Source organism: Humulus lupulus, chromosome 3 (assembly GCF_963169125.1).
Source record: "Humulus lupulus chromosome 3, drHumLupu1.1, whole genome shotgun sequence".
In the NCBI taxonomy this organism is placed as follows: Eukaryota; Viridiplantae; Streptophyta; class Magnoliopsida; order Rosales; family Cannabaceae; genus Humulus; species Humulus lupulus.
The window spans coordinates 20,724,231-20,796,319 of record NC_084795.1 but is presented as its reverse complement, the minus strand read 5'-3'; the positions used below and the strand labels follow the sequence as shown (position 1 = coordinate 20,796,319).

Below are 72,089 nucleotides of genomic sequence, written 5' to 3'. Positions count from 1 at the left end.
TGTTGGTGATTGCTATGCCAAAAGGAAAAATCGTGTTCTTGGATCCATTGAAAGCACACAAACGTCCTGAAGAAATTGATTCAATGATATTGAGATAAGTTTTAAAATTTTAAAAATATTTCTTAAACCACAACATCTATTACATGTTACTACATTTTAATAACTTTTGTAATTTTTCTTTTTATATAGTGCATATTATAAGGCTTCTTCCAATGAATTACTCGGCAATCCTACAAATATATTCAATGTTGCATGTCCAAAACAACCACAAATTCATGAATGTGGTTTTTATGTGTTGAAGTACATTAGAGATCTTGTACAGGCATCAAATGCAATAGAAACCCTAAAAGAAAAAGTTTATATTTTACAACTTATTTTGGTATCGATAACCTATAAAATAATCAATGTTGTTATTAATTAATTTATATTTATTAATTTTACAGTTTGATGGGAAGAAGGAATATTGTGAGATTGTAGACCTTTGGCCAATCCAGCACGAATGGTTAGGTCGATTGTTGGCATACACTTATTAGTAAGCTTATTTTGTTTATGAGTTCGTTTAGTTCTAAAGTTAGTTTTATTTAAATATATTAATGTTAAGGCTAGCTATCTTACTTAAGTACTTGTGTTTTATTTTTATGCATGACATTTCTAATTAATGAAAGCTAGCATATTTTCATTCAAAAAAATCATAATTAATTCCAATTGTAAAAATATATATAACTATAAAATCATATAATTAGACTATTTAAAAAAAATCAGTGGAAAAAATATATATATAAATTAAGAATTGGGTCATTTTAAAATAATAAGAAATAATTATTCCAAAAACAAAAATGGGGGGACGGGGGGGGGGGGGGGGGGGGGGCTTTCTACTTTGGTTATTATGTAAAAACCAAAGTAGAAAGTGAGGATTCTACTTCGGTTTTTACATAATAACCGAAGTACAAAGTGCCTAGCAACGAAGTGTACACAACTTTCTATTTCGGCTATTATGTAAAAATCGAAGAAGAATCCCTACTTTCTACTTTGGTTTTTACATAATAACCGAAGTAGAAGTCTATTTTTCACTTCGGTTTTAATCTACTTTTTACTTCGCTCCGAACTACTGCATTTGCAAATTTAAGCGAAAACCGAAATAAATCCAGCATAAAAACCGAAGTAAAAACATTTTTTTTCTTGTAGTGGTACATTCTACATCATTTTGATTTAACAAGAACAAAAATGAAGAAAACTACAACAAAACCTCTTAAAGTCACTTATTAATTTTGTTATTTGAATGAATTATTATAAATATTGAATGAATTAATTTAAATATTTAAAAAGGTATTGTTTTTATGAACTAAAAAAAAATATTATTTATATTTTTTTTATTTTTTTAATTATATAAAACTATTAGGGGCGATTTTTGTCACCCCTAATAATAAAAAGTCATCCCTAATATCCAGGCAACATGATTATTAGAGGCGACTCTGAATTTATTAGGGGCAAAACTGTCGCTGCTAATGTTGATTATTAGGAGCGATATTTTTTGTCGCCGCTAACAATTAGCATTAGTGTCAAATTATTAGCGGCGACTGATTAAGGGCAACATGTCGCTTCTAATTGTCATCAGAGATAACTTTGGACATTATTAGGGGAGACATCCATCGCCCCTAAAGGCCATTTTTGTTGTTCTGGAAGAATGAATTTTAATTTTTAGGATTGATTCAGTAAGTATTTTAAGTTTATGATTTATATTAAGGTTTATATTGTGTTTATTGTTAATTTTAATTAAAAATTATTAATTAATTAAAATATGATTTTCTTAATTGCGTTTTGAATTTTTTTTCAAATTTTAATTTATTAAATTAATTAATTAATAAAATCAGGGTATTTTGTTCCATTTTGAAAAACACAAGATCCAAACTGTTATTTAACAAAAGAGAGGGTCTAATCGATAAATTTTGCACAGCATAGTGTCCAATATGTTATTTACCATTTTTATAATAGAATTTTATAGCATAATTTAGGTTATTTTTGTATACTTTTTATAACTTAAAGAGTAATTTGCGGCGAAAATACCTAAGTTTATCAAGTTGATGCACTTAAATACATAAGCTTTTTTTTTGTGGTTAAAATACCTTCCGTCACCAATTCCGTAGGTACCTTGGCGTTAATTGCCACATGTACTCACAAATGCACGATTTTTATTGGTTCGCGTCATTTTACCCATACCCAATCAGCAGTTGGTGCCAAATCATTAAAAAAATGCCATGTGAGCAACATAAATATACTTAATTAAAAACTAATTTAAACCTATTTCTTAATAATACTACTATTAAAACCTAAATTAAAAAAATAAAGTTATATAAGAAATAAAATCCTAAAAAAAATTTGAAGTAAAATTAAAAGAGGTGAAAAACCCTAAAGCTATCAATTGAGAGGAAAATCCCCAAATTATAGAGAGAGAAGCAGGAGGTGTCGAAATTTTTGGAGATGGACTAAGGTTCTGCACTATGGATTCTGGGTGAGATCTCTGAGTGAGTAAGGGAGGTATAGAAGGAAGACGAAGTATTTGGGTGGTAGTTTTGAACTGTTGTAGGACGGGGGAGGCGACTTTGACGTTGCTTTTTCCAATAAGGGATCGTAATGAATTTTTACAGGGAAGAAGGTGAGCCAGAGCCCGACTATGGTAAGTGGTTGCTGAACCCTTTTTTTTTAAATTTTTGTGTCTTTGCTAGCTGTTACGCAAGTTCTGAGTTGTAATGCATGAAAATTTGTATTGATCTTAAAAAAAAGGCTCTTTTTATGAAACTGAATACTTTACATGTTTTTGTTTCAAATTTAATGTTGTGAAAGTTATTGTTATTGGTAAGTTAGTCCACTTTGGTGGTGTCACACGGTTTTGGTCAAATTTTAGAACAATGATGTTTTTGTCTTCTTGTGGTGTAATTTATTACATTTCTGATGAGTGTCCTTCCCCAGTCTTGTGCTTTTTTCTGATTATGGTATTATTTTGCACAGGTATGGGTACTTTACCTTGAAAATGCATCATGAAGGAAAAAAATTCACACCGTTTGGGAACAAAAAATATGAGGGTGAGAGAGTAAACTATTTTGAGTGGATTGAGAAAAACAAATTTAGTAGAGTGATGATTGAGGAGTTTTCCATCAATTTGGGGTACAACCTTCCATTTGGAATTTTGTACAAGTCAAAAGATAAACTTCTTAGTCTTTGGAAGATGATTCTATGGGATGCAGAGATAATAGAGATTTTAGAAGAAATTGGAAGGAATAGTATTGATGAAGTGGTTGTTTACTTGGTCTTACAAGAAAAGACATTTGGGTTAGAATGGAGGGAGGACCCAAGTGTTATACTTCATGTATATGAGCCTAAGACTCTACCAAAACTTGAGCATTGTATAATTGAGGAACTTCCCCCAGATATTGATGTTGTCCCTGATGTGGTTGGTATTCATGAAGATATGACCAAGAAGAAAAGTGTAGACACTGAAGAACATGAGGTGATTCATATAGATGACAGTGAAGATGATGGCAATGCAGAGGATGATGTTTGTGATGAAGATGGATTTGAGGCAGATTCAGATGAGTATGAGGATGATGTTTGTGATGAAGATGGATTTGACACAGATCTGGTTGAATATGAGGGGTGATGAGTGGGAACAACCTATTGAGCTAGATGCAAGGGAGGATGCACCTGCTCCTGATATTGAGACACAAACTGAACTCGTTGAGCCTGAAATTGAGCCACAAACAGAACTTGTTGAGACTAAAATTGGGCCACAGTTAGAGCTAGAAGTTAAGCCTATGGTTGGTAATCAAGATGAAGAAACACCTGAGGAGTTTGAGCTTCATGAGGATGAATACGAGAAAGAAGTTGAGGCTAAGAGAGACATTGGCAAAGGGACTGATCTGAAGACCTAGTGGGGTAATGTAACTAATTTATGCAGCCAAGGGGGACCCAATGAGAATGTGGATGGTATAGATTCGAAGGAGGACTTACAATCTTTTCCTAGTGATGATGATGGGCGTGGTCCTACGAAAAAGACAAGTGAATATTGTTAGGAAACGATTATAATATTACGACTCTATGCAATAATATTACAAGTAAATATAGATTGATTAAACAAGGTTACAACTCTATAACTGAAAATACAAATAAACCAAAGAAAGGGAGAAGATGATGATGAAGAAGAGAATGGTGGAAATACAACTCAAAGCAAAATGTTACAAGTAAACTAAAATGTTTGAAATAAAGAAAAGAAGATTACAACCTTTGAACAAGAAATACAAGTAATAGGAACAAGAGAATAAGTAGAAAACAATGCAATAGAAAGAAGAACAGAAACAAAAGCAAACTCTCACTTACACAACCTAAGTGAAGAGGATTGGGGATCACCAACTTGAACAAGGTATAAAACCTTTGTCCAAAAGCTTATTTCCCCCTAACTCAAGCACTAAGGGATCTCTCTCATATATTGGAAAAACTTTCTGGAATTATCAAGCCTCAAGGTGTTTCTAGCCAAGTGCTCTAGTGGATAGAAATGTTGTGTCTTACAAGTGAGCTATAGGCTCCTATTTATAGAGTTTAGAGACACCCTTTGAATTTCAAATTCCACCAACCCCCATGGCTGTTACCAATGTTTAATTGGATTAATATGGAATTAAAAAGGAGATTTGGGAGTTATTTGGGTTTTTTGAGCCGTTCAACAAATATTGAAAAAACTGAAAATTTGGTCAGTTTTTGGCCTATGGCCGCAGCCACTGGTGTAGAGTCCAAGAACTTTACTTAGCTAAGATAGATAGTAGTATGATAGTATTTATAGCATTATCTTTGTAACTGTGGATTTTTGGTTCAGACGGGGAATTATTTGGACACTCATAGTAGTACTTATAGATTTTCTAAGTATAACCTATAGTTTAAGAATATTAAGTTTAACCTAAGATTGATTAATATGACTGATATTAAGGATTATATTTATTATATTATAAGGTTTAGATAGACCCAACAAGATAGTAACACTTATCATATGTATGATTATTAAGAAATTATTATTTTAATAAGAGAAATATAAGACTTAGTCTTCACCAAAATCTGATAGGAGCATGACATTTATCACAATTTTATTTATTTGTGGATTAGGTTGATATTTAGATAATTAAATAGATTTTTCGTAACTTTAGGGTACTGTAACTTCCGACCTGTTTTTGACCCAGTTATATTAGGAATTTAGAAAAATAGTATTTCTTAAAAGTTGTAGATAATTTAATGAACTTTCTAAAGGTATAAAGAGAGTCCAAATCGGAGTTCTACAACTCCAGATATGTTGATTTTACTGAAGGGGAGTTTAGAGTTACGAGATTTAGGGAGTTAGAAGTTAGGATTCTATTTGTTTTTATTATTTTAAAATCAAGCTTTGAATCCTTAAATCTCTCTGAAAATTTTGAAAAATTCCTAAGCCTTTGGCTGAAGGATATTCAAATATTTTCAATTAAATTTATTTTTTTTATTCAAAGCCAAAAAGAAGATTTTTATTCCTAGAACTCTATAAATAGGACCTAGCACCAAGCATTTTTCATTCATCAAGCTAAGTTCAGAGGCTGCAAGTTGCTAGGTTATTGTGAGAGTGTAAACACTTGGGTTGGGGATTATAAGCTTGATCATCATAAGCTTATCAAACACTTTGGGAAGTGAGGTTCGTTAGTATCTCGGTTGTGGTTAGATTGGTCTTTCAAGTCTTTGAGGTAACCAAAACTCTAGTTCATTTCTGTATTATGTTATTCTCTTTCTCATAGTCTTCTATTCAATCTCTAACCTTAATCTTCATTTTGGTTAGGAAATCTAAGCTCTTGAGCACATAAGTTTTGGTAAGTGTACTTTCAATGGTTTAGTCTTCCCATTTTCCTTTTCATCTCTTTTCTTCTTTAGACTCACTCTTTCTAATGGTTATTAGGAGTGTTCCAAAAAGTCCCAACTCAGTCCACATATCCCGGTAACTTTGGTAAGGAAAATAGGCTAGAATCAATATGTTTATGTTTATGTTATCTTATGTGTTATGTTATGATATGTTATGAATATGTTATGATTGTGTATGTTTGTAGGCTTGGGCTTATGCCCTATTTGACTAACAAGACCCCAAAAAGATTGTGGGCATAAGCCTATTTAGCTGGTAGGACCCCACTAATCTCATGGGCATAAGCTTGTTTAGTCTATGGGACCCCAAGTAATAATGGCCATTATAATAAGTGTATTATGTGTTATGATATGTCTTTATGTTTATTACGAAATTTATGTTTATGACTATGTGTTAGATTTTCCTTGCTGGGCATTAGGCTCATTCCTTTTTGTTTATGTGCAGGAAAATAAGCTTTAGAGGCGGTAAGATTCGTGACGCTTAGAGGATGTGTATCGATGGTGGATGGAGTCAAGGAGCCGAGCGTTATTCGATTCGAGGATGTAGTCTTGTTTATGTTTTTATGGTTTTAAATGTATTTTCCACATTTTCTATGTAACTCTTTTTACTTTAAGTTATTTTTGTTTTAAAGACAATGGGTACCCATATCCTATTTATTTTATGAAAGTAACCTTTGTTTCTACAAGTTTCTAATAAAGTATGGTATTTCCGCAAAAATGTAAGTTTTATGTATAGATTTGTTAATGGACCAAATAGTCTAGATTAGTGTGTCATTACAACTGGTCTCTGACCCACAGGCCGCGGCCACTGAATGTTGGTGGCCGCGGCCACTGATCAAATTCAGCACAAAATTGTGTTGTTTTTCCAAACGGTTCCAAACCCTCCCAAATGATTTTGTAACTCCCAAAACACCTTATTGGGGTTAAAATCATATCTCTAACAGCCATATCACATATGGTTTTTATTAAATTCATCTCAATATTGTGTAACAACAATTTACACAATAAAGGGTAATATTTGGAGGTTACAAATTTGTAACACCAAATATGTTACATTATTTGGATATATCTTATATATCTAAATATTATAACTCTCTATTATATGTTACAATATGTGACCCACTTTGTGACATTTATTTAATCTAAAACATTATATTATAATATAATATAATTTTACATTATATTATAAAATAATATAACAAATATAACCCAACTAATTTTAAAGACTTCAAGTTTGTATTGGGAATGGTGTTTGGCACCCTCCAACTATACAGAAAACCAATTATAGAGTATTTTATTAAAAATAATATGGATTTTAGATACATTAGTAATGACACTAGGAGGGTATGGGCCACGTGCAAAGGTAAAGAATGCAAGTGGCTGATATATGCAAGTAGGACCTGTCTTGATGAAAACACCTTTAGGGTTCAAACCCTAATATATAAGAATGATTGTGGCATAGTCCTAAATAACACCCACATTACATCTAACTGGCTCGACAATCACTTCATTGACCAATTCGTAATTAACCATAATATGCACTACAACGTCTTCAGAGAAATGACCCAAAATGGGAAGTTCTCCATGGTTAGCAATTGGACATTCTATAGAGCAAAGAGCAAGGCGAAAGAGATGTTGGAGGGTTCTGTTTCATAGGAGTATGCTATTCTGGATGATTACTGCAAGCAAGTTTTGGTTACCAATCCAAGCAGCATTGCAAAAATAAAATAATGATAGAGTTGGAGACAAGGGAGTATTTGAAAGGTTCTATATTTTCCTCTAGGCTTGCAAGGATGGTTTAGGAAATGGTTATAGAGACTTAATATGTCTAGATGGTTGTTTTTCAAAGGGTTACTGTAAATGGATGTTGTTGGCTGTAGTAGGGATAGATCCAACAAATGTAATGTTTCCCATAGCTTATGCAATTTGCGAAAAGGAAAATACTGAGTCATGGAAGTGGTTTTGTGATCTTCTGAAGATAGATCTAGACATTGAGAGGCCAGAATTGTATACTTTCATGAGCGATTGATAGTAAGGCTTGGAAAATGCAGTTGAGTTTATTTTCCTTGGGGCAGAGGTCATATTCTCTGTTAGGCACTTGAATTCGAATTTTAAGAAAGATCACCCAGGTCTAGTTATGAAGCAGATGCTTTGGTCAGCAGTAAGAGCAACCACAGAGCCTGAGTTTCAAAGGAGAATGAGAGAGCTAATGAGTGGACCAAGCCACATTTCTCAGAGGGATTGAAATGTGATGTGCTTCTAAACAATCTGTGTGAGTCCTTTAATGCTGCAATAATTAATGCAAGAGATTAGCCTATTATCACTCTATTGGAGAAAATAAGATACTGGCTCATGTGTCGCTTTTGTAAAAAAAGGGAAATTGCTTCTAAGTGGATCCATCCAGTTGGAAAAAAGATTAATGAGATAGTAGACAAGAACAAACAAGTTGCAAAGAACTGTTTGACTAGAAAAGTTGCGACAGACAAGTTTCAGGTTGACTGTCCTAGGAATTACAATTTCTCTGTTAATTTGGTTGATAGATCTTGCACATGCAGGGGGTAGGAATTGAATGGTATCCCCTTTGGTCATGCACTTGCATGTATATGGGAAGCATACCATGATGTCATGGATTATAACCATGAATGCTACAAAAAAGAGAAGTTTGAGAAAGCATATGAAGGGATCATTGAGCCTATGCCAAGCCCAGACTTCTGGCCTAATATTGGGTTAAATCTAATCCACCCACCAAATGAAACAAATCTCCTGGGAGACCAAAAAAGAGTAGAAGGAAAGAATCTGATGACATTCCAACAAGTTCAACAAAGAATTGAAGATTTGGTAAAGTTCACAAATGTAGCAATTGTGGACAAAAAGAGCATACTCCAAGAAAATGTGGTAATCCACCATTAGTTGAGGTATAATATATTATAATAAGTGTCAATGTTCAATGTATAATTTCTTAACAAATACTATATAAATTATAATGCAGGTCTCTGTTCAGAAGAAAAGAGTGAGACCACATTACTACAAAAACACCCTTTAGGACATTTTTTTAGAGCACTCACCTTGATACGAGCCCTAAAAATAGCTCCTGAACTTTTTAGGGCTTGTGTTGTGAGTTCTTAAAGAATTTCTTTTAGGGCTCGCGGAGTGAGTCCTAAAAACTATGTGTGTCCTAAAAGTTTGAATTTGTTTTTTTAACAAACACCTCCTAGTCTTTTTAGGACACTCATTGCGAGTCCTTAAATATTTTTTTAGGACACGCGGTGCAAGCCCTAAAAACTTATGTGTGTCCTAAAAGTGTGAATTTTAAAAAATCACAAATTCCCTCCAATCTCTTAGACTTTTTAGAACTCGCGTTGAGATTCCTTAAAGAATTTCTTTCATGACTAAAATTGATGCATGTCCTAAAAACAAATTAATGTAAATAACTAAATTAAAACAAAAAAACAAACCCACACTCAGCCCCTTCTTCTTTCTCTCTCCTCTCTCTCGCCTGAAAGTTTGCCGAGCCCGACTGCCGCCTTCCCCGGCGCCACCAGCAACACGCGTCGGCCAGGGAGCTTCAGAGGCCACCGAAGCTTCGACCCCCACGAGCATGAGCACTCATGCGCCACCTAAGACGGACAATACAACCATCAGTTTTGGGTTTTCCCAAAGTTTTCGACGAGATTCCGACCACCTTGGGTTGTTGTCTCTCTCTCCTCGGTTCTCTCTCTCTCTCTCTCTCTCTCCCGAAGCTCCCCCTCTCTCTCTCTCTACCTCGTCTCTGACAAGGACAAATGGCTGCCTTGCCATCACCGCCCAACACCACACGCTGCCCCAATCGATGCGCCGCCCACCGAAACTTCCAACACTCAGAGCTCAGCCCATCATGTGTGGCCTAAGGCACTCAAAGTGCTTGTTGAAGTTTCTGCGATTTTGGGTTTTCCCAAACTTTCTGGCCACCTCAAGCCACCACGAGATGAACCAACACCACCACCATATTCCTTACATCTTGGACTTCAAAACCCAATAAAGAATTAGGCCCAATAGCCACCGTGGAGTGGTGGTGCTACTACTTACTCCGTCCATTCTTTTAAGGTTCACGTCAATTCTCTTATGGCTCGCAATGCAAGCCCTAAAAACATTTTGCGAGTCCTAAGAAATCTCATTTTTTAAGGCTCTCAAATAGAGGACTCGCGCTGCGAGTCCTAAAAAGCTTTTTTTGTAGTGATGCCTCTATCCCGAAATCCCACTGAAGCTACAAAAAAGAGGAAGGAAAGGTTGAGGAAACAGATGAAAAGAAAAATGGGGAGGGGACTTCACAGGGAGTTACCACTAGGTCTTCATGGCAAAAATCCCACTGAAGCTACCCTAAACTTTTGAATATAGTTGTGGCAAACCTAGGAATTTGACCACTTTTGTATACTGTCTTTTGAGACTAAATGGCCTAATATGCTCTTGCATTTTGTTGGCTGACAGACTTGTGTTATGTACAAATTAGTTGGCAAACATATTTATGGCCTGATATGTTATTGCATTTTGAAATAGAAAGTCCAACATTCCAATGCTTTATTATCTTGTGCTGTGAGATGATTTATTTTTCTCATATGTGCTTCCCTTTCATTCAAATGCATCAAGAAACAAACAATTAAATACTTGCATTTTGACAAAAGCAAACAACAATTACAATATGTGCCCATTAAAAAAATTCTTTCAAAAAAATATTTTGAACAAAAAATATATCATTACAAATCCCAAAACCCACTTCCAACATTTATATTTTTTATGTACAACAGAAGTAGTTTCACTTTCCTCTTCAAACACTTTGCTCCTCTCATCTCCATGTACACTGAATGTACCATCTATTGTAGAACACCAATTACTTGTTGAATGCCCATTGTCGCCACCTTGGCTACAACATCCACTTAACCTTTGTTGCCCAGTCAAACCACCATGGATACAACAACATGAACTTAAGCCTTGGTGCCAATTCCAACCACTATGGGTGTTTGTCAAAGAAAGGTCATCCTCCAAAGTATGGTAGTCTACCCATTCAAAAAAATTACATCCTCCATTATTCTGTATTCACAAAATCAATAAAACCCAGAAAAGTTGAGAAAAACCATGGGAAGAAATCCAAAACTAAACAAAGAAAGAAAAATGAAAAAAAAAATTCAAACCTTATGCTTCGGGCAAGTCTTGAAGCTTCTTCCTCGATTTCTACTAGTCCAAGACGTTCTAATCACAACTTGTTTTGGGGGATTGAAATTGCAAGTCCATCGTCCCATGCTCCTACCCGTTGCTTGGTTTCTTCTTTTTCTGCTCCTTATTGTGCCCTAGCTCTTCTACATAGGTTTTTTTTTTGTTGAAGCTCTTCTAGTATATATGAAAATTAATTTATGTTTTTAGTAAGAAAAAGGTTTAAATTTTTAAATTTGGGTATGGGTTTAAATTAGTTTTTAATTAAGTATATTTATGTTGTTGACATGCCATTTTTTTAATTATTTGGCACTAGCTGTTGACTGGGTATGGGTAAAATGACGTGGACCAATAAAAATCGTGCATTTGTGAGTACATGTGGCATTTAACACCAAGGTACTTACGGCTGCCAATAATTGGTGATAGAAGGTGTTTTAGCCACAAGAAAAAGGCTAGGTATCTAAGTGCATCAACTTATAAGTTATTAGGTATTTTCGCCTAATTTAAAATACATTTATATTAAAAATTTTAAAATTGTTTAGGTGGTACAGGTGCAACGTTTTAGCAAATTTAAGTATTTTTCCACCAAAAATAAAATTTAAGTATTTAAATGTAACATTTTTGCAACTCTGGGTATTTTTTTTTTTTTTAAATGAGTATGTAAATGCTACATTCTATTAACATTGAGTATTTTTTATGCAAAAACCCCAAAAATTTATAAATCAATAAAAATTAATTATTTATTGTGAATTAATAAATTTATAATAGCCATTTCTAAAATATTTAAAGGAAAAAATATTTATTAATAAAATAAATGAATAACGTTTTTTTTTTAATAAAATAACATGATTTTATTTTATTTATCTTTTTTTAGAGGGATTTAGTCAATTTGAATTTTATGTTTTAAATTATTGTTGATCCGCTTTTTGGCCAACGACACTGAGTTAATACGAACGACAGTAAATAATTTTAAATAATATTAAAAGGCTTAAATAAAGTAAAACTACAAAGTAAATTTATAGTAATTGGGTCTCAAAAGTTAGTAATAACTTACATGAACTTGATTTTATAAATTTTATTTGTTTATTTTCATCATCATTATAATCATTCATCATCAAAGTGAAAAGATTGCATTAAGGAACTCCTTGTCGTTTTCAAGCTTGACCATATTTTCTTCCTTCAATGAAACATATGCTTCGATTCCATTCTCCGTTTTAGTGTCCATGAAAACCACCAGATTATCGAAAGTCAAGGAGGCTGAGCTGACCCATGTTGGCTTCCCCCAACCAAAGTCAGCATCATAGATAGGAAACCTACATAAACTTGTGAAACTAAACGAAATCAACTGACCACCTTTCATGAATAATTCTCCTGCATATTTCATAAAATGTTGTAAGCCTTCATCCTCTCCTTCTTGAACCTTTCTCAGATAATCCATGTCCATCTTTTTAAACCCTCCCCTTACTTGCTTCATCACCTCATAACCGTAGTCCTCTTCCTCAGAAGAACTTAAGATCGTTGAAGGGAATATAGCGATGCTGTTCCTATAAAGGTTTCCGAAAGAATGGTCCGGTAGCGGTATATCTAACTTCCGACGAAGATTTACAGGATGAACCACCGCGTAAACTTTCTCGGTTTTGACAGAATGTTCTTCGTCGTCGTCGCAACTGGTTGCCGCCACGAAACGACTCCATATGAAAGCAGATAATGCCTCTACCCGAGATGGCCGTGTCTCACCATCCATGCTTGTTTTTTGCTCGTACTTTGACCTAATCGTCTCTATAGTAGAGGCTTCAAATACAAACCTCTTTGATATGACCTCTGTCGTGATTCCAATCTTTGGATCGTGCTTGGGATCATCCAACGGCGGGAAAACCTGTGCCGAAACAAATTCGGGAGGTAATATTTGATTGGCTTCTCCTCTAGCTATGGCGACCCAAGTGTTAATAAACAATATACAGGATAACGCATCAGCAATCTGATGTGAAATACATAAGCCAAGAGCAACTCCACCACGATCGAATACATTGAGTTGGACTCCTAAGGTGAATTCATTGAGTTTATGGAGTTCGAAGGGGAGCAAGTGGCAGAGTTCACTCGGCAGGGGATTCTTCATGGCTTGGGAAAGATGGCATGGGGATTTGACTTGGGCGACCGTGTAAGAAACTCCCTCGTCGCTACAGTCAATGAAACGGTCGTTCCTGACTCGTCCTGCTAGAGGGTAGAAGAGAGTCAAGACCTCCGATAAAGAGTCCTTAATCTTGTTTGATATTTCGGTAATTATGGATTCATGATCTAGATGATCATCATCAAGCTCATAAAATAAGACGAATGGATTGTATGTATGGTGAGCTAGTTGGTCAAGGAAAGATAGTTGATAATGGCGAAGATGATCATGGGTTGGAGATGAGGGCTTAATAATCTCGTTAGAAATTACTTCAACGTCGTCGAACTTCATATTTCACAGCAGCAAACTATATTAATTTGAAAATCTCTTCATTGATATTTCTTGGTTGTTTATGTGTATATATATTAGCAAGCTGCAATTATAATAATTATAAATAGATGATCGATCAAGTCGAAGCGTTCTGTTTTCATTTATTATTATCGGTACAGGCACACTCTAGACAATGGCAAGAGCCAAGAGCCAAGAGCCTCATTTTTATCGGTATTTTATTATTATTATTATCCTTAAAGTTTAATCATCTACGATTTTTGTCTTGCGCATTTAGAAATTAATTGGGCATATGCTAAATTTTGGATAATTTAAACACAATATGTGTGTTGTAATGATATAAAATTTAATTGGTTAAAAACACTAAATACGTATATATAACAATAAACATATAGGAAAAAAGCAAAAGGAATAACAGTAATATATATTGTCTTATTTGTTAGTCAAACTATGTAATATAAGCTGTAGAACACTACAAGAATTTTGTGTAAATATTACGGTAAGATATTACATATTTTTTAAAGTGCTATTATTGACTTAGCTCTAAAACATACGGAGGCTCTAAAACATACGGAGGGAAGTTTTTGGCGCCATGTGAATTAGTAATGGCGCTTTACTTTTCATTTTTTTTCACTCAACACTCTAATCTGAGAAGCCCTAAGCCGCCACCCTCTCCTCCTCTCACTCCTATCCTTTATTCTTCTTTTTCTTCATTTCCTGATTCCCCTCAACCTCTTTTCTTTGGTTCTCTCTCTCTCTTTGCTACCTCAGGGCCTCTCATTTCTACTCACGCCCTCCTGCTTCGAAACCATCCCCACTTCACTCTCTCTTGGAAGAATAGGTGACGGCGCCTAGCGGAGGCGGAGGCAGAGGCGAGGTCACGGGTTCGACGCTGCGTGGGTCTTCTTCTCCTCAGCACACGACGAAGGCGAGATCTGGTATGTTTCCTCTCAACTTATTTTTGTTGCTGTTGGTTGGTTCATGGTAGTCGAAGGCTTAGTATGGGATATTTTAATTTCTTTATTCTCATTCTTTCTCTCTCTCTCGACTTTCTTCTCTCAGCGATGTACCTTTTCTCTTCTCAACCCTATCTCCCTCACATCTATCTAACCTCTCAACTCCATCATTTTTCACATTTCTCTCTTGTAGGTGGCTGGCGCGGGAGACTAGACGGAGGTGGTGACGAGGACTCGGAGGTGCAGGAGCTTGAAGATTTCTGTCTCTGATTTCATCATTACAAGTCCGGCAGTGTGCAGGGTCGAGCGTGGGACTGGGCTTGTTGGTGGAGAGCGAGACAGAGGAGGTAGACAATTGGAGTTCAGGTTTCGTCCCTGAAACACCATCAAACACATTTGATAGATTACTAAATGCATAATAATAGGGTACTCTTCCTTGTTGTTACATGTTTCTTAATTACAGTTAGTGAGGAAAACCATTGACATAATTTATGATGAACTATATGTTTAGGCGTTCTCAGTTTTTGTTATTGCCTTTAAGTAACTACTAGTACTAGTCATGGTGTCTTTCCTTTGAACTACACTGATGGTTGAGAAAGAACTTTTTCTTCACATAATAATTATAAAACCATTGTATTGCTAAAAATGAAAGCTTTGGGACTTTATTTATATTTGGGGGAGATTGAAAATTTGAAACTGTTTGCTCGGATAGTTATTTCAGAGTGTTTACTACATAATTTGATGTTGGGTATTGGGTTATTAGGATTGGTAACTCTGTTTCTTTCATTGTTAGTTTGGTTGTGATTTAGTTGAGAAGATTATATTTCAAACAATTTGGTCCCGAGTTCTGATGGTGGGAGTTTTGTCTTTTCTTGACTGAATTTGCTTCAGGCATATCTGATATTACTTTAGCCATATCTGTTTCAAGCATTCCTTTTCAAGGTTCTGTTAGGTCTCTCTCTCAGTCCCTTTTCAACGGTATTTCTTTTAGGAGAATAAAAGATTGATTGAATTTCTTAACTTGACATTGCTTTTGGTAGAATGTCATTATCTTCCTTGTGGCTGCTGTATTTGATAATACAGATTGTTGGCTGATGTGAATTTTACTGTATTTAGTAATGTATTCTAATTTATGAAAAAAGAGGGTTGGTTTCATTCACCTGGGTTTTCATGTCTGGTCTGGTTATATCATAAAGGCTATAAATTTGTATGTAATTGTGATATTAACTGTATATCTGGGTCACAGAAAAACGTAATTCATCAATTTTCTGAAAAAATTGATTCTTGTATTGATAATCGCCCTGTTTGTTCTTGTTATGGCTATAGGATGAAGATCTTATCTTTTTCACCCTCGGAACCTCATGAACAGCTGCAAGACAATAATCATGTTGTATATCCAGAGGAGAAGATGAGTTTCTAAATCTTTTGAGATCAAGCATATCTAGAGGAAGCAGCTTTTAGGTATCTTGTTGTATATCATGTACATGCATAGAAAGTTTGGTTTGACTTTAACATAAAAAAGGTTCCATATTGGAAAAGAAAAGGGTTTATTCTGTATAGCAATTAACTTAGAAAAACACACATCCCACGAGCTTGTTAGTGTTTGATTCATTGTTGTGTGCCATTACATATTTGATTGAATGAATTTATCATCATCAAATTGATTTCAATAACTTTGAAGCTAAAATATTTCACTGCTTTATCTTTAGCTTGTCTTTTTCTTAGTGTCTTATCCTTTTAAGAAATCATGTAACTACTTCCTTGTATTTTTTCTTTATATAAATAGTACAAGTGAATACAAGTAGTGTTGTTTCTTTTTAAATCCCTGTTGTTCGTAAATTTTAAGTGCAACTCTCTAATTTTTGGTTCTAGTTTCATGTGATTAGAAAGGCCCTCTTATTAGTTTATCTTGTTTTTTAATTTTTGGTTCTAATTCAGTGGTTGAATCGTTTCACACACTTTTATGTTTTCTTTTTCTTGTATAACAGAAATCATATTTGTCTTTTTTTCTTAGGCCCTTTTTCTTGTAGGACCTTTATCGAATTACTTAAGTTTCTCCCTTCACACATCTTACTTAGCCAAAATGTTATAAAATTGGATGAGTTCCTCTGTTTACTGTTCATATATATTCTTTAATAAAGGGGTTGAAAAATGGTTGATGCTGAAATGTAACTAATGGACAACCTTGCTGCAATGTAAAAGGGGTCGTATAAACTTGTTTTATTGTAAGCTTTGTTGCTCTCTCTGATTATAGGGCATTGGCATTTGTGCTTGTGCTGCATCAACTGGTTTTCCAGTTGGTTAAAAACTTTGATTAGAGTCATTAGATTTTTGACATAACCACTGCTGGGACATAAGTTCAATGATGTTATTTTCTATAACCAGGTCAAATAGAACAGGTCCTCTGTTATCCTTGATTGAAAACATGAACTTTTTTCAAAAGGTTTTGCTTTTGATATATGTTTGTCTTTGGTTTTGAAAAAAAAGTTATGTTCATGGGAATAATTTGTTAACAGTTTCCAATATGCTAATTGTGAGATTTTTCTTATGCTAAGGTTAAGGTGGAAACTTTACAGAATCTGTTTCTCACTTGGTAGCTTAACACCTTTCATGTCAGGTGCCCCTTTTGAGATGGAAGAGATTTGCTTTAGTTGCAGCAATGTGCATTCTCACAGTTCGAGCAGTGATTGTTCAACTAGCTTTTTTTCTTCACATGCAGGTTATGTTATATCTATTCCTCTTGTTGCAAGCCAAGTTGAACTTTGCATGTCTCTTTCTACTCATACTATGCATGATCCAAACATTCTTATTTCTTGTGCCCAAAGCTGATTGTCTTTTAATAAAAATAAGTTTTCATTATGCCATTTATTGTATGGATATAAACTAAAAATAACTAAATCATGCATGACATAGATATTAAGAATGTAAATGAAAAGGAACATGTATCATATAAATAGAAGGGGAAGGAATAATGTTTATTTGGGTATCTGTTTTACCAAATAGTTGCATATTTTAGCCATTTGTTACTATGATCATGTAAATTATAATAGTAATGCGTTTCAGATTTCAATAATTTTTTTTTTTAAATTGAAAAGATTTCAATGATTCCAAGTACTGAAATATGCATTGATTTTCAGACCCATGTCTTTAAAAGGCCAGCTGCCTTCTCAAGGCCTCTCATATTTGCAACTGCATTTATGAGCTTCTTCTCAGTTGTTATAGCATTATTTAAGGTATCAACTTTTGTTTTTTTTCCATGGAACTATGTTGTGTGCTTTCCCTTTCTGCTTGATTAGTACTGTGAATGTTGATTTTTTTATATGTATTTCCTTGATTAGGTATTGGGACACACAATTTTGGCTTCAATACTCTGGACTAATGCCAAGTCGGTTGATTTGAGCAGCAAAGCTGCAATAACATCGTTTTACATGTTCATATGGAAGGTAAATAACTATGGTGCCAAATTTAATTTGTTTGGCGCTCAGTTTAGTTTAACAAAATTGCAAAAATAATATTTTAGATCAGGAACCTATTTTTAGATCAGAAAGTACTTAAAAGGGAAAGAATACCCCATTTTTGTTACTTGAAAACAAAGCAGTTTGATGAATGCATAAGAAGGTTCTGAGGTATTGAGTTGTCTTCCTTTTGATTTCTATTATACTATATATCAGTCAACTGTGATTAATAATCAAGACATTTATAATAATAGCACCAAAGCTAGAGGACTGTTTGTTATCTAAAATTGCTTTTGTATTTTCTCATTTTCAATCTATCAGTTCTGATCTTATAATAAAAAAATTGTTTTAGAAAATAATGCTTATAATAAATGTCTTCTGAAGGATGTTTATGCAATTGCCCTGCTAACCATTGGGGGACATTCTTGTTGTTAGGATGCTGTCTCTGATCTTATCAAGGCTCATGAAGTTTCTCCTGATGATGAAACAATTGCAGAGGTCTTGAGGTGTGATTTCTTGTGAATGATCTTCTTGGACTTTGTTATAGCAGATTAACATCAATTGTTCCTTCTTTTTCTTTTTTTAACTAGCATATATTGTTTTAACAGGGATGCTGAGGAAAGATTACTGAAGGAGGGAGGTGCACCAAGAGGTTTGTTAATTTTGTACTTATTTTATTTTCAGTTGATGTTAGTTCATTACTTTGCATGAAGTTCGTATGAAGCTATATTCTTTTCTTTTCTTTTCTTTGTTTAAGATATATTTATTGTTAAATCTTATTTGTGTATATCCTAAAACTAAAAAGTAAACAAAGGAACAAAATAGATCTAAACTTGTCTAGAAATATTTGGTTTATCACTTCATAATGATGCTGATTTCGGCTAAATTCTTCATGCTATTACAGGATGATGACTTGGAAAGCCTCAAATTTTTGATAAATTCTGCTAGATGTTAGGCACCCAATAAAAGGTAAAAAAAAATGAATAAATGAAGTTGTGGGTAGTGTAAAAGATTTTCTTGAAGGTGAGTTATATTTTGTGGTTAAAGAGTCTCAGTGGTCTCTTGAATACACCATTAATTTGTTTGTGGGTCTTTGTATTGCTGATGCACACTAGTATGTTGAATAACTAGAATGAATCTTTATTGATACCAAAACCATATTACAAGGGGTTCCAAGACTTATTTTCCTTGGATTATATTTCTTATGAGAATAGTTTCATTTTTGTTAGCATGCAGTTTTATATTTGTTGCTTATCTTTATCTATTTATTTTTCAGAGTGTTTGAACAAGTTCCCTCGAAGGACTAGTACACCATCTAGGGTTCACAGTCAAGCACAACAAGCTGAAGAATAGCTACAACATCAGCAACAGCAGCAGCAACAATAGCATCATCCAAACTATAGTTTGAAGTAAAAAATGTTCAAGATTATAAAACTTTATTATGTTAAGTTTTCAAATTTAAGTTAGAACTAAGATCTCATGAAGTAGACACATTCATGGTTCGAATTAGTTATTGTTTAATATAATACTTATGGTTTATCAATTTATTGAGAATTACATTTTATGATTAATTTTGATTTTGTTTATCAAAATACAATAATGAAAATCTTTTAATTAAAAAAAACCATACAAGTATACTTATCAAAAAATAATTTAAAATATATTATCCACACTAAAGTAACAATTTTATTACTATATGTTATGATTTAAAAATATATTATAAGCGTAAAAAATCGTTATGGTTTATATAATATAACAAACTAAAAATGTTATCAAAATAATCAAATGTAACAGTTGAAAAATGTTATGAAAAAATACAAGATTAAACTTCAAATTTATAACCAAAAACTCTATCTAAATGTTATTATTTGAATATTATAGCACCTAAATATGTGTTATTGAATAGTTTAAGATAACACCGAACATAACATTCAAAAACTGTTATAGAAAAGACTGGACTTTTAATAACAGGGGCTATGTTAGCATTTTCAGAAGTGCTATCAATAGTCCCGGATAGCAGTTTTTAAGTGTTATGAATACTGTTTTTTCTTGTAGTGGAAATTATAAATTTGTATTTTAGCTATTATCTCATTTTTCAAAAATTAATTTTAAATGAAGTCTACATAAAATAAAATAAAAAAAATCCAAAGCTCCACTTGTATACTTACTATTAAAAAAATTCGAAAGTTACTTGTAAAATCTAGGAATTCAATATATATAAAAAAGATAATAATAATAATAATAATAATACTAATAATAATAATATATTACAAGACGGAATTTAATTTACTATTTCTTTTGGAAAAATTGGTACTAGTAATTATTTTTAACAAGTAGCTATATATGGTGCAATTGATCCGACATGTCGGTACACTCTCCACAATATATATTCATTTATAAACAAAATCAAATACATCAATTTAACAACTCATACCACCGCAAGAAGAAAAACTCTACAGCGACGATATCTATTGCGATGACTCTAAAGTCGTCATTGTATGAAGTCGAAATCAACGAAAAAATCATTTTTTTTAATATATTAAAATTAATAAGCTATAGCGACAATATGACATCACTGTAGGGTCGTCAACAATATAAGATCAGATCATCCAAATTTCTGGTACCCAACAACAACGACCTGTCCTCACTGTAGGATACCAGGAATTTGGAGGGAACAAGAGGCGGAAACTGACTCAATGGCGATGAAGTCATCACTGTAGAGTCCTCGTCGAACAAAAAAGAGGGAAATATCACGTCGTTGCTATAGGGTACGGAGGGAACTTGATCGCCAAAATTTTGTTGTCAATTTTCACTCCCTATGTCGTCGCTATAGAGACCCATTTAATCGAGTGAGCAGTCAAATTTTAGTGTATAGCGACGACATCGCTATAGAGTTCAAAAAAACAGAGGGAAAGTGAACCACCAAAAATTTCAGTTAAATTTTCACTGGCTATAGCGACGACATGTCGTGCTATATAAAGACTGGACGCGTAGTAAACGATATGATTTGTGTACTATCCCTTTATTTATAGTAACGAAATGTTGTCGCTATAGTTTTTTTACTGTTTGAGTGAAACAGTGCATTCAACCTCGGTGACAACTGTTTTATTACGTCGCTATAGGTCAGAGCGATAACCCCCAGGCAGAGCCTTTCTTCTTCATTTTGCTTCAGTTTTCTTCAAACACACACTACTACAAAATACCCTTTACGGGACACTTTTTTAGGACACGCACATAAATGCAAGTCCTTAAAAATATGTATGAAGTTTTTAGGACACTCATTGAGAGTCTTGAAAAAACACAATTTAGGACTCGCAATGAGTGTCCTCTAAGAAAATGCGAGTCCTAAAAAAATCTGGGCTATAAAAATAAGTGTTTTACTTAATATTTTTAAGGACTTGCTTTGGGAGTCTTTAATACTCTTTTAGGACTCGCAATGAGTGTCCTAAAAGAATATGCGAGTCCTAAAAAATCTGGGCTAAAATAAAGTGTCTTACTTAATATTTTTAAGGACTTGCTTTGGGAGTCCTTGATACTCTTTTAGGACTCGCAATGAGTGTCCTAAAAGAATCTGCGAGTCCTAAAAAATCTGAACTAAAAAATAAGTATTTCACTTAAAAAATTTAAGGACTTACTTTGGGAGTCTTAATATTCTTTTAGAAGCAAGTCCTAAAAAAGTATTAAGGACTATCCAAACAAGTCCTTAATTATTTTGAAGTAAAAAGCATAAAAAAAACTATGTCTTTTTCGAAATTATAAGGTTAAAATACACAAAATAGAAAACTCATCAGCCATTTGGGGATTTATTCATCACACGATCTAGGGCTGCTGGGTGGTGAACGGCGACTGCTGGGCGAATAGCGGCTCGACCGCAGCTGGGTGAACGGCGATGGTAACGGTGGTGAACGTCTCCAGCAAGCGTGGGTTCTCAGCTTCAGCACTCTCGGCGTCGTTGACAGGAACGGTGACAGGAAAATCTTCTCCGGCGTTGGTTCTCGGCTCCAGCACTCTCGGCGGCGGTGCGGGTTCTTGGCTCCATCACTCTCGGCGGCGGCGTGCTTCTCAGGGTGGGTCTCTGCTGGTTGCTGGTTCACGATTCCAGCAGGTTACTTTGTTTTTTTATTTTTTAATATTTTTTTTTTGCTTATATAAATATATATATGTAGCTATTTATATGGGTTTTAATTTAATTTTGTTTTTATTTAAACCTGTTCTTCTTCTTCTTTGTTTGGATTCTGGGTAAATGATGAAAAATGTAAGATGAAAATGCTCACAAAATATCAACTCCAGCCAGCGTGGTGGTGAAGGGCGATGGTGACCGTAGGTGAACGCCTCTAGCCAGCGTGGGCTCTCGGGACCCTCGAAAATCTGTTCCGGCAACGTTGGATTTCGGCTGTTGGTGGTGAACGGTGACGATGAGGCGTGGGCATCTCTGGGTTAGTGGTTCACGGTTGGTTCCTCTGAGCAGGTTTTTTTTAATTTCTTTGCTTATATACATAATATATAATATGATAACAATTATATACATAAGCAGACCAACTCAATTGCACTCGTCAGAATGGAAAAGAGAAGAAAACAACTAGCTAAAATGACCTCAATGTATACTTTACAGAAATAAAAGATATGTCATTAAAGCTCTTTACTTACCTTCCATTACTTAGTTTATAGAGAAGATAAAATTTAGCTTAATTGTATAGTATGCAATAAACCTACCCTTTAAAAACAAGAGCTATTGCTTAGTGAAATGCAGACCAAATTAGCAATATAATTACAGACCAGGCTAGCAATAGTACGGGCCTACCATGCTCTAACCCATATGTATAAATATATATATATATATAATATAGCCTTTTTCATTGCTCTTTTCCTTTTATTCTATTATATTTTTTGTTCTTGTTTTTATGTGTTTTTTTTATAAGCAATAATGAGCCTTGATATGTCTTTTTATTTTTGGGTCTTGGCCCTGAATGACATTAATTGAGGATGCATAGGTTTGTTTTCCTGTGTGCATGGATGTGTGTTTCTTTTTCAGTCCATTGGATTCAAGATTGATATGACATTACTATGCATGCATAATTTGGATCCTTTAGAGAGATTTTTATGCTCCTCTTCTTTTCCATGTTATTAATATCTACTATAAAGGTAATGGAATAAAAAAAAATGTACTTAATGCCTCTTTTTATTATTGATACGAGTATTTCTGATGCTTATTAGATACCTCTCCTGTTCTGAAAAGGGCATGTACTACTACTATATGTGTTGATTACTATATATCATGAAGGATTTCTCAAAAATAAAAATAGATATTAAGAAGAGACATAAATAAAAAAGTGTTTACACTATAATTTTGAGCAGGTAAGATGCCAAAAGGATTTCTCAAAATTGAAATGAATATATGTTTTGCTTTCATAAAAATGATTCATCCATTTAATGCAGTCATGTCTGTTTATTGCTCATATGTCTAATGAATAGGGCACTGATATCTATGTGTGGGCCTTCTTGTTTGGTGTGGCTTATCTCAATTGAGCCATGACTCACGTGACATGTTCACTTCCAAGAAAAAAAAAAAGTTTTTGATACATAGATCATCAACAGTGAGTCATGTTCTCTTTACTTACCCCTAAGACTAGTCACTAAGGTTGAGTATTCGTTTGCATACTCTAGCTTAAAGATTCCATTCACCCAATTGCAAGAAACATATAAGAAGAAGTAAGAGTCCACACAATTAAGATTTGAGGAAACAATTGGCTTCTTCTTATTTTTTCATTATTATATAAAAACAGAAATGATGGTTAGATATCCTTAAAGCTATATTTAATATTCTACTGTTTTCTCAGCTAAGACTACAGAACCAAGTGAGAAACGACTTGGATTCTTTTAGACTAAGTGATATATATATATATATATACTGGTGAAAATTGACATACTTACTTTGCAAAATGACATTCTTTTTTATAATTCTTTGCAAATTAGTATTCCAAACAGAGTATGGAGTGTATCAGGAAAGACTTTACAAAGAGTCATCAAAAGAAAATTACTTTGGCGAGCTATAGACATCCATGGATTCTTGATGACAACATGTGACTTGATGCATAACATTTGCTAAGTAATCCACATTGCCTGAGGTTACACCTGCCAACATCAGCACCATACATTTGAGCAATAGATATCAGTACTCTATTCATTTTTTGTTGCAAAACACCCTTTGAACTATTGCTATCTTTGTTGAAAGAAATTTTTTGACTGATTACTGATGTTGTTCATCACAGTTTGAGTTACTTTCAGCTTCTATACTCCACTATAACCAGCAATCTCATTTATAATTATATAATTTATAAGAATGTATACAAATGACAAAGTGAGTAATTTATTATTGGAATTAGTAGCTATAGTGTTGTAAAATATATTATAGAGGCTGAGATACTTAAAGTATGATGAACTATGTCAGTAATAATATATGATCAGTATATAAAAATAAATGAAACATAACATAAAGAATATCATCACAAAGAGGGGAGACTATTTTAGTAGCTAGATGTAGTTTGGTAATCTTAAAGCATTTGTTTGTAGAAAAATTGTGTGCCATCATCAATATTAATAGTCTTCAAACCTAGGCAAACTGATGTGGTTCTTCATTAATATTTGTACATAATTATCTAGTTGTATATTATAATGTATGCTCCTTTTGAACTCCCATGCTGCTCATTTTTAGTGCTAGCAATAGGAAAATAATTGATAGACAAACTTTACTATTGCCTATTTGCCTTCTTGATGTACCTTTTGAAGCATATTCACTCATAGCTCGAAAACTATTTTCATCTCAATCCACAAACAATTAATATGGTAAAAATATTTTCATAGCCTATTTTAAGCCATTTTTTTCTCTTGTTTTCTAACACTATTTCAGCTGCCTTAGCCTACTCATGGAAAGAGTTGATTAAATTGATCGATGTCTCCAAACTCTGTTAGTATTCCATCTAGTAAAGCTTATTATATTAAAAACATGACCAATTTTTATTATTATGGCCAATCAGACAAACACAAATTGTCCAATGAAGAAAGTAATATAATAATTGCACTAAAACCACATAAAGCACTTTTATTATTACTAATTATTAAACTATCATATATATATTAACTTCATATTTTTTTTTATCATTTTCCTCTAGGTAGGAAGTCAATGTTTATACGCATGAAATTTTATGGTTCATAATTTGTATATATAGTATTGAATTACAGTTGTAAGAAAATAAATAAATACCAAGCTGTTTATGAATCAACCAGCCTAGCACCAGTGGTCTAGTGGTAGAATAGTACCCTGCCACGGTTAATATGTTTCATCTGTCCTTTTTCTTTTTTTATAATGTTGATTAAACTGAATAGGTTACTATTTTGATTGGTCTTAAAGCATTAGATTGGTAGCCAATTGCAAGAGGTATGTTACATTTGATTTAGTTTTAAAAAATTTCAATATTTTACAATTTTGAATGATAACTGTACTAATTTAGTGGAGTTTGAATATTGTAGATATTCATCCGTAGTGAAGTAGGTTATGGGAATTGTGTGCTGCAGTGATAACGGAAGATTGAGAACTTGCATGTCTTAGTGAAGTAGGTTATGAGAATTTTGTGTGCTGCGGTGATATATGGATGGAAATCTGTGTGTTGTTTGATTTGTTTGACATGTTGGTGTTGATTGTGACAGATGGCTAGGCTAGTAAATTAGGGGATATGCTGTCCGATTTTCTATAGATTTTCTTGTACTTAGTTTTGTTTTGTATGTTTATTTTATTTTATTTTCTTAATTTAAATTTTTTATTAAAACAAATAGGCGCAATATGGAAAAAGAATAGATGTCAGCTGATAGGTTGTCAGTAGAATATATAAAAGGGGTCAATGAGTTTCTTAAATTTAGTTTGGATCATGCCAAAGATCCAAACTATATTTTTTGTCCTTGTAGTAAGTGTGGAAGTATGAAAAAGATGTCCAACCTATGGTATGTTTCTATTTGTATAGTTTATGTATATGTAAAGATGTTTAAGATATTTAATACTAAGAATTGTATATGTATTACAAATCTTTATATAGTGTCGTAAACAACCAAACAATATCGACTGCGGATATTACGTTATGAGGATGATGAAGAATGTACTTATCAATGCCCCTCATATCAAACATTTCTTGTCGAAACAGGTAATAAACAATATACAACTACATAGTATTAATCTAGTACAATTTTTATATATGTTTTGAATTTATTATCACTAACATAATTATAATTAAATTTTTGTTTTTTTTTTCAGTTCACCTCCGACAAACCATATACTACTCAAGAAATTGACGAAGTTAGAGAAGAATGGACAATGTCATTTTTACAATTGGTTAGAGCAAAATGAATGATGTTATAGCTAGCTAATTACAATACATGTTTAGAAATTTTATATTTATTTCGTAAAATTTTTTTGCCATTTTTTTAGTATTTTCTTTTCAACTTTCTTTTGATACATATTCGACACTCAAATGGATATATATTTTTAAATCAAAATTAAATTTGTAGCTGTATTTTTTTTTTAAAAAAATTACTTTTAAGGTCATGCAAAGTGAGTCCTAAAAAATTACCTGCGAGTCCTAAAAAATTACTTAAAGCACTCAACCCGATTTTTTAGGACTAGCGTTGCGAGTCCTAAAAACATTTTTTTAGGACTCGCAACGAAGTTAATTAAAGGCACTCAACCAAATTTTTTAGGACTCACATTGCGAGTCCTAAAAAACTGTTTTTAGGACCTGCAATGCGAGTCCTAAAAACTTAATTAAAGGCACTCAATCAGATTTTTTAGGACTCGTATTGCAAGTCCTAAAAACATTCTTTTAGGACTCGCAATGCAAGTCCTAAAAACTTAATTAAAGGCACTCAACAAGATTTTTTAGGACTCGCGTTGCGAGTCCTAAAAAACCTTAGTTTTTAAGGCTCTCAAATAGAGGACTCGCGCCCCCCGAGTCCTAAAAAATTTTTTAGGACTCGCAATGCTAATCCTAAAAAACCCTTTTTGTAGTAATGACAGAGATGATTCTCTGTGTTTTCTCCACCGTCCAGCGCCACCTAGCGCCGCCCAACGATTTCTGACGACATTTTTGGCACTCCAATGTTAAGGTTTGTTCCTTTAGACCCTAATAATCTAATTATTTCTTTTAAATTTAGTTTTTTATGATTATTTGTGTGTATTTTGTATGTTATTGTAGTGGGTTTGTTAAACTTTTTATTGATGTTTTTTTTTGTTTTCAGATTGTATTCGAGCATCCTGAGCCTTTGACCAATTTATTGATATCATCGCGAGCCTTTGCATATTGTTTGTAATCTTTTTTTTTTATTGATTAGTATATTAATTGATACATGTTTGTGTTGTGAAATTTATTGTTACGCAAGTGCAAGCATCACAAATTAGTAATAATCTTGGTAAAACCAAGCATTGTCCTCAATGACTGAATTACCAATTACCAATCAATTAATTTTTTTTTTCTATTTGGTCAATTGAACTTTGATTTTTGTAACAAGGTAAAAAAAATATAAATTGTAGAAACAATATTCAAGAACACAATAAAGGAAATAAGTAAAAGAAAACCTTGAATTTAAATAATGATAGAGTAATTAGGGCATTTAATCTCATCAACTATCTTCTCTATTAATCCCTAATACAAGCTAAAAATTTCTTCTTCTTTCTTCCTATTTCAATTAACGAGTTGACAAAAGCAGCTTATAATCATGTTATGAATTATAAACTCAACCTAAGTGAAAATTTCTTATATTTCTATGGTAAATTTAATCACAAAGATAGCATTAATTAATCAAAACAACTTAAAAGAGAGTTACACAATTAATCTAGATACTCTCGTTCCAAATTAAATGTGTGTTCTAAACAACCAAAGCAAATTCAAATCGCACTTTTCAGATTTTGATTAAAAAACATAAAAGTAATGACTATAGATGGTCAGTCAATATTCAATCAACAAGCATAGATTGCAAGGAATTGAAAAGAAGATGAAGAAGGAATGATAATTGCATTAGTTCATAATAAGAAGTCAAGCGATTCAATTAATAGCCCTAATAGAAAATTAGTTCATAATTGTCATTCTAAACACAAAGAAATTCAAGAACAAACATAAAAAAGAAGATGAATGACAAACAATTGAGGAAGCCTCCAAAGGTGTTCTCCAAGATTTTTAGCCACCCAAAAACTCTCTCCTCTTTCTTTTCGAAATTAGGTTTATAACCTATTTTTTTTTCTTTCTGAAGGAGTTGGGCCGCCGCCCAGCTATTCAAGCGCCGTGGCCCGTGTCCCCAAAACTGAATTTTTCGTTGAGGTAGGTCGCGGGGCAACTGTCCACCTGCCGCAGCCCATGTCTTTATTACCCTGGGAATTTGCTCTTCCAAGCCGCGACCCGTGTCTTTACTCTGAAACACTGCTTCTGTGAAGAGGCTAGTCGCGGCTCCAAATTGCTCAAGCCGCGACCCTTAATGAATTCTTCAATTTTTGCAATTTTAAACCCGAAAAACCACCAATGCCTTCAAATCAAGCTAGAATCCATCCTTTATTCAAAACAACACCGAAACTTGGGTTTTTCTTCTCTTTTTGAACCAATTTCCTCCAAGTATTCAAATCTTCCTTTTTATTCGCTAAAAGTGAAAAATAAACAAACAAAAGCATAAAACTGCACTAAATGAAGAAAAAAAACAACATAAAAGACTACCTAAAACACCACCTAACCATGACATAAACTAGACTCTACAGTTTGTTAAATTTTTTGTTGTTTTTTTTTCTTTTTCAAATTGCATTGAAGTCTTTTGATATCATCTCTAGCTTTTGGGAATTGTTTCCAATTTTTAATTTTTTTTGTTTTGTGATTATTAGTATATTGATAAATAACGATAGTTAATTTGTATACATAAATAGTTTTAAATTAAATTTGTATGTTTGTTAATTTTATAGTTAATTTGATATTAAGTTATGAAATTTTTTTAGGTTTGATTAATTTTTTGTTTTGAATTGTATATATGTTAGGTTAAATAAAATTTGTGTTTTGAATTATATATATGTTAGGTTAGATAAATAATATGTTGATTTGAGAATATTTTTATAATATGTTTTTCTTGTTTTTTTGTTAAATTAAATGATTGTATTAAATTTTATGTATGCTCTAGAGGACTGCTTGATGTGTTTTTATGCAGATGTTTAATTTTGGGATAGATTAGATTACAATTGATATGTTGCCGAAATTTCAGTAGATTTAGAAAAACTAAGTATTACAAAGTAGTTTTAAAATTAGAGTGATTAAATTTTTTTAATTAATAAATTTTAAGGCAATTAATAAAAATTAATTAAAAAATTATAAAGTGTAAACTAAAATAATAATGTTACACGTATAAAACTTTATTAATATTTTTTATAAAATAAGTAGAAATTAAAATAATAATATTTAATGGTAAATTAATAAATATATAATTAAATATTTTTTATTTCATTTATTTTATAATATAGTTATAAAACTTGATAATATATATAGATAAAATAGGTAATTAAGTTAACTATACTCTTAAAATTAAGTTAAAATTAAAATAATAAAATTTATTGTTCTTTTTAAAAAAATAAAAATTGAAAATTGTAACTAAGTACTTTTAAAATTAGTGTTATTAAAATTTCTAATTAATAAATTTTAAAGCAATTATAAAAATTAATTAAATTTACTTAAAAAATTAGTGCTTTGGTGATAAAAAAAATTATTACCAAACAAAGGTTGTTTTTATGATTATCACATTGTGATAATTTATTTTCCACTAGAATCAGTTATGATGATTGACAAGAGTTGGATAACTAATAAACAACATAACTCTCATGAGTTTTGGAATGGTCTTCAAGCATTTATACAAATGGTCAAGAATCATGTAAATGTTTCGGCAGAAGTCAAGTGCCCATGCATTCAGTGTGTTATTATGCTAAGTTACAAACTAGATCTGGTGGAGGCTCACATACACAGATATGGGTTTCTGCAGCGATATGTGAAGTGGACCTACCACAGTGAAGTTGATATGTCTCCAGTGGTGGACGATGGGGCTCTAGTGTTTGATGAGATGATTGACATCATCAATGATGTTATTGGTGAACAAAACACTAATGAAGATTGTGTAAATGAAGGAATTTCATATGGTGGTGACAATAGTGCGGATAATCAATTTGATGACTTGTTTCAAGAGGTCGAAGTTGGGGTATACCCTGGTTATATCTGGTTATCTTCCTTGAGCTTCTTAGAGAAGATGTAGCACATGAAGGTTATGAATAAATGGACAAATAGTTCCTTTGATGAACTTTTAAAGTTTATGAAATTTGCATTCCCAAAGGAGAATAAGATTATGGCTTCATACTATGAGTTTAGGAAAAAAAAATGAGAAAGTTAGGATTAGGTTATCAATCAATTCATGCTTGCAAGTAAAACTATTGTTTGTTTTGGAAGGAGAATTCCCAAAAACAGAGTTGTCTTGTATGTGGTGAGAGTCGATGGGTTGACAAAGACACAAAGGGGAAAAAATTCGCCCACAAAGTGTTGTTGTACTTCCCTTTGACTCCTAGGCTTAAGCGTCTTTATGGTTCAAGTCATACAACAAATGATATGACCTGTCATTATCAGCACCGTTGTAAGCAAGGGTCGAAATGTGACTGAGAATAACATCACTAGTATCATGATTAATTCTGAATGGTACAAGAACAATTAGTTTATTCTCGCCACTCAAGCAAAACAAGTTTTCTACTTGGAAGATCCTTCAAGAAACAAAAATTGGAGGGTACTAGAAGAAGTCAATTATCAAAAGATCTGGATCATCCAAGTATCGATAATGATAATGAGGTTGCATCGTGCATGGCAGTACTTCATCAAATTTTGTACTCACTATGGAATTAGGAGAGTTGGAGGTTATGCCTTTGGATCGAGCTGGTCACACCAGCATAATTGGGGAAACGTCTCAAATCTTTTCCACATGTGGATGATGATTTCATCAATGACGATGATGATGACGAAATTAGTGAAGATGATTTAGAAAGTGCAGATATTGATGTAGGAATCGACATTGACGAGGAATAATATTTTATTGTGAATGTTTAATGTGTATGTTTTAATTTCAAGACTTTTAAATCAATATATGATTTTTCTCAACAATGTTTGGTTTTCAATAGTTTCCAATGCATTACTAAAATTTTAATGTGGATGCCCTACATTTTATTACTATTATTTTATAACTGATTTAAAGTTAATAATTATATAAACTATAAAGATATGTCTGCTATTGTTGCTCGTTCTCATGGTGGTGATGGAGCTGGTTATCCTAAGCCTGATCCTATGTGGGTGCATACTTCTTGTGAGACAAGTAATATACTATAATTAGTCTATCTTTTATCAATAAATGACAAATTTTTATTATTTTATTTAATTGTTTAATCAAAAGATGGAGCGGTTGCCACGAAAAGAAGAGGTCGATCTCGATCCAAAAATTTGCAGCAGCTCGTCGATGACAATAAACGACTGCGACTCTATAATTTGATCTGAATGAGGGAACCTACAAAGCAGCTGGTGATTTTGGGACATTGTTCACGAGACTTATTAGTAACCTTATTGGTCACCAGGTGCCTTTATATTATGATTCGTGGTAGAGTGTTCCGAATGAGGACAAGATATGATTGATGCAAAATATTGAGGTAAATCTATCAATTTATTCACACGTAATGTTTTTTATAATTTCAAAATTCTAACAAGTACGACTGCTTTTTTGAAGTAATTTTTCATTTTTCCCCAAGCTTTCCCTGAGTGGCGACTAATAGAGACTGACATTGAGAGAGAGTTTTAGGATCGCTACAAGGATAGAAAAGGTCACAAGAAAAAATACTTCAATGAACATGGATGGTATGAGGATGTTGAGACAGCCAGAAATAATCCATCGGAGGACATGGACAACAAGAGTTGCCAGAATTTGGATGACCTTTTCACCACTCCACAGTTCATGGCATGCTGAAAGGAAAATGCTGTCAACATAGCAAAACATAAGTATCAAAGTCTCCATGGATCGACCTCTTATGCTTCTGCACGATTTAAAAAGGTAAATAAAAATATGTAGATAATTTGAAAAAAAATTCTATTACCTTAATAATAACTTCAATATTTAACTAATATTTTGTTTTCTAAAGATAAATCTTCAGACTAAGGAACTGCCCAACATTATTGATACGTTCCATGACATGCACAATCATCTGACACGTGGATGGGTGAAGACGAATGCTAAGGATGCATAAATAAGTAACTTTCTAAATTTTTTATATATGTTTTTTATTTAATTATATTATGTATTAATTTTCTTGTTTCTAAACTGGGGATGCCTTGCAGTAAAAAGTCCAGACGCAATCCCAATCCCAATCCCAATTTGAATCTTCAGTAGGAAGTGTCTCTATTGATGAGACACAACTCATCTCAAAGGTACTTGGTAAACCTCGTGGAAACAACCGTGGTATTGGACGCGAGTTAAAGGGCACTAGTGGACGAAATTCTTATACAAGGTCTTATATATTTTCATGTAAATCATATATTAAAAAAATAAATATAAGAAAACCTAGAACATGTTTCTATAATTGAATTTAAACAGAGATAATGATAAGAACACATACAATATATGCAGTGGAATGAATAAGTCCTTCATTCAATTTCACTAACCATTGTATCCTTTCTGTCGCAGGGTAACCATGAAACTGAACCGATTTTCAAATTTCTGCACAGTCTTCCACGATATCCTTAGAATCACCTAGACTAGAGTGGGAAATTCTCAACACATGAGATCGATACGGAGAGAAGATCGAAGAGAAGAAAATATAGAGGCTTTGAAAAGGACTTTTGTTGTAGAGAGAGTCTAAACCCCTAAAGTATTAAAACTAGATCTTCTGTTCATTGGTTTTAAACTCTCACTTAGCATTCCTTTTAAAGGCTCAATTAGGTCACTTATTTAATTAAAAATCAATAAAATAATAGGTAAATACAACCCTTATTAGGTCGAAATTCTCCTAGGCTATAGGCCTGTGAAATTTCTCATTTAATTATAAGCTCGTTGGACTTAAATTCAAGGCTCGTATTATTTTCTATTGATTAATTATATAAATCCTTTATCAAATTAATTATTTATAATTTGAACCTTGATTTAAATTTATTTATTAATCTAGGCAACAATTTTTTTTAATGAATAAAATTGCCCTAAAATCTATTTTCTTCTCTAAATTGCATAACTTGTGAAATAATCCAAAATTGACCTGGTCAACTTTGATAATTAAATCAATTAATGGTAACTATCTAGATGATTTTATCCAAGGTATTGTGGGGACCATGGGCCTATAAAATTACACTCCAATAAGTTATAATAAATTTAGCAAATAAATTTACTAACTTATGAATTCCTCGTGTCTCCACTAAAGACTCGGAATTGCACTTTTGAAGTCATAGAACACTCTATAAGCAATATAGATACGTTATTAGTTATCCATTGTTAAAACCATAATTATCAGTCAATCCTCTATGGTCAGTCTAAAATGAGATGGGACTAAAATACCGTTTTATCCCTCATTGTATTTTTTCCTTAAAACACTTAGTTCCTTGAAAATGATATTTCAGTAATCTAATATTAATTACTGAAATGAGATCTCTATCATTTAGCACCTCGAACGAAACTAAAAGGAAACCATCATTTTACTTCTTCATCAGAAGCTATAGATGTTCATATCTATGATTAACACTCCCACTCAATTATACAACCGAGTTCCCAAGATGTAAGTATGGGCTAGTTCGTAGGGTAAGCTGGTAACGAACAAGTCAAAGAACTAAAATAATACAATTAGTTAGAATACTAACCACTCAGAATTAAGATTGAATTGACATATGGTCAATATATATTATGACTAGACTAGATAATAATGGTATGTTTACTTATCTTATCTACTGTCAATATCGGTCCAGTGCGATGTAACAAGTACACGCGATCTTATCTATTTTACAAATGTTCTAGAAAAAACATAATACTACAATGTGTAAGTAGATCATATCGTAGATTCACTACTACAAAAAAGGCTTTTTAGGACTCCCATTGTGAGTCCTCTATTTGAGAGCCTTAAAAACTGAGGTTTATTAGGACTCGCGTTATGAGTCCTAAAAGAATGTTTTTACGAGTCCTAAAAGAGTGTGCGAGTCCTAAAAGTTTTATTTTTAATTTTTAAAAAATGAATTGGTAGCTAAAGCTCCAGACGGAGCTCCGGCGACAGCGGCGGCGCCACCACCCTACGACGATGGTTTGAGAAAACAGTGATTGGCTTTCGAAGCCTAAGGCTCCGGGAATGTCGTGGTGGTGGTGGTTCTTCGTGGAACGAAATGTGGTGGCCAGATTGGAGGTAAAAAGTTTCGGACTCCATAGATTCCAACGAACACCAAAAATGAAATCCTGCGACGTCTAACCCGATCGTTGGTTGGGTTTTGCTCGCATGAAAGTGTTGAGTACGATGGTGGTGGTGGCTCGACTCACAACAACCCAAAGTGGTCGGAATCTCGTTGAAAACTTTGGAAAAACCCAAAACTGATGGCTCTGTTATCCGTCTTAGGTGGCGCATGAGGGCTCGTGCTTGCGAGGGTCGAAGCTTCGCTGGCCTCTGAAGCTCCCTAGTTGGCGCGTGTTGCTAGTGGCGCCGGGGAAGGCGGCGGTCGGGCTCAACAAACTTTCAGGCGAGAGAAAGAAGAGGAGGCTGAGTGTGGGTTTGTTTTTTTGTTTTAATTTAGTTATTTACATTAATTTGTTTTTAGGACATGCATCAATTTTAGTCCTGAAAGAAATTCTTTAAGGAATCTCAATGCGAGTTCTAAAAAGTCCATGAGATTGGAGGGAATTTGTGATTTTTTAAAATTCACACTTTTAGGACACATAAGTTTTTAGGACTCACAAAGAGTGTCCTAAAAAGATTCTTTAAGGACTTGCAATGAGTGTCCTAAAAAGTTCAAGAGGTGTTTGTTAAAAACAAAAACAAAAAATCAAACTTTTTTAGGACACCCATAGTTTTTTGGGATCGCAGAATTCTTTAAGGACTCGCAACGCGAGTCCTAAATAGTCCAGGAGCTATTTTTAGGACTCGCATCTAGGTGAGTGTCCTAAAAGGGAGTTTTTGTAGTAGTGATTAGCAGGTCACTGTAAATCTTGTGCACTAACTAATCTTAGGAATAACCTTTTTTTGAACATATAATCATATTTATATTCCACTGTTATTATGTCACTCTAAATATGAGTAGTTATATGCTCGGGATTTAATATAAAATTATATTAAACAAATAATCATGAAAATAAAATATGTGAGCAAAGTTATTGACCAAGTCAAAAATTACTTCTATTATTTTATTGATAATAAAATGTGGTTACAAAGAAATTTGGTTTTAATTAGGGCATAAAACCCCAACAAATGCCCACTTGCACTAATTTAAACTAATGCCTTAATTCTACTAATCTCATTTCCTTGATGTGCTTATCAAATGTAGCTTCTGGTAGTGTCTTTGTAAATGGATTTGCAAGATTTTCTTCAGATGCAATCTTCGAAACCTTCATATCTCCCCTGGCCACATATTCTCCATTTATGGGATACTTCCATACTATATGCTTATTCCTCTTGTAACTTCGAGGTTCTTTAGAGTTGGCTTTCGCTCCTGTGTTGTCACAAAACAACACAAGTGATTTATCCCATATCTAGGATAACACCAAGATCGAAATTGAACTTCTTTAGCCAGACTATTTCCTTAGCTTCTTCAGACGCAGTTATGTACTCTGCCTCCATTGTGGAATCTGATATCGCAGACTGTTTTATGCTTTTTCATATCACAACTCCACCCCTAAGAGTAAACACCATTCCAGAAGTAGACTTCCTGTCATCGACATCAATCTGAAAGTCTGAATCGGTGTAACCTACAGGGTTCAAAACGCCACCCTTGTAGACTAACATATAATCCCAAGTCCACCTTAAATCCTTTAAAATATGCTTAACTGCTATCCAATGTTCCAGTCCTTGGTATGACTAATACATGCTCACTACTCCCACGGCATAGCAGATATCTGGTCTACTACACAACATAGCATACATCAGACTTCCAACTGCAGATGCGTATGGAACTTTTCTCATTGCATCTTCCTCTTCAGAAGTATTGGGAGACTGCTTCTTTGAAAGATCAATTCCATGGCGGGACGGTAGACGTCATTTCTTGGAATTCTTCATTGAGAAATGTTCAAGCACTTTATCAATGTAAGCTGCTTGAGATGAAGCAAATATTTTTTTCTTTCTATCCCTAATGATTTGGATACCAAGAACATAACTCGCTTCACCCAAATCCTTCATCTAGAATTGAATGCTCAACAAATTCTTCACATCTGATAATTTCTTTACATTATTTCCAATGAGTAAGATATCATATACATAAAGAACCAAGAATACTACTATTTGATTTTCCTTCAGTTGGTAAACACAAGGCTCATCAATATTTTTTTCAAAGCCATATGTTTGGATTATCTCATCAAACCTAAGGTTCTAGGAATGAGAAGCTTGCTTAAGTCCATAAATGGACCTATTCAACTTGCAAACTTTTCCTTCTTGTCCAGCTACTTTAAATCATTTTGGTTGATCCATATAAATGAATTGGTCAAGCTTCCCATTAAGAAAAGCTATCTTGACGTCCATTTTGCTAGATCTCATAGTCAAGAGAGGATGCTATGGATAAGAGGATGTAAATGGATTGAGCATGGCTACCAGACTAAAAGTTTCCTCATAGTAAACACATTCTCTTTGGGTATAACCCTTTGCCACTAATCAAGCTTTATAAGTTTTGATATTTCCATCAACACCTCGTTTCTTCTTGTAGAACCACTTGCACCTAGTGGGCCTAAAGTCATTAGGTGTTTCCACAAGATCCCAGACGGAATTTGAGTACATGGACTCCATTTCTTGTTTCATGGCATCGAGCCATAGTTCCTTTTTAGAGCTAGACATTGCATGTTTGAAAGAAAATAGATCATCGTCACTAGTGTCACCAACAACTATAATGGTTTCACCATCCAAACCATAATGAAATGGGTTCCTAGAAACCCTCCTACTACAACGAGGCTCCATGATTGTTTGCTCAAGAAAAGTGGCACTTTCTTCATTTAAATCAACTTGTGTCGGTTGGAGATGAAGAGTGGGGAGTTCATCATCAACTTTTGTTGATGACGGTGGAACATTGGTTGGAGTCAATTCTTCAACCATCTCCTATAAAACTACTTTGTTGCGTGGCTTGAAGTTTGGGACATAGTCAATTTCTAGAAAAGTAGCATTCGTAGAAGTAAACACTTTCTTTTTTTAATGACTATAGAAAAATCCACCCTGATTGCCTTTATGATAGACAACATACATGCAAACTTTGGTTCGCAATTCTAGATTTCCATCCTTTTTCCTCGGGATGTAGGCGGGACACCCCCAGATTCTATAATGACGTAAAATAGGTTCACGACCATTCCAGCATTCTAAAGGTGTTTGGGGGATTGATTTGGATGGTACATAATTTAGAATGTCGTTCATAGTTTCAGTTGCATGTCCACAGAATGAAGTTGGAAAAGTTGAGTAACTAAGCATGCATCTAACCATTTCCAATAAAGTTTTGTTCTGGCGTTCCGCTACACTATTTTGTTGCAGAGTACCCAGGGCAGTAAGTTGAGATAAAATCCCAAGTTTAGCTAAATGATCTTGGAAATGGATATTCAAATATTCTCTATCCCTATCAGATCGCAAGATCTTTAACATTTTACCTTATTGGTTATGAGCAATAGCTAAGAATCCCTTAAACTTTGAAAATGATTATAATTTCCTATGCATTAGGTAAAGACATGATTATCTAGAGTAATCGTCAATGAAAGTGACGAAATGCTCAAAACCTCCCTTGGCTTTTACATTGAAAGGTCCTGAAACATCTGAATGAACAAGTCCAAGTGGTTCCTTGGCCCTATAACCCTTTGCAGAGAATGGACGCTTGGTAAGTTTGTCTTCTAGAAAAGATTCACAGACGGGTAGTTCGCCTAATGTGAGTTCCCTCAAAGGCTCGTCCTTTGTAAGTCTTTGAATTCTATCATAGCCAATGTGACCTAGTCTCAAGTGCCATAAATAAGTCATGTTGTCGTTATCGGTCTTTTGAATTTTATTGGTCCTTGGTTTAGCTACTTTGAATAAATCATTATTAAGCGTGAGAGGTTCGTTAGGTCGCAGAATATAAAGCCCATTTTCCAAACAAGCAATGCACAACTGTTATCCATTGAATGAAATTGATATATTAGAAGTTGTGAAAGTCATAACAAATCGTTCTAATTTCAACATGGAAACTGAAAACAAATTTCTACTAAAATACATCTTTCAAAATTAAATATTTATTTTTGAACTTCAGGCGAGCTCTTCCTCTAGCTTGGACCACAACGAACGCTTTGTTCCCTACTCTTAGCTTTAGGCCGCCTACGTCCCCTTCCTCCCATGATTCAAGAAGTTGTAAAGAGTTACAAACATGGTTAGTAGATCCAGAATCAATAATCAAAACAAATTTATCATTATCTAAAACACATGTTTCTAAGATAAATGAACTATAATCATTATGTTTGTTTTTCGCTGTTAGAAACTTAGGGCAATCCTGTTTCCAATGCCCCTTCTTATTGCAGTGAAAATACTTACCTTTACCTTTTTTGTTCTTATTTTTCTTCCCCTTAGGCATCTGTGCACTTGGTTGTGCACTCATCTTTGCAGCCTTTGTAGGCTTGGGGTTGGTGTTTTGTCCACCTTTCTTCTTGTTTCCAGCTTTCGAAGATGAAGCTATGTTAGCTTCAACCATAGTTGGATCAGCATCAGCACCAGTAATCTTTTTTCCTCCTTCCTTACTTGGTCCACACATGATTGGCTCAAAAGTCTGAAGCTCGTTCATGAGCTGCGACACACCATAGTTGGGTTTGTTCATCACATAGTTGGTGGTGAACGCCAGGAAAGCTGGAGAAAGACTATTGAGGTTTAAGCCGACTTGAGTCTCCTCATCTATTATTGCTCCGTAAAGTTAAGCTTCCTGAAAGTTGTTGGTCATTTTGATTAGGGGATCACGAACGTGTTAAGACAATGCCATTCAAGCATTGGCTTACTTCTTAGTGGCCTCAAAACGAGTTTCCATTGATTTTTCCCCGAATATGTCTTCGAGCTGATTCATGATTTCGTAGGTCTTCTAGACATTCTCCATCTTTGTCTTGAGAGTGTCGACTATACTAGTCAACATGTAGTATCGTGCCTTGTTGTTAGCCGCCTGCCAATGCTCATATTTGTCCCTAACAATTTTGGTAGCTCCTTGAGCTGGAACTTCCGGGGATTCCTCAATCATGACGAACTTGGAGTTGTCATCAATCAACACTATGTTGATGTTCTACTTCCACTTAAGGAAGTTTTCTCTAGTGAGTTTCTCTGTTGAAAGTTTAGAAAGGATGGGAGTAGACACAACCATAATAATACTACGTATTATTAATAAAATCGAAATCAATCACATTTTCTCAATAAAACTTCTATTCACTCAAAATTCAAGAAATAACACAACATATTCCACAAAATATGTAATATATGGAAAAAAAAATACAATAATAATCATATCTTTATTTCTTTAGGTATTTAACTAATCTATGATATTGTTGTTCTGGTTGGCGAGAGTAAAAAAAATTACCATTAGTTAAATAGAGTTTTAAACTAAATTAATAATGGACACCATTATTAACAAGCTACCATTCGATCAAAATAAGAAAGAAAAATTAATTATTTTATGAGCTAGACCCACAGTTTCGATAATCATAGATTTAGTCTTAGTAGCCACCGTAGGGGTGAGTTTATTAGAATTTGAACTATAATTATCTATCATTCGAAGTCTAGCCTTAACAAAATAACTAACGAACAACTTCCGTAAGGGGATGAATAAAGCACTCAACGCCCCATTAAGATATCGACCTTGTTAAACTAACAGTGGAGATCGAATATAATTCTTAAAATAAGCTCATTATTTAATTAAAAATAGTATTTTTATTATTAAGTTTAAAAAATTAATGACTATGGTTCTCCAAAAGAAAAAAACTCAAAACCAAAGTCCTATAATTTTCTATTAATTCTAAAGTATCACATTGAAACAAATTCAATTAAATTATAATTAATTTGTTGATAATCAATATTAGGTTTAACTATTATAATGAACCTATACAATTAAGTCCAACTCAGGTTAATGGATCTTAACAATTGGGCTTGTATGGAGGAGGGTTGGGTCCAGTATGTCGTTTCCACTACTAGGACCCCCAAACCTCCATACAAGGTCCAAAAGACCGAAATTTAAACCTTTGTTTTATTAACTGTTGTTAATTGATTAGGCTCACTATAGTCATGCAAAGTAAATGGGCCTTCACAAATGGAATCACTCATAAGAGATGAATTTAAACTTTACATTTTCTAATGGGCCCGAATAAAACCTATCATTTTATGAATGTTTTATTTATAAAAATACCATATATTATGCAAACATATAGGGCCATTATATGCATCTGAGACCAATTGCAAAATACAACATATAGTGTGAACAGACATGTTATAATTGGATAGTCCTAATCATGTTACTATATGAGCAAGTCTATGAATTTATGCAAAAATACCACAATTTATTTCATTTGCAAAAATACTACAATTAATTATCTAGAATTTATTCAAAATTCGAATTAATTAATTTTTTGCAAAAAATAAATAAGTCAATTAATATGAAATTTATCAACAATTAACAAAAGCTAATTTAAATTTCATTTATTAACAATCAACTTAGTTTAGGTTATTTTGAAAAATATTAATTTAATTTAAATAGGATTTTTCAACAATTAACCAAAGTTAATTTAAATCTCATTTATTAAAAAAGAATATTATATTAATTGGTTTGCAAAACGTGATCTTTTTAAATTTTAACTAATTTTAAATTTTTAAAACAAATATCATTAACTATTTTTCAAAAAATATCTTGTGCTGTTACAACTATTAGCAAATATCTTAACCATTTATTAAAAAAATATTAATAGTTATAACAATCCTAAAATATCTTAAATAGTTAAACAAATTCAAATATCCATAAAAATATCTAGTCAACAAATTTTCAAATTTCAAATAATTTAAACATTAACATCCATAGAATAATTAGATATTAATAATTTCAAATAAAAGATATCAAAAAATAACAAGTATTTAAAACAGGGATTTATACCCAGGTCGCGGTGAGCCAAGAGGTATTTGGTAATTTTGCGTAATTTGCAAATTTATGGGATATGTTGAGAAAAATACTTTTGTTTGGTAGATTAGTGAATTAATTGGGAATTTAGGGTGTTAATATAGGTTTAGCAGGAAAGTTGCACAAAATGACATTTTAGCCCTAGAGGGCTTTGGTGAGCGACTAAGGAGGTAGGGCTAAGTGTTGAGCATTTGAGTTCTGAACGTGTAACTATCTCTTCTCTCCTTTGGAAGCTCTCCCTTAAGCCTTTGTGGGAATTGTAGCTTGTGGTAAGGGACTTGAGCCTGTGTAGAGTCCAAGAACTAGTAGTTATAGTATGTTTATTACTGTGGATTTTGGTCTAAGCCGGGACTTAGTTGGGCACTCGTAACACTTGTAGATTATATAAGTTTAACCAATAGTTTAAGAATATTAATTATAACCTAAGGTTTGATTAATATGACTGATTACGAAGATGATAATTATAATACTATAAGGTTTAGATAGACCCAATAAGATATTAACACTTGTCATGTGTATGTTTAATGAGAAATTAAGTATTTTTGAGGAATAGTTTATTAAGAGTAATATTTGAAAATCATAGGGTCTGCCAGCAGCTTTGAAATCGTTAAAGGACTTAGTCAAGGCTGTTTACTCAATTCAAATTAGGCTGAAAAAGTGTAATTACGTGTATAATATTTCAGCGTATGTCGATATATCGCAGCTCTAGGGGGCGATATATCGCCATACGGGGATACGAAAAACACGTAGATTCGTACGACAACCTCGACGAGCGTCGGGCATATGAGCCCAGGTGATATATCGCCTATGGTAGGCGATATATCGGCCCTAGGGCATAAATTTTGATTGATTTTGAAACCGAGCTCATTTTAATCCTTAACCTCTTGATAAGTCCAGAATCTTTTTGACCAAGTCTTCAGCCTCTACTGGACGATTATTCAAATGTTTTCAATTAAAAAGCCATTATTTTATTCAAGCTAAATGAAGGTCTTTTTATTCTTGAACTCTATAAATAGGACCTAGTACCCTGCCATTTCTTCATTCATCAAGCTGAGTTGAGAGTCTACAAGCTGCTAGGATTACTTTAGAGTGTTAAAAACTTTGGTTGGGGTTATAAGCTTTATCGTTATAAGCTTATCAAACACTTGGGAAGTAAGGTTTATAGTGTATTTCGGTTTCGATGTGTAGTTCGGGTATAGCAAATTCAAAGGTATCCCTATTCTTAGTTCCTTTTTGTATTGTTTCATTAAGTTCTTATAGTTTTTCTCTACTCAAATCCTAACTTAGTATTCTCTATTCTTGGTTAGGCATCTAAGTTCTTCGAACTTGAGATTTCTTGTTGGTAAGTATCTTTTTGATGGTGTAGTTCATTCTTCTCATCTTTTTCTTTTAGAATACTCACCTTTCTTAATTATGGTTTTAAGAGTGTTCCAAAATCCCAACCTTGTTCTCATCATCTCGGTATTTTTGGTAAGGAAAATAGGATAGTTCTTATATGTGCTATGTTTATAAAAGTGTTATGATTATGCTATAGTAGGATGTGTTATGATATATGTATGTTTGGGGCTTATAGTTGTTATATACCAAACCCTATCACATTTATGTTTTGGGGCTTATAGTTGCTATATAGCAAACCCCAATAGTTATATGTTTTTGGGGCTTATAGTTGCTTAACTAGCAAACCTCATCATAGTACGAGGCTTATAGTTGCTTAGTTAGCAAACCCCAATAGTCACCATGTACATGGGTTAGAATTATGATATATGTTCATAGTTTATGTGTATGATTATGTTCATGCTTGTAGTAGATTTTCCTTGCTGGGCATTAGGCTCATTCCTTTATGTTTTTATATGTGCAGGGAAATAGTTATGGCAGTGGGAAGGTTCTTGGCAGCTTAGGAATGTGTATTGAGGAAGAATGGAATCGGTGGACTGCGTAAACGCACTACTACAAAAAAGACTTTTTAGGACTCGCGGGGGGGGCGCGAGTCCTCTATTTGGGAGCCTTAAAAACTAAGGTTTTTTAGGACTCACATTGAGAGTCCTAAAAGAATGTTTTTGCAAGTCCTAAAAACTCTCATTGAGTGCCTTTAAGCAAGTTTTTAGAACTCGCAAGAATGTTTTTAGGACTGGCAACGCGAGTCCTAAAAAATCAGGATGAGTGCCTTTAAGTAATTTTTTAGGACTCGCGTTGTGAGTCTTAAAAGAATGTTGCGAGTCCTAAAAGATCCCGTTAAGTGTCTATAAATTAAGATTTTAGGACTCGCTTTGGATGCCCTTAAAATTAAATTTTTTTTAAAAAAAATGCAGCAGAATTTTCATTTTGATTTAAAAAAATATATATCTTTGAGCGTCTAAAATGTATTATATATGTTAGATTTCTAAAATTTCAAAAGAAAATACTACAAAAACACAAAAAAAAAATCAAAAGAAATTTAAAGTTCTCATTAACATATAATGTAAGCTAACTTATAACATCTTTCAACATTATCAATAAAATAAATAAATAAATACATAAAAAAACTCAAGCCACCTCTAAGTCCTAATAACAATCTAAATATTTCAATTTGATACTCTATTAATGGATCTTACGATAAAATTACTCTAATTTTATATTATTCATAAAAATGACAAACCAAATGATATATGAGAAGCGTGTGTGACACTTGTACCCTTCTCTCCCGCAGATACACTAGCTCTTCCTTCAGCTTCTCTGGTAAAAAGAGCTCCAATGCCAGTTGATCCCAAAACTGTAAATAAATCAATCATCCATATCATGCATGATATGAGAGATCTAAAATTTCATATGAGAGCAAAATATAGATGCTAAGCCCAACTACGGATTCATATATGAAATTGGTTTCTCAAATAAATTTCACAGATACTGCTAAGCTAATACAACTTAATTTTTTTTTAAAAAGCTAATACAAGACTTAATTGACACAATTGTTTCTGAAATTGCATTCATGAATGTAACAAAATCTTTTTTGCACCTACATTAGCAAGCACTCAGTACAAAAATATTCTGCAACTTACACAATATATAATGAATTGTAGAAAAAAAGTACGATTTTCATGTATTTAGAAATACAAAAATAACTACATTAAAAAATGGTGCATCTTCACCATGTAGAAATCCGACTGAAAGTCAGTGTCTCACATTGTCTACTTCTAATCATCAAGACCTAAAAAGACAGAACATAATTGGTGGTATCTACCAACAGAAACAATTTATGTAAAAATAGTTCAATTATACATGCATACACATTTAAATACAAACATGCAAACATAAACATGTATTCATTTTCTAAACTTTCCTGACTGAAATACCATAAGTTTTCCTCCAGTTCTCTTCATAGCTAGGAAGGCAGCCTAAAAAAAACATAACAGTGAGCAGAAGTAATATTAAAATGCATGTTTTGATATACAAATATTAATTGATGTTATATCATCATGTGAAGCATGCAATATTCCAGTTTCTTGTAGCTAGCACAAAGTAACTCACATAATTAGTCTCATTTTGGTTAAATATTTTAAATTAAATCCAGAAAATATTGTTTGTAACATAAGACACCTAAGATCTCGGTGTTGTTTTCAAGTCAAATGAGAAAATGCATGTGTTAAAATTTCCCCAATAATTCTAGCCTAATTAGATACAACCAAGTCTAACTGCATCAATTTTATAGAAAACAACAGCACTGAAAAGTCAAAGTTTATTCCAAGTGTGCCTACCCCTCCTAAAACAATAACTCTTTAAGAAAATAATATATCAAATTTAAGTAAAAAAAATATGTTGCACATCTTGAAAGCATTCATCAAAACGTTACATCACCTTCATTTTCAGTTGATTATTAGTGGGCATTCAAATATACTAAACCAGTACTTCAAAATATTTACAATTTACTACAGTTATGGAAATAACACAATGGATCGATTTTGTCCTTTTTTATTTTGACAATGACATACTGGAACAATTTATTGAAGTTGAGATAAGCTTCTTCATTCCCCCAGGTATGCTTGTGATTGTACAAGAGAGCCAAATTTTGGCCTTTTTTTAAATAAATAAAATAAAAGCTAGTATTGTTAATGATACTAGAATCTTAGAAAGCAAAGGGAGCAAACAAATTCCCGAAACCAACGACATCAACTCAAAAAATGTATCAAGTACGAAATTGTTGTCAGCCAAAAAAACTAGTGATGTGTTTCCAGGTGTAACAACATAATTAAAACACTAAGGACCGTAAACTGTCTTAATAAAAATGGCAAACCTTACTTGCAGCGCCAAACGCTGATCCGGCAATTTTACTATTCTGAAACATGGTTGGAATGCTTTCCAGCAATAATTCTAAATGTTGGTGGCACTATATCAACAAAGAAAACAAAAGATCAACTATTATTGGCAATTAAATATTGCCTCAAACACAATAGAATAGTATAGTACAAAATTAACGAAGAAAAAACAGTCTAGAAAACAACAGCCTTGGAAATTAACCTCGGATACAGAACAAGAACATCTGTCTGTAAGGGAGTATAGACATCTTGTACATCAGGAACTATTAGCATTAGTGGCTGCAAAATATTATTGGAAGACAGAATCAATGTAAATAACTGTTGAGAAAGTTACAGGTCGAGAATACCCAACTAAACTAACTACATAAATAGAAACATATAAGTAATTATACAAAATATTGTTTAGTGTAAAAACCAATCTATAATAGCAATTAAAAGGAAATTTCGTACGTCTACAACTAAAATTATAAAAATTAGAAGCAGAGATCATGTGTCCTGTGTGCAAAGTCATTGCAAGATATACTTTGTTCTTTAACTACTATACTATATACTAAACACTACACTATGTATGACTCTGTACGACTCTAAACCTCTAAACTTCATATGCTTCCTCTGTGTATGTATTTGACTCTGTCTAAATTTATGCAGTAATGAGATGCCATCAACTTAATACATCACAATTAAGCAGAAAAACTCGTGAGCACCTACGTATATACATATTAAAATCTTACAAGAGATCCAAGCAGTTAACAGAAGCAACAAATATATATTATACCATCAACTTAAATAGAAAATATATATTCATTACTTAAACCCATATATACATAAAAATTGATAATGTAAACCCAACATATTACAAACAAACTGAAACATGAGAGAACAAATAGACAGATCAAAAAATAAAAGACAGGTCTGGAATTTACCATCTTAAGCCATAGTCTATCATTGGACCCCACGGGAAGAAAAAGATGGGCAAACATGTTAGAATATCATTTTCTACAACATTGGACCCCACAAAAATGATGGTGGTTACATAGTCTATTTTATATTCAAGTAATGTTTATATAAATGTCTGCCAAGTAGAGAGGTGGCCTTAATTATATGTAATATATAACATTTCGATTGACTATATAAAACATGCTTAAAGGTGTCTCAAAACCTTTAGATTTTGGAGACTAATATTAAGATTATAGGATAAAACTTGGGACTTTCATCAAACATGTGCTATGCAAGAAAATTGTAGAACATGCATAAATTGCTATAATGATATAATCACACAACATAATCTGACTGAGCAAAACACAACATCAATTAACTGAAATATACTACATGAAAATTTAACAAAAAAATAGGTTACAAAAAAACAAAAAACATATTACATGAAAACTAAAACATAGTAAAATACACATCTTGCACTGAAAATAGAAGAAAAAGAGAAAAGCCAACATGTCACCGTCTATAGAAAATCGGACAGCATATCCCGTAATTTACTAGCCTAGCCATCTGTCACATTCATGTCAAACAAATCAAACAGCACACAGGTTTTCATCCATATATCACCGCAACACACAAAATTCTCAGAACCTACTTCACTAAGACATGCAAGTTCTCAATCTTCCGTTATCACTGCAGCACACAGAATTCTCATAACATACTTCACTACGAATGAATATCTAAGATATTCAAACTCCACTAAAGTAATACAATTATCATTCAAAATTATAAAATATTGAAAAGTAAAAAAAAATCAAATACAACATACCTCTTGCAATTAGCTACCGATCCAATGCTTTAAGACCAATCAAAATATTAACCTAAACATTATTATTAACATTATAAAAAATTAAAAAGTTAGATGTATGTTCCATATCATGTTATTACCCCAAATCATGTTATTTGAAATTCTATAATCAACTTAATTATTAATTAGATGGTCAAATGTTAAGATTGCAGGAAAAAACAAAGGAAAAAATGTGATGAATCATTCCATGAAAATCCACTTGCTAGAAAGCTACTTAAATAGGCCACAAAATCATATTATAAAAATCATATCTACCAATGAAATTGTATACATTAAAGTTCTTTGCAATATCAAGCAAATAATAAGATTTCTCACATACATTCTCAAATAAAACTCATTCACTATAATTCTACTAAGAGTTCTCTCAATTGCTCTGTCATCACTGTTTTCTTAATTAATAGAAGGAAAAAATTCATTTGGAAATAAATATATTACATAAAAATTATAAATATATTAATAAACAATTTTAAGAAAGATGACACATTCTCTATACTGCATTTCTAGAAAGATTATAGACCAAATTAACATCCACACATTCTCTGAAACAACTTATTCCATAGAAGAAAGGAGGCACGAGACCCTTTAAATTCATTTATTACAACAGCAAAAAGATTAAGTCCAGGGAAAATGGAGGATATATCAAAATAAACAAAAAGAAATAATGAACACAAACATTTTTAGATAAAAAAATAGATAATCATAACTGAAACAGATGAATCATATACTTGAGGTTGTTACTAATCCTTCAATTTGTAATTTTTGAGATAATAAATGTACTTTACATTTAACCTTTTTAATAGGATAAGACATTTGCCCTTTTATCGTAGATAGCATCGAAGTGAAAAACTTACCAGGGCATTCCACAAGTCAACACATTGCCAAGTACCTTCACCAGGAGTCCTATAGGGCACCCTTGGAGTTCCAATAGGCATCATTCCAATTTGTGCTTTTGTTGGTTTATGATTACTGGTCCTAAAAGCATAAGTAGTATGGATCATCGCTGAATCAACAAATTTAGAATTTAAAATAGCCCTCGAAGTAAAGTTTTTCCACACAAAGAGATAACATGTTATAACTATTCATTAAAATAAACTGAGTATAGCCACTAGCTACTTCTGCATATAAACTCAAATTAACTCGAAGAGTACAATGGTTGAAGGATAATGTGAAGCTGCTAATCAGAAGGTATATAATAACAACAACAATGATAATGAACTTATCTTTGCATTCAAATTACTCCAAGACTGCATTAAATGTTATAGTTCAAAAAATTATAAAGCTTCATGAAACAAGTCTACAAGATCCAAATGTCGAATATGCTAAATTTTAGCACACACCACCGAATTGCCAATAATAATAATACGTAGCAAAAGTACACAAAAATATATATACCAAATTACCTAGGCTGGAGTCTCTTATGAACTTTTCCATAGAATTCAGCAGTCAAGTTGGGTTTTCCAGCTCCAAAAGTGCCTTAAAAAAACAAAATTAGAGCCTAAATTTTTACCTATATAAGTTGAATAAGATTACGAAGAGCAAAGCAATGCACATACATGAAGATTGAAGCTTTAACCCCGAATAAAGCTTTGTTCCACAACTGCCATAAACAAACAAAAGAATGAAAAAGACTCAATTTTGAAGAAATCCCAGTAAGGAAAAATGAAAAGGATAGAAACCCCATGAAAGATAAAGAGAAAGAATCTTGGAGGCGGGTGAGCGAGTTTGGCTTGAGGATGAATAGTTGTCTAGAAAGAGACCGCCATTTCGATAGAGAGAGAAGTGGGTCACCCCCAATTGAGATTGAAGACGAGGTCGGAGAAGAGAGCTCTCACTCTCGGAGCAGAGACCACTGTCGCGACCCCTGCGAGGCCACTGCTCCACCAGCTGGCATACCTCAGATTGTTCAATGCCCCAACAGTCATTTACTTGTCCAAAAGTACGAGCCTGGAGGCTTCTGCTCGCGATGGAGAATGGCAACGAAAGGCTCACGAGGTTGGAGTTCCAGCGGTGTCTGGTACTCCTAATCCGGTGTCTGCATGCCGGCGACCATCGGTGGGCAGCCATTCAGGCCTAGCAGAGAAGAGAGCATGTGAGAGAGAGAAAGATGGAGAAAGGCAAGTGTGGATCGGGTAGAGTGGGAGAGAGAAAAGGATTTGGCACTTATATTTGATTTATTTATTTTATAAATAAAAATATGAGTATATTATTCAGATAAAAAAAATGTGATTATAAAACTCCCAATTTTATATTCCTAATATTATAAAAAATAATTTTGAAAATATAAAATATACAAATTCTATTCAAACTTATAATAATTGTTACATAAAATAATTTTAGACTCTTTTACTTAACAATTTTAAGGTCTTGCTTTGAGAGTCTTTAATACTCTTTTAGGACTCGCAAAGCGAGTCTTTAAAAGTCATCATTCCTAATTTTTTAGGAAAGGTGTTTTTAGGACTCGCAAAGCGAGTCCTTAAAGAGTATCAAAGACTCCCAAAGCAAGTCCTTAAAATTGTTAAGTACAAAACTCATTTTTTAGCCCAGATTATTTTAGGACTCGCATATCTTTTTAGGACACTCATTGCAAGTCCTAAATTGTGTTTTTTTAGGACTCTCAATGAGTGTCCTAAAAACTCCATAAATATATTAAGGACTTGCATTTATGTGCGTGTCCTAAAAAAGTGTCCCATAAAGGGTATTTTGTAGTAGTGACAATTCGAGGATGAAGTGTTTTAGTCTTTTAAAATTATTCTTTACATGTATTTTCCGCACTTTATTTTGTAACGAATTTTAAGATTTAAATTATGATTATTTTAATATTTTCAAAACAATGGGATCCCATACCCTAACCGTATTTTTATGTATTTAACCTTTGCTTTACAGTTTATAATAAAGTTATGGTTATTTTTATATGTATGTTTTCTTAAGATTAGTATAATAGATTTTAATGGTCCAAGGTCTAGAATAGTTGGGTCGTTACAGTTGGTATCAGAGCAACAGTTCATTCGCATGAAGTTCTCCTCGATACACACAGTCGAAGCTCTGAATTTGATCGCCAAGTAAGTGTTTAAGTTATAGTTATTATGTTTATAAGTATAGCTAACAATTTTAGTCTTTATGTTTCAATTAAGAATGAACGAAGCATTAACTTATGAGGATATCCGAGCCATTAAGGCTTTAAAGAGAATTAGAGAACCGAAAAACACCGTAGGAGTGCTAGAAAGAATCACTCAGAGGCTGGTTTTGTTCCACAGAGAAATAGGTCATCTCCAAAAATCTGAGCAGATCATGATGAGAGCAACAGAGCAATACATTTTAGTAATTAGACTATTTAGAGATTATCATACTGTAAAACACAGCCTTAGAGGAGATATGGGAAACAATGGATAATGAAGATGAATTGCCGGTAGCAATGGGATATTATTTTCTCTTAATTAGGTTCACTTCAAAAATGGAATTTCAGTTTACAAATGAGCAAAAGCATAGAATTTTTACGAACCTTCCTCGAGGCGATTTTGAGGCACATGATAATGAGGACTATGAAGAGTTAAATGATGATATACTAGATGAAGGATCAGATATAGAAGATCCCGATTTTTAGAATAATTAGTTTCATTGTCTGTTTTAATTTATTATTTGTTTTCTTTTATGATTGTAAATAGTGAAAACTTTCTTTTGCAAATTAATATCAATGTTATATTGTTAACATGTATGAGTTTGATTTTCTTTCTCAATCATAATAAAAAATAAAAAAAATAAATAATGACTAAGTTCGGTGAGTGTGGATACAAATCAATGAACCAAGTTTCTATATTGAGAGTTAGGGGGCCATAGTAGTGGGAACGATTTTACTGATCCCAGCCCTTACTCAATATGGTTAACTTTGGAACAAAGATAAGTTTTGAGCTTGAGAATTAAGTCATATAGGGTGATTAGAAATAGACTTAGAAAATGATAAAGATGGCTTATTTTTCTAAGTATAGAAACCCACTCTAATAATAAAGAAGACTTGTATAATTTTCATAAGAAGTCATAATTAATAGGTCCGAGTTATGTTTGTTTAGATTAAGTTTTGCCTTAGAGCCTATTAGGGTAAAGTTCTAACATGTTAGAACTCTGCTGTGATGTCGCTCCAAAGATCTGCTCGCACCAACGGAAATGCCTCCAACGCTGCTCCAGTGAAAAATGAAGCCCCTCCAGTTCACAGAAGGGGAGTGTGTGCTACTGCCAGCCGCAACGCGCCGCCGCCACCAGCTGACAACACTGCGGAGATCGCCAGATTGCGACAACAAATCGAGGAACTATTGCAGCAACAGTGACAACAGGCTCAGCCCCAGACTCAGCCTCCACCTCCACTGCAGCCACAACCACAATAAATGGCCTCAGCACCCCAACAAGTTGGTCCATATGGGGGATGGCCAATGAAGAATTATGCACCGTATCCAGTACAACACATGGAGCTAGTTTACGAGTTGTTCCGTAAACAACACACTCCGAACTTTGAAAGGACAACAGACCCCTTCGAGGCAGAAGAGTGGTTAAGAAACATCGAGCCAATCCATACGCACATGAACCCCAACAACGCGGACCGCATATCCTGTGTTTCGTCCTTGCTCAAGAAAGATGCCAAGATATGGTGGGACTTAGTCCAGCAGACGCATGATGTTGCCACCATGACTTGGACTCGATTTGTGGAGTTGTTCCACAAAAAGTACTATAATTCGGCTGTACTCTCTTTAAGAGTTGAGGAGTTCGCTGGCCTGAAGTAAGGAAGTTTATTAGTGGCAGAGTATGCTCGGCAGTTCGACCGTTTGGCTAAGTTCACACTGGAAATGGTTCCAACCGACTATCTGAGGGTGTCTAAGTTCATTAGAGTACTTCGACCGAAGATTGAGCTAGGGGTTAAGTTAGCAAACCCAGGAAACACTACTTATGTCGACGTTCTAGAAACAGCAATAGAAGTAGAAAGGTTGTAGGCTAACGTTAGTAAAGAAGAAGCCAGTAAACCTGAGCCTATATAGCAGGGTCAATCTCAGACAAGTCGCAACAATCAGTCCAGCCACAACAACTTCAATCAGTCCAGCAACAACAACAACAACGGTCAGAAAAGAAGGCATCCTGACAATAAACATCCTGACAATAATAAAAGGGCACGGACAAATAATTGAGGAAGTAGGTCGGGTTATGTAGAGTACCCGCCATGTGCAGTGTCAAAGGAAACATCTTGGGGAATGCCGGGCAAACACCAAAGGATGTTACAACTGTGGTCAAGAGGGACACCAAAAGAAAGAATGTCCTCAGCTCAAGACAGAAGGGAAAAAGGAAGATAAGATGGTTCCTGCCACTACTACAAAAAAGGTTTTTTAAGACTAGCATTGCGAGTCCTAAAAAAGTTTTTAGGACTCACGGGGCGCAAGTCCTCTATTTGAGAGCCTTAAAAAGTGAGGTTATTTAGGACTCGCAAAGGGAGTCCTAAAAAATCTAATTGAGTGCCTTTAATTAAGTTTTTAGGACTCGCAATGCGAGTCCTAAAATATCTGGTTGAGTACCTTTAAGTAATTTTTTAGGACTCGCAACGCAAGTCCTAAAAGATCGAGCTGAGTGGCTTTAAGTAATTTTTTAGGACTTGCAATGCGAGTCCTAAAAAATCTTGTTGAGTATCTTTAAATTAAGATTTTAGGACTCGTTATGCATGCCCTTAAAAGTAATTTTTTTTAAAAAAGAAAGCAACTACAATTTTCATTTTGATTTACAAAAAACATATCCCTTTTCCAAAATGTATTATATATGTTAGATTTCTAAAATTTTCAAAAGAAAATACAACAAAATATTTTTTTTATTAATTACTCTAAAATATAATTTTAATATTTAGTCTACTCAGCTTACAAAATCATATTACATGATAGTTATAATTGCATATAGATATTTTGGTCAAAGTAATGTTAGTCCATGCCATTCCAAACAAAATTTCAACCAAACAAAAGAATTGATATTTCTTTCCCATTCTATTTCTATTCTCACATAAACACTATCATTTCAATCCCAACTAAACAAGATTGTTTTAAAAAAGATGATATGAAATCACCTGTACTGTATTACAGTCTAGACAACCTCAGACTAAGATAGTACATATAAGACATAAAACTACAAATAGAGGCCAACAAAGACAGCAAAGAGGCCCTCATGAAAAACTATCAAAACTACAACCACAAGTGCCAGTCACAAAGAAGCATTGAGTATTCCTTAAAGCAAGGCGTGCTACACCCAAAAAAAATGCCTGAGCATTTTTCTTTTCAAGCAAGGAATGATTTCACAGCATCACAATTTTTTATTATTATTAAGGATTTCTTTCAAGTATTTCTTCATGAGCAATGAACTTAACTTTACCAGTTTCTACTGGCTTTTTCTTCTTGGAATGAAGCTGTGAAATTGACAATTTCCCCTTGCTCATTGCTATTGTGACAGCTTCATCTCTCTTCCCAGATTCCATCAAAACTGAGTCACTGACACTTTGGCATGATTCACAGACCCAATCTTCCCATGCAATAACTAAAAACAGAGAGATATAAGAATCATTTATGATTGATTATTATCAATACTTGTATCATCACACACACTCAAAAAGACATGGAAAAAATATATATGAAAGTTAGAAGCAATAAACATGTACAGAAGAATATCTTCATGTTGAAAACAAAAGCATCATAGAGTTGCAGCACACCATAGCTTACAAACATGAAATTTAGGATCATTGTTCTGAGCTAATGTATTAGCAAGCACGGATTTGCTCCATATCAGCTAAGTTTGTAACATTTACCCCTCTCACATGTTCCATTGACATCAACTGAGACTGCTCCTGTGAACAAAATTACAAAATCAAACTCAATGTATGGATGACTATTTTATAATTCTTCAAAAGGTTGAAAGAGCAGTCAAACAATCAATCAAAGAGATAAAACCCTTTAGTGGATGAAGTTGATGTAAAAAAGAAGATAGAATTTATAACAAAAAAATATATTTAACTACATTGTAAATCAAAACTTAAGTGGTCCAATTTGGATACACGCTCCAAGAGCAATTTTTTTACTGTAAAGGCTTATGTGCCAATTATCTTTATGGTTAGTCTTTTATAATCCTATAAATGAATTAACATTATAAGTGTATATCCCATCCTGTGATATTTTTTATAAGATAAACATAAGAAAATAGTTAAAACATAAAAATAACAACGAAGCTATACTATTCTGATTGACACACCACAAAATTGAGCTCTACAACTAGTGCTAATGGTACTACTGCGGACCTCAATAATAATGCAAGCTTAAGATATATTCAGAGCGTTGGCACTGCAAATCTATAATTAGTACAAAAGATATACATTAAGTTCAGCAGAACAAATATTTAAGCAAAAGTCATAATCATGAGGCTCAAACATAATAAAACTAAGCAATCTAGTAATCTACAAATACACAAGATTAAAAGAAGAGAAAAATATCTTGAAAATTAAAGTTACATTTTCTTTCAAGTCACCAAAGTTGTTTATTTTATTTACTAACTCAGCTTTAGGAATAAAACCTCTCAAACCTTGCAAAGTAAGATTTAAGATTGGTACCAATTGACTAAAAAACAAAACAAATGAGATAAAAGTCACAACTTTATTTAGAGGACATACATTCTCAATTATTTGGAGCCCATTCACATATGTTTTATCCTCTCTTCATCAAGAATTAGAATTTGACAGCGTAGAATTTATCAATGGCAAAATATGTGTCATTTTTACACCTCACATTAACCTAATTCAGCTTGAACAAACAATAATGTAGAAGAAAACTACAAGGCTACACTAATAGTATCATTGAAACATATTTGGAAATAGATGGTGTGCAGCGTCAATATTCTCAGAGAAATAAAAGACTATACTTAAACCAAATAAGAATCAAACCAGAAATAATGTTTAATAAATAGCATGATACTGAACAAGACCCAAAACAGAGAAATGAAAAACAATAATTCATGGAAAATGAGATATGATAGATGCATACCAACCATTGTTTTTTTCCAAAAAATTCATGGAAAATAGTCTTCTCCCTAGCCATCCCGAACAATCTCCTCTTGACTATTTCCTGCATTGATCCTGAAGATCCCTTCTGCCTAAACATGGAAAATATGATTTGTACATAAAGATGGTTACCATATGAAGAGTATTGTCCATGCTTTGTTACAGATTATTATGAAATTGGATTCTGGTAGTATGCCAAAGATATGCAGGGAACAAGGGCAAATAAAATGTTAATAGAGCTTTTTCTTGTGTTGTGACATGTGTAAGTATTTTTTGTATCTTCCTTTAATTGAATAAGAAAAACATAAACCATAAAACATGTGTCTATAGCACTTGCTCATATAAGAGCTTATTCCATCATTATATTCTTACAGAATCAGTTGATCAATCCTACCTACAATCTCTCATTTTTACCCGTTAGCATGTACAATAAGCCTAGCTAACTAACTAAGCTTATTGTATCCTGTTAACCATGATTTTGAAGCTGTACTTTTCAATTTCAGTTCAGCAGCATTTGACTTTAAGTTATGGTAATTTTTAACTAGGCTTAGATGAAAACAATACTCAATTTCATGCAACATATAATGCTACCTGCAAGTATGAAATTTCCACACTATCAAAACCAGGAGATGTACAAGAAAGTATGTCCTCCAGAGCTCTGCCATTATACCACGCTCAGACGTATCATCTTTACCCAGCCTGCTGAGTGTGTAAGTTTTACCAGTACCTATTTGACCGTAAGCCATAACTGTTCCATTATATCCATTCAAGACACTCTGCGAAAAATTCATACAAAACAAAAACAAAATATCCATAAGTTACAGAATTTCCATGAAACAAAATTTGAGATCAACAACCAGTCTCAATGTACACTCTCCAAACTAACCATTTGAAAAATAACTAGAAAAACAAAGAGATGGGGGACAAAATGCAAAGCATAAACACATACACATACTAGAATCAATATTTTAGAACTTGTTTTGTTATGCTAATTTCAGCACCAATTGCAAAATTAATCAATACTTCATTGATTATTGTAGAAGTCATTAGTCTCTTGATGAGTTACCTCAACTACAGGCTTGGTAACCGCTTCGTAAACTCGCCTTTGGGAGGCAGTGTTTGTAAAAACTTCATCAAATCTATAAGATTCCGAGCTCCAGTTGTTTTTTCTCAACTTCAGTCTCTTCAGCTGCATAAGAGAAAAATATAGAATTATGGTGCTACTCTAAACATTCCTGTGGTTGAGGTAAGATAAGTAAGGCTTAGCTGATTTGCCCTTTGGGAGAAACATAAACAGATATATTGGAAAAAATGAATGCACTGTTTTAGAAAGAAGAAAAAAGAATCTACAATCAATTGAAACCAAAAATGTCTTTTTTTTTATAACTATATAATCATTAACCATGAAAGTAGTTTATCAAATAAACAATAAAAAATAAGGAATGGCACTAAAAATACCTCTGGCTGCAACTCAACGTAATCAACAAAATCAGAATCTTGAAGTAGATCCTCAGCATTTTTTGGCCTAAGTATGATAGCAACTCTCACTCTTTCAGAATTTGTAGTAAATTTACCAAAAAAAGGCAAGTGATTATGACAGATGAGGAGATCCTAAACTAAATCATCTCAAGAGAAAAAGTGGTATAAACCAAATCATATAATCACCAAATGCTCTTTTTCTTTTTCCTTTTTGAAAAATGTATGCGAAATGTAACAACTTCCCAAACCAACAAGTCTGATACCATAAAATTACAATTTGAACAACCAACATTAATTTCTTCACAAATTAATATTTTATACATGTATACACACATATAATTTTAACTTCAAATATTGAATAAAAGATAAGAAAGAAAAAAAGGGGAACCTTGTTCAGAGTCGTGGGTAGAACGAATTCTGGGACTAGGAGTGACAGAGCGTCTAGAAGAAGGAGCTTTAGGACGATTGGAGAAATGGGTCTGTCCTATGTTAGAAGAAGAAACTTGTTGATGTTTCTCAGACCTGGCATTATTACCATTATGCCCTCCTCCTGCTCCTGCTGTGGAAGAAGAAGATGAAGAAGAAGTTGTTGCCATTGATGACCTTGAAGCCGAAGCCATTAACATACTTATTGAATAGTATGTATATAGAAATATATATATATAGGAGAAAACATAATAAAAAAAAATTCAAAATTCAAATAAGAGAAATATATATAGAAATTGAACAGGACAAAATATCAGTAAAATCAAACTCACTCAAGCTTCTTTTAGAATTTGAACTTGGAAACCGAGTTTCCTGCATTAATGATATATGTGCACACATTAGCAATTGTCAAACCTAAAAAAAAGACAAATTTGAAAATCAATATAAAATAAAGTGTACAAGAAGCAAATAGCCATGCTTCATAAAGAACTATGACTCTATGCACTTTGAATATATATATATATATATAAATAGGGTCCTTGGTATACATAATATATAATACAAACATATGTAACAAAATCTGCCCACATTTATGTTTGGATAAGTACAGAGAAAAAAAAACTAAAGATGACAACTTAAACCCAACCCATTACAGAATGTTTATCTCAAAGATTCAAAAACATAAAGTAAAAATATTTATATCCAAAAGTTAAATATACAAAACACAAAAGTCCATCTCATTCATTGATGTTGTTTCTAATTTCTGGACAAGCAAACACATAGAAAAAAAAAATAACACAAAATAATGCTTATTGATGATCATGAAAATTGGGCACTAAACTTTGGTTCCATTTTCTAGTGTGCAGAGTGTTAACTGATTAAAAAGTTTCCATAAACATCTTAATATCCACTCATAATATGTGCAAGTAATAACAATGGTTAATACCACACTAACATAAATAAAACCAAAAATTATAAAGGCTCATCCGGATAGGACACATGACCAATCAATTCAATCTTTGTTTCTAATAACAAAATTTTGGCATTTTGTCAAACTAAATATATGAGCTAAACACAATATAAACCTCTAAGAGTGCATTCGACCAAAAATTTAACGCATAGCAAAACCACAAAGATTGAAAGCAAATATGACATTCAAGGGCATCAGTTCTTAAATTCTCCCAAATTAGGCTTCAAATATTATCTGGTTTGAGGCTTTGAGCTCAAAATGTAAGTCGTAATCAAATCAAAGGCCAAATATTAAACAAATTCATAACAAAAAAAAATCGGAATAGTAAAATAATAAAAAAAATAGTGATTAAACTCTGAGTGAGAAAGCCTTGGATATAAGAGAAAAGTGAGAGAGATCCTTTGTTAAGTTAATAATATTAAAAATAAATGAAACTAAATATATGTATATATATATACCTAAAAATAAAGAGGTAGCTGCACCTGTAGATGAGCCGGAGCAGAAGGGAGGAAGGCGAAGAGACAGGCAGTCGGAGGGCCATCTACAAGTCGGAGATCAGGAAGAAGAAAAGGAAAAAAAAATAGTGGGGAAAAATTAAAGAAGAAGAGGTATCTAACAAAAAATGAAAAAAATTAACCAACAGTGAGCTGAGGGAGGGAAAATGGAGAAGATCTTGTGGGATTTGGGGGTTTCGACATTTGGGGTTTCAGAAGGGAGAGAGAGAGACTGAGGTGCGAGAGAGCTGAGAAATAGAATTGGGAAAAAAATGAGATTTTTTTTATTACCTTTAGCGCGAAATAAAAGAGGGAAATGCGAAATAGAAGAGGGAAATTGAGGGAAATTTGAAACATTGAGTGTTTTTATGCTCTTTTACTTAACAATTTTAAGGACTTGCTTTGAGAGTCCTTAATACTTTTTTAGGACTCGCAAAGTGAGTCTTTAAAAGTCATCATTCCTAATTTTTCAGCCCAAGTGTTTTTAGAACTCGCAAAGCGAGTCCTTAAAGAGTATTAAGGACTCCCAAAGCATGTCCTTAAAATTGTTAAGTAAAACACTCATTTTTAGCCCAAATTTTTTTAAGACTCGTATATTTTTTTAGGACATTCGTTGCGAGTCCTAAATTGTGTTTTTTTAGGACTCTCAATGAGTGTCCTAAAAGCTCCATAAATATTTTTAAGGACTTGCATTTATGTGGTTGTCCTAAAAAAGTGTCCCGTAAAGGGTATTTTGTAGTAGTGTGCCAGGGTTTTTGCCTTAACCCAAGGAGAGGCTGATGCTAGCAATAAGGTGGTCACAGGTCAGGTTTCTATCCTCAATAATATATGTTCAGTATTATTTGATTTGGGATCCACTCATTCGTATATCTCGTTAGGAATGATAGAAAAACTAGACAAACCTTGTGAAAGATTTAGAACTAGGTTTGTAACCGAGTTACCTTTAGGCAAAGTAGTTCTATCATCACGAATAGTACGAGGAGTAACGATCAAGATTGTGGACGTAGAACTAGAAGGAGACCTGATAGAACTGGAGCTCAAGGACTTCGACGTGATACTAGGCATGGACTGGCTAGGAAAGCATGGCACGACCATCGACTGCAAACGCAAGAAGGTAATGTTCGAGACTCCTTACGACTAGAAATTATGCTTCATAGGACAAGTTTCCGGACTACGTACACCGCTAATATCATCTCTCAAGGTCCAAAGAATGATAGAAAAAGGGTGTCAATCATTCTTAGCCAGCATCACGGATGTGGTAAAGGAAACACCACTTAAGGTTGAAGACGTCCGTATTGTAAGAGAATTCCCAGAGGTATTTCTCGATGACTTGCCAGGGTTGTCGCCAACTCGGGATATTGACTTCACAATAGAATTAGTACCGAGCACAAAGCCTATCTCCAAGGCACATACCGGATGGCACCTACGGAAGTCAAGGAGTTAAAGATGCAGTTACATGAACTCCTAGATTTGGGTTTTATTAGGTCGAGCCATTCCCCATGGGGAGCACTGGTGCTATTCGTAAAGAAAAAGGATGGAAGCATGCGGATGTGCATAGACTACCGCGAGTTGAATAAGGTAACGATTAAGAATAATTACCCGTTACCCCAGATTGACGACTTGTTTGATCAACTCCGAGGTGCGACCGTATTTTCAAAGATTGATTTACGGTCCGGGTATCATCAGCTCAAGGTGTGGGGAGAAGATATTCCTAAGACAACTTTTAGAACTCGTTATGGGCATTACGAGTTCTTAGTTATGTCTTTCGGTCTTACCAATGCACCAGCCGCATTTATGGACTTGATGAATAGGATCTTCAAGGACTACATAGATAAATTCGGCATAGTGTTCATCAATGACATCTTAGTATACTCCAAGGACAAAGTCGAGCATGAGGAACATTTGAGGTTGATTTTGTCGCGACTAAAAGAGCCTCAACTCTACACCAAGTTCAAGGAATGGGAGTTTTGGCTTTCGCAAGTGGCATTCCTCTGGCACATTATATCCAAGGACGGAGTTGCAGTAGACCCATCAAAGGTAGAGGCCGTGAAGGATTGGTCAAGACCGAAGAACGCATCCAAAGTAAGAAGCTTTCTTGGATAAGCATGTTATTATAGGAGGTTCGTAGAGGGCTTTTCCAAGATAGCCACTCCACTCACCAACCTGACCCGGAAACAACAAAGATTCAACTGGAATGATAGATGTGAAGAAAGCTTCCAGCTTCTTAAGGACAAGATGTGCTCAGCACTAGTACTCTGCGTACCAACACCCAACGATAAGTTCGTAGTCTACTGTGATGCATCGAAGCAAGGGTTGGGTTGCGTGCTTATGCAGAATGACAAGGTGATAGCCTATGCCTCAACGCATGATATGGAGTTGGCAGTGGTGGTCTTTGCGTTAAAAATATGGCGCCATTATCTTTATGGAGAACGGTGTGAGATTTATATGGTCCACAAAAGTTAAAGTACTTCTTCACTCAGAAGGAGCTCAACATGAGGCAGCGCAGGTGGTTAGAGCTAGTGAAGGATTACGACTGTGCAATTCTATACCTTCGAGAAAGGAAAACGTAGTTACCGATGCGCTAAGTAGGAAGAGTTATGGAAGTTTAGCAGCACTAGCAGGAATAGAAAAGCTGCTACAGTAGGAGCTGATCAATGCTGGAATAGAAATACTTGTCGGTAAGCTGGCTAATTTGTCCATCCAGTCAAATCTGCTAGAAGATATACGTATTGGACAAGGGCATGATGACACACTAGCGACACATATGGATGTAGTCAGAGAAGGCAAGGCCACAGATTTCTCAATAAAAAGTCAAGGATTATTGAGATATAAGGATCGGGTATGCGTGCCAGATAATCAAGGGATTAAGATGGCGATTCTCAAAGAAGCACACAGTACCCCGTACTCATTTCACCCAGGGTCGACCAAGATGACACATGATATCAAGGCAATATATTGGTGGCCAGTGATGAAGAAGGACATAGCAGAATTTATGTCTAAGTGTCTAGTATGCCAGCAAGTGAAAGCAGAGCATCAGCGGCCTGCAGGGTTATTACACCTGCTTAGCGTACCAGAATGGAAGTAGGATGATATAGCTATGGACTTGCCACGAACAAATAGGCAGCATGATTCATCTTGGGTAGTAATAGATAGACTAACCAAGTCGGCTCATTTCCTGCCTGTTAAGACTTCATACACAGCGGATCAATACGCAGACATATATGTCCAAGAGAAAGTACGGTTGGATGGAATCCCCAAGACAATAGTGTCAAATAGAGGATCAGTGTTTACATCGAGATTTTGGGGAAGTTTACAGCAAGCCATGGGTACTAAGTTAAGTCTTAGTACAACTTTTCATCCTCAGACAGACGGACAGTCCGAGCGTATGATACAGATTTTAGAGGATATGCTACGCGCTTGTATACTTGATTTCGGAGGATCATGGAATAAGTACTTGCTGCTGATAGAGTTCTCTTACAACAATAGCTACCAGTCAATGATCGACATGGCTCCTTATGAGTTGCTCTATAAAAGAAGGTGTCGATCACCGTTGCATTGGGACAAAGTAGGAGAAAGGCAGTTTCTCGGTCCTGAAGTTGTTAGAAAAGCTCAAGAAGCAGTAGTGCTAATTAGACAGTGTATGCTTGCTGCTCAAAGCTGATAGAAAAGCTATGCGGATGCCAAATGACGCAATGTGGAATTCAAAGTCGGAGATCAAGTCTTCCTGAAGATATCTCTTATGAAAGGTGTGAAGCGGTTTGGGAAGAAAGGCATGCTTAGTCCCCGATTTATAGGTCCTTTTGAGATATTGGGAAAAGTGGGAGCAGTTGCGTATAGATTTGCCCTACCGCCAGCCTTAGAAGATAGTCACAACATGTTCCATCTCAATGCTACGCAAGTATGTGTCAGACTCATCTCACTTCCTCAAGTACGATACGATAGCACTCTAGAAAGACTTGAGTTATGAGGAACGACCAATTAGCATCCTAGATAGAGGGATGAAGCACTTACGGTCCAAGAGTATTCCGATAGTCAATGTCCTATGGAGTAATAGTTCTGAACGAGAGGCAACATGGGAGTTGGAGGAGGACATGCAAGGCCGGTATCCGGAATTATTTGGTAAGTAAATTTTGAGGACGAAATTATTTTTAGTAGGGGGAATTGTAGAGTCCAAGATCATTACTTAGCTAGTTAGATAGTAGTAGTAGTAGTAATAGCTAGTAGTAGTTATAGTATGTTTATTACTGTGGATTTTGGTCCAAGTCGGGACTTAGTTGGACACTCGTAGCAACACTTGTACATTTTATAAGTTTAACCTATAGTTTAAGAATATTAATTATAACCTAAGGTTTGATTAATATGACTGATTATGAAGATGATAATTATTATACTATAAGGTTTAGATAGACCCAATAAGATATTAACACTTGTCATGTGTATGTTTAATGAGAAATTAAGTATTTTTGAGGAATAGTTTATTAAGAGTAATATTTGAAAATCATAGGGTCTGCCAGCAGCTTTGAAATCGTTAAAGGACTTAGTCAAGGCTATTTACTCAATTCAAATTAGGCTGAAAAAGTGTAATTACGTGTATAATATTTCAGCGTATGCCGATATACCGCAGCTCTAGGGGGCGATATATAGCCATACGGGGATATGAAAAACACGTAGTTTCGCACGACAACCTCGATGAGCCTCTGGCATATGATCCCAGGCGATATATCGCCCACCCTAGGGCTTAAATTTTGAATGATTTTGAAACCGAGCTCATTTTAATCCTTAACCTCGTGATAATCCCAGAATCATTTTGACCGAGTCTTCAGCCTCTACTGAACGATTATTCAAATGTTTTTCAATTAAAAAGCCATTATTTTATTCAAGCTAAATGAAGATCTTTTCATTCTTGAACTCTATAAATAGGACCTAGTACCCTGCCATTTCTTCATTCATCAAGCTGAGTTCAGAGTCTACAAGCTACTATGATTACTTTAGAGTGTTAAACACTTGGGTTGGAGTTTTAAGCTTTATCATTATAAGCTTATCAATCACTTGGGAAGTAAGGTTTATAGTGTATTTCGGTTTCGAGGTGTAGTTCGGGTATAGCAAATTCAAAGGTATCCCTATTCTTAGTTCCTTTCTGTATTGTTTCATTAAGTTCTTATAGTTTTTCTCTACTCAAATCCTAACTGAGTATTCTCTATTCTTGGTTAGGCATCTAACTTCTTCAAACTTGAGATTTCTTGTTGCTAAGTATCTTTTCGTTGGTGTAGTTCATTCTTTTCATCTTTTTCTTTTAGAATACTCACCTTTCTCTATTATGGTTTTAGGAGTGTTCCAAAATCCCGACCTTGTTCTCATCATCCTTGTATTTTTGGTAAGGAAAATAGGATAGTTCTTATATGTGCTATGTTTATAAAAGTGTTATGATTATGCTATAGTACGATTTTATGTGTTATGATATATGTATGTTTGGGGCTTATAGTTGTTATATAGCAAACCCTATCACATTTTTGTTGTAGGGCTTATAGTTGCTATATAGCAAACCCCAATAGTTATATGTTTTTGGGGCTTATAGTTGCTTAACTAGCAAACCTCATTATAGTACGAGGCTTATAGTTGCTTAGTTAGCAAACCCCAATAGTCACCATGTACATGGGTTTGAAGCTCGGGATTTAGATTCAATCCCTAATTAGAGTATGTTTATGTTGTGACTAGATTTCTGCAAGGCTCAAGATCGAGATCGCACTTGAGGTCATATCGTCATTCATAAGAAACTCGAGATAAGAAAACTGCACCCGTGTTTAAATTAGAGCTTGAGCCCCTGTGATTGAACGTGTTGTATCCATGCTTAGAAATGTTTGATTAAATATGAATAACTGGGCTATATACATAGTTGTGTTATGTATGCAATGCATGTCTACATGGACATATATATATATTTACACATACATATATTTAAACACACATATAAATATATATGGGCATACATACACAAATATATACACACATTTACATATATATACACACATACATACACAGCCACACACATATATACACACACATCATCAGAGAAGGAGCTACACCTATGTCAAAGGGGTGCACTGGTCACTCCCAATTATATTTTTTTATATTTTTTTTAATATGCATTAATCATTCTTAATGTGCCTAATTTATTAGAGTAGTCCCCTCAAGTAAACAAAGAAAACTTAAATCCCAAAACACTAAATTTTAGTTGCCTTTTTATTTTATTTTATTATAATAATAGGTTATGGCAGATACTAAAGAACATACAAATACTCAACTATTATAAAATACACTATGTCCATTACAGTGGAGCATTATTACAAAGTTGATATTTTCAATATAGTGATAGATTCTCAACTACAAGAATTAAAAAATAAATTCAATCATAACACAATGAAGTTACTCATTCTTAGTTCGCATTTAGATATGTGAGAGATGCATGCATCATTTAGAATTGATGACATTCGCAAGTTAATAAATTTTATTTACCCAAATTCCCCTTGGGGTAGCTCGAGAGATAATAGAAGCCATCTCCTCCCTGAGCTCGGGAGGGATTGCTTTTCAAATAGAAAAGATACAGGATTTCCTCTGGCGATGGTCCTTCCCACTTCAGCTCGTGGTATAGCGACTTCAGGGCAGACAAAACCCTATAAGAATTGGTGTTCAACTGGAATGGAGCCAACCCAGCGAAGTCTGTGAAGTCCTTGAAGAAAGACTTCAAAGGCAGTATCGCTCCTGACTTCATGTGCTCCTGGCTCCAAGCCACGTATCTCAACTTGTTGTCAAGATTTCCATCTGTTGGAGTGCGGCAGCTTCGCTCGTGAGAGGTAGGGGCTCAACACCTTAGCAAGCCTGACAATCCTATACAATGAAAGGTCAGAATATCGGTTATCTGGCCTAGCAACGTAACTGAGCTCCAATAGTGCTCGGCCTCGAAAAATTCCCTCCTCAGCTGTGAGGTAAAGGGCTCCCCCATCAGTGAAAATTGCAGGTCACTTAGTTTGAAGGCAACTGTCACTCTAAGTTTAGGGTCGAGAGGAATCGGTCTAGGCTCGGTATCAGGGTCCGGATGAAGGGCGACCCCTAGTCTCTTCCTTTTTCCTTCCTCAACCTCGTCTATCTGACGTCGGAAATGATCTCGAGTGTCCTCTTGCTCGCACCTCAGCTCGTGTTCGCGAATCAGGCACTAGTTCAGGACAAACAACGACTCCGGGCTCGGAGTTTTTGGCGAATACGGGATGGCAAGCAAAGACCCCCACCGTCTTTCCAGATTCTGTGACATCTAGCAAGAAATAAAAAATGGTGAGGGCCATGCAGGCAAGGAATCAAGAATAACGATCTTGGTGGGTCAAGCTCGAAAATGCTTGGATACGAGATGAGTTCGATCTTGGGGACCCGATTAGTGTCACAACGTGTGTTTCACGAAAAAGGGAGGGAACTGCATGTAATTTTTGAAAATCCCGAAATATCAGGGAAAAAAGGTGGTGGTTATTCAAAAATGGTATTTTTGAGTATCGTGCATTCTTTAAAATCAAGATTTTGTACCCGATATCTTGGTGTGCAAGATATGTCTTCCGAAATTTGAAAACCCAGAAAAAAGACCATACTTGGGTCTTCCTACATTTGAACTGGATTTAGAACCAGTAATGGGGAAACCTAAACTAATATCTATCGATCAAAGTACCCTAGTACATCAAACACTTACGCACTGAAGATGGTGGTTGCAAAGAAATAGATGACTGAAGAAGAGACTGCAGGTATAGTCCCACGGTCTCAAACAAGCTGATGGTCTTCTGTTTCTTTGGCTGAGAGAACATGTAACAGCGAACACTTTCTGGGCTTGCCTCTTATTTTCTCTCCTGGTTTTCTCTAATAAACGTGAAAAGGAAGAGGACGACAGGAGTCTTATATATAGGCTATCAGAAATCGTAATAAAGGGAGTAATCTGGGCCATTGGCCAGATTCCGTATAAAATCCAACGGTCAGGGATAGAAGACAAGATGGTGTCGTAAAGGTGGCAGGCGAACGATCGTGGGCAGATTTCCAAGGCGCTCGAGTACCTTGAATAACCAATACTCAACTGATGCGTGTCCACACTCGAGTATGTGTGACAGTGCGGTTCCCAAAGAAAGTAGTTCAAAAGTGTCCTTCTCATTGGATTCGAACAAATACTTTTCATGGGGCAAATTGTTACACCCAGATTTCGAGACTTGAGGTTGTAACCTCAAAAGCTGGATCCGCCAAGAGTGAGTTTGCGATAATAAAATACATGCTTGTAATCTAGACGCCGAACCTTCAAAGTAGGTGGCAACCTCGAAGATGGGCAGCCTCGAAGTCCTTACAAGCTCGAAATACAGAACATCGGAGTACGTCCATTGTCGGGTAGCCTCAGATCAAGTGGCTCGAGCTTGGCATGAGTGTGAGCTCGGGGTAAGGTGGCCTCGGTAGTATTTACCCTTTCCGAGTTGATCTCGGGAAAATAAGGCCACTTATACTCTACCCAGAGACTTAGACAGACATGATACTAATCGCTGGTCTCGAACTTCTTAATATGTCACTTGAAGAGACACAGTCCATGCATTCAAGAGATATTATTGCTGTAACTTCCCTACAATAAAGGGATATTTACTAGCCGGTTACACGCCCCTTGGTCTTCAGGGGACGTTTCCTTGTATATAGGAGTTACAGGCTTTAAAGCCATTAAATTTATTAATATACAGAATAACTTCCCAAAACGTGTGGGATAGTATTATGAGACTTCCTCTATAAATAGAGAAGTCACGTACCTTTGTAAAGGACCAAAATTTTGTGATCTTGAGAGAAACTCCGGAGAATTCATCCCTGAAGGATTTCCAGAAATTTCATAAGTTTTAATAACAAAGACTCGTGGACTAGGCAGAGTTAACTGCTGAACCACGTAAAAAACTCTCCTTGTGTTATTGTGTTATTCTGGCCATAATTCTTTACTGTTTATGTGCTCTACATTTTAAGTTGACGAAAAGCGGCGTCAACACCTCTCAGCCCATAACTACAACAACAAACACAAACTCTGCCTCGACCTCGGCGGATCCTACGACCTCAAAACCCCTCGAGGATAACCCTTCTAAAAGGAAGAAGAATGAAGGGAATAACCCCGAGGCGGAAGGGGGAAAGATATTTCTTCGTATACAATGTGTATACCGAGCTCAACGAGTCTCGGGAGAATATCTACCTGGCTAATGAAAACCGGGTCTCTTTTAGACGGCCTGACCCCATGAGGAACCAAAAGGCTAAAAAAGACTCCAACAAGTACTGCAGATTTCATAGAGATATTAGACATACAACCGATGAGTGTCGGCAATTAAAAGACGAGATCAAAGGATTGATATCGAGAGGATATTTCAAACAATATGTAAAGAATCAAAACCCCAATCAGGCTTCCACCAAACAGTGGGTAGCTGCAGCACCACGTGCCCAGAATAACAACTCCCGAGCAAGGGAGGATGAACGAGCCCCTTCGATTGATGGAGAAGATCTCATAACCATCTCTGGGGGACCTCATATTTCAGGATCGGGCAGGAATGCCCAGAAATGATATGTGAATGAACTGAAAACCGATGACGGGTTTCCCTATGAACCCGAACCTAGAGCTCTAAAACAACAAAGGGTTGAATCTCAACCTATAACTTTTACTGAGGATGACGCATCTCATGTACAATTCCCTCACAACGGTCCGTTGGTCATCACCCTTCAGCTCGCGAGCAAGAGATTACACCGATTCCTAGTTGATAACGGGAGCTCAGTAAATATCCTCTACAAGGCCACCTTAGAAAAGATAGGACTCGAGCTTCGTAACCTAAAGGCCTGTGAAACGACGTTGTACGGATTTTCTGGAGAAGGGATTGCCTGTATGGGATCCATCGAACTCCCTGTAACCTTGGGAGACTTCTCAGTCTCGAAAACCAAGATGATGCAATTTGTAGTAGTGGATCTGCCATCGGCCTACAACGTACTGCTCGGGAGACCCGCCCTAGTAGGGCTGGGGGAAGTTTCATCTGTAAGGCATCTTGCCATCACGTTCCGGACTTCAAGTGGTATCGGGACTCTGAAAGGAGACCAGCTCACAGGGAGGGAATGCAATAGCATTTCCGTTAGAGGAAAGAAACAGACAAGTGCACAAACACTTGTCATAATTCAGAATAAGGATGGGACAGTCTTTGAGATAGACGCAAAAATTGATCCGAGAATAGAGGAAAGAGCTGATCTCGAGCAAGCTCGAAGAGGTCAAGATCGAAGAAGTTGACCCCCGGAAAAATGTGAAGGTGGGGAAAAACCTTCCAGAAGAAACGAAATAGCAATTAATTTTTTCTTTTTGAAAATGAACCAGGATGTTTTCGCTTGGCAACATTCGGACATGGTAGTACTACAACAAAAAAGGTCATTTGCGTCAGTTTATAACTGCCACAATTGATTTTTTGCGTCAGTTTGATTTGTGACACAATTGCCCATGCGCAAACCAGAGTGTCATTTGCGTCAGTGGGGCACTATCACAAACTGACATTTGTGGTAGTGCCCCACTGACGCGAATGCCACTCTGGTTTGCGTCAGTGGGGCACTGCCACAAATGTTAAAAATGAGTATTTTTGCGTCAGTTGGGCACTATCACATAAAGTATTAACCAGGGAAATTGCAAATGTTTATGCCAATTTCCATGGCCTGTTTTGATAAAAAAAAAAAATCAACACTAGAAATAGAAAAATGGCAGTATGAACTGAAAAATAGCAGTTTGAACAGAAAAACAACAGTATAATTTTTTTTAAACATTTATCTAGAGTTAACAGTTGTGATCAAAACTATAAAAGTAATTCAGATATCAAAGTTAATATATGTACTCTTGTATGTTCTAAATTTCTAAGTATTAAACCTACTTAAACTAAAATTTCCTCACCAACTTGCTCATTTGCTAATTGAGATACACCATAATTGATTCAATCCACTCATCCCGTATCTCGTTGATTTCGTCAGCCGAATATGGACTCGTATTCGTAAACTAATTAGAAAATATTTAAAATAATAAGTTAGAAATCATCCAAATAAAATCATGAACGATAGTTTAAATGAAAATTAAAAAGTAAAACAATACCTCATTTTTCAAGTAGGCCTTCGGTCTAGGTTGTGAAATCAAGTCTCTAGCAAATTTCATAATGTAAAAGCCACACTCGGTTGGCCAAGTTTGGTTTCAACACTATTACAAAATAGTTATCCAAAGTTAAGTATTATATTTAGTAAGTTATTATAATAGAAATATGTCAAAAAGTTGAATACGATAAGTAATATAATTTACTTACCTTAGGAACACAAACTTTTAGATTGATTGACTCTTTTAGTCTTCGGTGTGTATCATATTGATCCAACGCCCTACACACAATATTAATATTTACCCATATATGAGTTTGAAATAAAATCATAAATTAATTAAGTAATATGAAAAACTTACATGATAACTATCTCCTTGATTTCTGGACAGAAATGTGAGTTTACAGGATCCAAAAAAGCCACCGAATGACTGTATGGCTGAATTAATACTAACATCCAATGAAAGCTACAATAAAAAAATTTGTGTAAGATATTTATCAATAAACAAAATATATGAATATAAAATTTAGTTGACTTACTTGTTGTTCCAAGGATAAATAAGAAACTGTGTCTCTAGCTCCATTTGTAGAAACCGATCAAAGAGATTTTTAGCACGTATTTCATTGATTCCTGCATTAGTGGACACTAAAGCGGGATGCATGAAAGTGTACATGTGGTTCAATCCCTTCGTTTGCACCAAATCGTCGAGGAAGCTACATATAATTAAAAAAGTTAATAAACTATTAAATTTCAAGTTAAACTAAATAAACTAAAAGATTATAAACACCATTGTACCTCATATATAATGCTAACTCAGTCTGTCCAATCATCACATAGTTGCAAAAGTGGAGGATATCATCTTTCCCTAACAGAGCGACAGTTTGGAATCCAAATACCCTTTGAACAATTAGAATTTCTACCACACAGTCAGATTTCCATTTATCAATAAACTTCACCAAACACCTCAATATTTTTGTGATAGGCACTTCTGTAGGCTCCTGTGTCAATGCCTCTATTCTTTTCTTTGATTGTCTTGGTTGTTGAGTAGAGGGAGCAAGTGGCTCTATCGTTTGTTGGTTAGTAAGAACCCAATGTTGTGGCCATCCAACATCATACATGACTGCTTGTCCCCTCAATGTATAACCTTCCATTGTAAGAGGATATGATAAACTAGCGTTCTATTGAATGGCTACCTCAACTCTGACACGATAATTTACAGGAGGCAGTTGAACGCTAAGTATTTCTGTGCAATAGGTACTTAAAAGTTTCCCCTCTGCAACTATATTTTGTGTCGAACCAAGACACAACTTACAATTAATCTTATACATTCCAATTAATCTGTTAGACTTTTCGATAAACTAGTTTATTTTTACTGTATCAAATATATGCAATAATGAATTAATAAGAAACTATTACCTCATCAGGAGCTAGGGACACGTGGCACGTCTTCCAGTGGGAGACGTTGGATGTCCCCACAAACACGTGTTTAGACCCCCAATTTTCAACGTCTCCCTACACTTTTAATGTCTTACAATTTTAGTAATTAATAAAAAAAATCAATGTCTCCCAACATAAGACATTTAAAATCCCTCATAATTTTTAATGTCTTACACCATTGATGTAAGACATTTGTAGGGAGTCATTGAATGTCAAAATTGTTGTAGTGTTTCTTTTATTTTTCATGGACATAGGAGAAGATATGGATAGAAAGTGCATGTCAGCGAATAGGTTATCTGTGGAATATAGGAACAGGGTCGATTTGATTGAACATGCAAGTCCAGAACATTACTTAAGAACAGTATTATTAATTAAAATTTACAAATTATTTTTGAATCCATATATATAAATGTAATCAAATAATTGATTAATGTATTTTATTTTTTGTAGCTAACAAGTGCGCCATATACATAGACACAAATTGATGAGTTGCGACAAAAATGGGCGACAGATGTGTTATCGATAATCCAAAGTTACCGGCCTCGTTGTTAAGTTTTCTTACTTTTTACCGCTTTCTTCATGTATAGTGCAATATTTGTTAATTTTGCATATGTCTAATAAATATTGCTTATCTTGTAA

The 72,089-nt window shown here is 34.3% G+C and overlaps 1 protein-coding gene, 4 long non-coding RNA genes and 1 pseudogene across 8 annotated transcripts; 2 read left to right on the top strand and 4 right to left on the bottom strand.

Annotated features, from left to right (window-relative positions):
• The first annotated feature begins 5,337 nt into the window (after positions 1–5,337).
• On the top strand, positions 5,338–6,634 carry LOC133820989 (uncharacterized). Its single transcript, XR_009887253.1, has 4 exons — positions 5,338–5,747; positions 5,840–5,870; positions 5,957–6,004; positions 6,362–6,634. It is a non-coding gene; the product is annotated as an uncharacterized LOC133820989 (long non-coding RNA).
• A 5,580-nt stretch (positions 6,635–12,214) lies between these two features.
• LOC133823758 (stemmadenine O-acetyltransferase-like) lies at positions 12,215–14,991 on the bottom strand (annotated as a pseudogene).
• A 6,748-nt stretch (positions 14,992–21,739) lies between these two features.
• LOC133822291 (uncharacterized) lies at positions 21,740–27,442 on the top strand. Of its 4 annotated transcripts, XR_009887828.1 has the most exons (5): positions 21,740–22,434; positions 26,054–26,158; positions 26,269–26,346; positions 27,019–27,116; positions 27,249–27,442. It is a non-coding gene; the product is annotated as an uncharacterized LOC133822291 (long non-coding RNA). The 4 variants fall into 4 exon arrangements; XR_009887827.1 differs by lacking the exons at positions 27,019–27,116; positions 27,249–27,442 and having other exon boundaries at positions 21,744–22,071; positions 22,257–22,434; positions 26,269–26,527; XR_009887826.1 differs by lacking the exons at positions 27,019–27,116; positions 27,249–27,442 and having other exon boundaries at positions 21,744–22,416; positions 26,269–26,527.
• A 16,337-nt stretch (positions 27,443–43,779) lies between these two features.
• Positions 43,780–44,729, bottom strand: LOC133822290 (uncharacterized). Its single transcript, XR_009887824.1, has 2 exons — positions 44,686–44,729; positions 43,780–44,105 (listed from the first exon to the last, which is right to left on the bottom strand). It is a non-coding gene; the product is annotated as an uncharacterized LOC133822290 (long non-coding RNA).
• A 926-nt stretch (positions 44,730–45,655) lies between these two features.
• Positions 45,656–48,291, bottom strand: LOC133822289 (uncharacterized). Its single transcript, XR_009887822.1, has 3 exons — positions 47,408–48,291; positions 45,848–45,924; positions 45,656–45,716 (listed from the first exon to the last, which is right to left on the bottom strand). It is a non-coding gene; the product is annotated as an uncharacterized LOC133822289 (long non-coding RNA).
• A 4,394-nt stretch (positions 48,292–52,685) lies between these two features.
• Positions 52,686–59,078, bottom strand: LOC133823754 (uncharacterized). The gene is made up of 8 exons (XM_062256605.1): positions 59,018–59,078; positions 58,863–58,921; positions 56,964–57,116; positions 56,572–56,694; positions 56,097–56,281; positions 55,489–55,597; positions 54,264–54,302; positions 52,686–53,995 (listed from the first exon to the last, which is right to left on the bottom strand). The coding sequence occupies exons 1-8, from the start codon at positions 59,076–59,078 to the stop codon at positions 53,936–53,938; spliced, it is 789 nt and encodes a 262-aa protein (XP_062112589.1). The 3' UTR covers positions 52,686–53,935.
• Between the last annotated feature and the right edge of the window lie 13,011 nt (positions 59,079–72,089).

What these genes read in the sequence shown, in the direction of transcription:
- LOC133823754 (XM_062256605.1), bottom strand. Translation starts at nt 59,078, where the DNA reads ATGTCGAAACCCCCAAATCCCACAAGATCTTCTCCATTTTCCCTCCCT. An exon ending in TGGAAATTTCATACTTGCAG is followed by an intron (nt 55,598 to 56,096) that starts GTAGCATTATAT and finishes TTCCATGTTTAG; the next exon opens with GCAGAAGGGATCTTCAGGAT. An exon ending in TTGGAAAAAAACAATGGTTG is followed by an intron (nt 54,303 to 55,488) that starts GTATGCATCTAT and finishes TTTTGTTCACAG; the next exon opens with GAGCAGTCTCAGTTGATGTC.